The following is a 72,089-nucleotide window of genomic DNA, read 5'->3' on the forward strand; positions in this document are numbered from 1 at the left end:
ATTGACCGTTGGGGTTTCATAACCGCAGAGTCACCGCAGCATCAAACCCTATCGGGAATCCGTTGCATGTGAATGTTGTAGCGGGGTTAGGGTTAACCTCTAGTGCTTAACCGTAGCGAAGACCATGGTCGTTCATGTGAACAAACATAGTGTTAGCCATTGGTGGACTTCAGGCTACCTGCTAACGGAAACCATGTTGGAGGTGTACACATGGCAACCGTTGGAGGAACAGTAGCCGTAACAGTCAGGATAAGCTGCTAGGTGGTAGGTTTGTAGTCGACTGCCAGGAGATAAGACCTGTTCACATGCAAATGGTTAGCCGACGCACCGTCTGATAACCGTTAGCAGTTCAGAGTTTTAATTTATGGTTATTTTGGGTTTTTTAGTGTTTTTTTTCTTAAATAACTAATTCAATGACCATGGTATTAGCCCTAGGTGTCATGCAACCACAAGACCGAGTTTGTAAACCCAATCTGATACAACCAAATGAATCTAGAAACTAGCCCAAGGTGGTTTCATGAACCTAGAGGCCTTTAAAAGGCGGATTTCCCTTCATTGAGCAAGGAGAGTGGTTTTGATAATTGTTCGTAGATTCTGGAGGTCATAGGCAATTTTGTTTTCAGTGTTACGGGAGCATCTGGAGTCAGAATTGGAATCTGTAAGAGGTGTTGGAAAGCTGGTTCAGAGGGCTATCTGATGACAGTGATCAAAAGTGCCTGTGTGCACATTCAAACTGATCAAATCTATGTGTAATAAACTCCTTCTTTTCATTCCTAATAAAAACGGTCGCCCATCTTGAAATCAAACCTGGAGATGTAGTCCATCAGGGAAGAACTCCGTCATCAATCTCGTTGTCTGGTATCGTTGTGTTTTTACTGTTTTCGCTTCTGTTATGCATCTTTATTGTGTTTAATCAGTTGTCGTAAAGTCATCTTTTCAAGTAGTTTTCCTCGAATTCCGCACTTTCAGTTAACATTCAATTCAATAATGGCTAATCAATTCTACATCAGTTTTAATGAATGATCATTTCAGATCATTCATGCGGGAAACACATCACTCGAAAGAGAGAAGAAACAAGAGCTCCCATGACATAAACATAATCACAACCAAGGAGTAAATTAAAATCCAACGGACCTTGGACAACCATCACGTTTATATAGACTGTCTTTCCTCCCAAAGTAATAGGCAACTTACGAAGGATCCCTAACGGTTGACTTGTTCCTCTGTTAAAAGCTAACATATTCTGGGTGACGGGGACAAGCTGAGGATAACCTAAATCTTCCCAAGCAGTTGTGGACAGAATGTTAACAAATGCGCCCTCGTCTATGACTATACTAGGTACAGCCATATGGTAAGCATGTATTATGATCTGGAAAGGCACATAAGACGGAAGACGATATCCTTCCATTCGACTCCAATAAAAAAAAGTGACCAAACTACTTGGAGGGGGTGTCATAGGAACGTGAGAGATGCTCTCTTTTGCTATGGGAAAAGGAGAACTACTCTCATGCTCCTCGAGAACGAGAGGATTTCCCTCCAGTTCATTCGAAACTAAAGAAACCGGAAGAACCTGAGCAGTATGAGTTTCACTCTCTACCAGAAAGGTACAGTTAACTGAAGGCAGAACCAAGTCTACCATTTTCTTGACCATTGGTTGGTCGAGAACGGACTCAAGAGACTCACTTTTAGAGAGAGTGGGGTTGACCAAAGATGGTTTTTGATCAATCACTTGATCAACTAGCAAAGGATCAGGGGAAAGCTTTCGATACCTAGTCGGAAGACGAGGTTGAGAAACTGTAAGGTTTTCCAACTCTTTGGAAGCTTTATCCATTAAAGGAAAAAGGTGAATGGGATGATTACCTTCACACAACTTACAGGGAAATTTCACTTTTCCCTTTTTCCCATGGGATTTATTGTTACTAGTTGAGGGTTTGTCACCAACATGATCGCCAGAGGCTGATGACAAAGGTCGATGTGAACCTATAGACCACACTTCTAAGACCTTAGGAATACCAGGAAAATTCTGAAGAAGGTGGTCACCCTTACATAACATGCAAGGAAATTTTACTTTCTGGGGCTGCTTGGAAGATTTTTCTACATCAGTTGCATCCATAGCAATTATTGCTTGGTTGCCCCCTTTCTTATTTTTCTTCTTCTTCTTCATCTTCTTCTTCTTCTTCTTAGATTCCTAGTTACTAGAATCCAGACTTTCACCAGGTGAACAGGAAGACCAAGGTGAAGAAATAGGCGAAGAAGGCGAGGGGTCAATGTTAGGTCCCTATAAAACTAGTGATTCCCCCATTACTATTATCGTTTTATCCCTTATTGTTATTGTTGTGCCCTATAGAATCCCACTATTGTTATTTTTGTGCCTTTATATTATTATTGTTAGGTCAGCTTTGGTTATATTGTGACCCTTTAGACTCCTATATATAGAAAGGAGGTTTTGTCATTTGAATCATCTAAGAATTGTTCATTTGTGTAATGTAAAGGAGGTTGCCCCTCAGAGGAGGCTTATTTCTAAGGTGTTGATCTATATTTTCTATATTTTTGTGATCTGGTGTCATAACAGTCAACATTTAGGATCAACACGAGGTTGATGTTGTTCAGGTGGAGGAGAACTTGGTTGAAAAGCAGTTTGGACACTCGGAATCACTGAGGTCGAAAATAAGCAAAACGACAGACCAATGGTCAATCTAGGAAGGGACAACGTTTCCATATAGGGAGCATGAGTATTTAAGAAAGAAGTAAAAGAACTAGGATTCCGCGAGAGGGGTTTCCTTGACTGGTAGACTCGGGAAATGTTTCCATTGGTATCAACCCAAGATCTACTAAGGATTATTTCCACAAGAACAATGTTGTTCCGCGGTAAATTAATTTTAGAATTTGAAGCAAAAACTTTTCCTTTTCATGTTTTAAGAGTCAAGAAAAGGACGAAAAGATGACTCTAGTCACTTTCGTTGGTTTATAAATCTTGAAAGGACAAGTACTCGATGATCTTTCCAAGTTTAAGGAGTCAGAAAAGATCAAAATGACTACTCAGGATACTCTAGGCAAAAGGGATTACTAGGTAACCGTGAATTGCAATATACACCTTAGCAAATAAATTTACTAAGGAATTGACGTACGTGAAGGAAATCTCCCCGAATGTTGTTTTCAGTGTATCATGTTTACAGGGTGGCAGGCTCAACTTCCTATGGATAAAGGTTTGCAACCTAGTGGGGTCTCCCTTTATATACTCGACGATACTGGGAGCACAAGTCTGTGCTAGCGTTGTCTAATGAAAGAGTGAATGACAACTGCTAAATTTTATAAACGTCGGAACACGTATCTAGCCTAGACCACTAAGTATGAACGTTAATGTTTCAAATGCTCCTTAGATTAATTGATATATTTTAATGGTGATCTTGAAATTATGTTTTGATTTCAAGGCCTTAACATGTCACCTGTTTCTAAAATGCAACTAAATGATGAAATTGAAATCCTTTCATTTGATGAAAGCTACCTATGTAGGGAAGAGAAACACCCAAATCATATATCAAACAAGCAACAATGCACCAATGAAAATTTTCAAATGTTAAATGAAAAACATGAATCTAATCTTTCATATCATAAGAAAATGCAATGCCAAAACAAAACCTTAAAGCGAACTACCTTAAGATATAATGATGACTTCTTTTTCACTTTAATGCAATCAATGTAATCTAGTGCAAAAAGCAAAAGAAAATGCAAACAACTTCAATAATCATGAAAATCTTTTTCACATTAATGATTTTGAATGCAACAAATGCTTCAAACACTGCTTAAAACATAAACACTTCTGTTTTTGCTTTTCAAAACATAAAATTCAAATCAAGTACTTCCTTCCAGTTTAATCGAAACAAACAATTTTGTAATCTATTGCTTTCCAAATGGAACCAAAGTGACTTTCAAAGCATCTACTCAATTTGACACTAATGAAAACAACTTAATACCCAAGAACCAAAAGTGATTTGCAAAATATGTCCAAACACAAAAAGACTCTTTTAACAAAGGTAATCGATCTCTGAAGAGAAGACCAATGAGTGAATGAAGGATGACCTAGAAGGCATAAAACCCTAGAAGGAAAATCAAGCTCCAAACACACTTAAAACCAAATTAAGAGGTAATTGTAATCAGACAAACATGTCAAGAAAGACAAGGACACTAAAATCACACTAGTAAGCCACTAGCAGAAGGAAAAAAACTAAAAACAAGAAGACAAACCCTAATTTTCTTTAACCTTTGTTATCATCACACCTGTTAAAAGAAAAGCAGCAATCATCGCTACTATAATCAACATACACTCAATTTCATCGCGATCGTGAGGGCCAAAACCGTGATGGTCGAAAAAGATAAGAAAAAACAAAAAAAACTTCAAGAGCAGCACAAATCGAGAACCTTCAAGCAATTACCAAAATGTGAAAATAGTTACAGACAAGAAAACAAGTCTGGGATTGGACGGTTGGTCAAACTCATCACAAAAACAAGGTGACAGATTGGATGGAAAGGATCATGGGTTCCCTAGTGGAGTCGCCATTTTTTTGTCTAGGTAAATCCTCTCTGCGGACAGAGACGATCCCTCTAGCCCAATGAGTGGGTCTAGCAACCGAAGTGACAATCTACTAGACACTTTCCTAAGTTGCAATTGAAAAGAGAGACAAAGAAGATGGCCTACCTCGTTTTGATGCTATCTCGATCTCCTTTGTTGAAGACCTTGAATCACTTGCGTCACAGGCTCGTTCCTGCTGCTCTCAGCGTTTATGCACATGCATAAGAGATCAAGACACAACAAGGCATGCAAATACGGGTAGCATATTCAAAAGCAACCTACTCAACTGATCAAGGAATGATAAGCTAAATGATACATGAGCATAGACCTTTAGAGAAAATGAACCAACACTTGTATATTAATAGAAAATAAAGGGAAGCACACCACCAAGCCTTGATGTTGATAGGCTCTACTTTAATGAATATCCAAGTGCAACCTAAGCTCTCTAAGCACTCCTTCTCCAAGCCAAATGAATATCATATAGGCACAATGTTAGCATAAGGGTGCAAATAGGCATAGACCAACCATTTGGGAATGGGAGAAGATGAATGTATAGGTTGGGAAATGGAGTTAGGAGCTCTCCAAAGATAGGATTAGGCCCTTATATCTCAAGGAGGTAGCTCATAGGGATAAGACCAAGAGGCCAAGTTGGGAGAATTTGACCTCATCTATTCCAAACAACCTCCAGCTCGTCGCTCTGGAAACTTCTAGATCACGACTCTTCTCATCCTCTTTAGGAAAGTTTCCTTTTTGCGATTATCGTGGGTATACAAGTGAACAGAGTGATGCCATTGTGGATCAAGTGCAGTGAAACAAGTGATCATCATTGTTTTGAGTCTCATAAGCGTAGTGATGCTCAAATTAGGGTTTTAGAGCTATTTATTCCAGGGAAAGCTCAAGTAATTTTCCAATCAATGACTTAGGAAGGATCTGAGTTGCATATATGAATGAGTACACTACATAATGGTCATGTTTCGGGCACTTCGGGGTATGTCACAAGGAAGTGCAGGAGGTGTGACAAAATATTGTGCAACAATAGGTGACGCATTTTGTGAGTCTTCTTTGTTGAAGGGAGATTAATTTTTGAAGCTTGATGCCCCAATTAATGGGCTTTGCACCAAAACCTATAACTCCATTGTACCCCTTAAAAGAAGGTTTGAAATTGTAAGATAAACTTGCCCTAAGTCATTGTGTTCAATAAGCCTTGCAAGTAGAGTTCATGGAGGAAGAAATTTATTTTTAAAGAAGCCTATGTACAAGTCAACTTGATTGGCTCAAGTCAGCCTCTGTAAAAGGACATGTCCTTTAGTAAATTAGCTCCAATATAGGGCCCCCTCTCAACCACTATATATAACCTCTCGTAGAGCCTTAAAGGGAGAAACACGGTCAAGTCATCAGAGTGAGAATTTGGGCCTAAGGAATGAATATATAGGTTTATTTATAATAAACGCTAAGACGATTTGAACAATAAATTTTGGGTTTTATGGTTTTTGGTGACATTTTTAGTCAAATTTTAGAGCTTCTTTTTGACATATTTTGGAGCAAACTTGCATACTTTGTTGTGACAATTTCAACCCTCTTACAACTCAGATCTCGGCCCCTTATGACTTTAAAATTCGACCTGTGGAAAGTTTGAAATTTGACCTGTTGAAGTCTTAAAGTTTAGCTCGAGGAAGGTCTGAAATTCGACCTGCAGAACTCTTGAAAGTTGGCTTGTGGAATGGCTAAAATTTGGCCTATGGTTCAGTCTGTGGAAGGCTTGAAATTTTGCCTAAGGAAGGATATTACTTCCCTGTTGCAACTTGGCCTTATAGCAGAACTCGATCCCTGTGTTGTGTCCTACAAAAGGAGAAGATTCAAACCTTATTAATCTCTATCTTCATCCCACTTTCCAGGAATGCCTGGGCATACGTTGAGTTATTCAAGAGCATTCTTAGGACACTATTGAGTTTCCTCTGAAAAAGTTTAGAATAAAACTTTGATCAAACCTTGAAGTGTATTAAAATCTTTTGAGTAGTCCTTTTGGAAGCATACTGGAGCAACGCTTTTTGGAGGATTCATGAAGATCTTTGAAGCAGACTTGAAGGCATTCATGAAGAACATTTTTGTGCAGATCTTATAGCCCTTCTTGAAGCATATTTTTGGACCAGACTTTGAAGAATCCTTGAAGCACTATTGGATCATTTTGATGTAAATATTGAAGACCTCTTAAAGTCAATTCTGGAGCACTTATTGAAGCATTCTTGTGGTCATCTTTGTAACAAGTTTTGAGGCCTTATTTTGAGCAGAGTTGTAGAGTGTTGAAGGAGAATTTTTGGATTTGACCTTGAAGAGAAGTTATTTGAGTGTTGTTGTAATTGGGCCATTTTCCCTTGTATGGGAGCCCAAGAAGATATCATTTTATGTTTTACTCTATAATGTGGACGGGTGGTGCTAGGGAAGGAAGTCATATCTTCCTTTAGGATGTTGTCACCTCCTTCCAATGGGAGCTAGTAAATCTTGGGGTTGTAGTCCTTCTAGTTGTTGTAGTCCTTTAGATGGTAAATTGGAGGTTATGTTCATTTGATGTGATGTTATTGGTTAATCATTTTGATACTTAAATTGTTTAAACTTGTGAAATATTGATTCACCCCACCCCCCCCCCAGTATTTCTAGCAGATGTATAAACTAGTCGAAATTGTTTTACTTTACTTGTCTCAACAAGTTTGGGGAAATTCGATTAAAACTAGTTAGTTCAATTTGAACTAGTTTGTTCTAATAACATTGGATTAAATTAAAGTAAGATAAGATGAAACTAGCAATGCAATATTTTTATAGGGAAAATATAATATAATGCCATTTTTTAGTTAATTGGAATCAACTCGTATTTTCAACTTATCCCTAAGGTTTTACTCAAATTTCGAGTGGGAGTACTTGTTGGATGCAAAATTTGATTCCTCATCCAAGGAGTACCCATGTTTCGTACTTTCGATGGACCCTGTTACACGAAAAATGATAAATACATGAAAAAACGTGATTGCAATCACATTTTTCATGTATTTCTCATTTTTAGTGTAGCATGGTCCATCGAAAGTATGCAAAATAGGTACTTCTTGGATGAGGAATCAAAATCTGCATCCAACAAGTGTTTCCGCTCTAAATTTGAGTAAACCCATAGGGAGATAAGTTGAAAATATTAGTTGAAAAAATAGTTTTTTCTTCTTCTTTTTTCCCTCTAAAATTTGATGATGTAATCTAACCTTATTTTATTATTTCCACTATTATTTTATAATTTTCTTAGGAGGCCCATTTTAGACCTCAAAATTCCCCTAATTCTTGTAGCCTATTGGTTTGGTTCTCAATGGAGGATCAACCAACTTCTAGGTGTCATTCTTTATCAAGGAATCATATTATTTCTACATCACTTCTTTCCATTCATCATGAGAAGCGACTTATTTGAAGGAATTTGGTTCAAAATCCGTAGACAAATTCAGTTCACAATCATAAGAAACACACATATCAAGAGGTGAATCAGAATCGTCTACATCACCTAGATTTTGTCTAGTTGAGCTTCTTGTTCTTGTCTTTCCAACCTCATCAGGATGAACACTTTCGACTGTCTTTGTCAGCCATTTTGGAGGACCTTTCTGAGATGGCCCGTGCTGCTCAGTTGAATGAGTTGGGGCTGAATCAAGATTTATTCTCCCAATTTGGTCAACCACATCACTCAAAGTGTCATTAGTGGTTGGAGCTTCATGTGGGGGAGAGCGTGCATCAGAAGAAGATTCCACAGATTGATCCAGTATAGGAACCCCTCCCCCCCTTCAAGATGTGGAATATCATTATCAAATTCTTGAAAATAATTTGCATGTCTAAATCTATCCAAGAGATCAAGTTGTCACTCAACAACATTGTCAGTCTTGGAGGATTCAAGAAAGATCACATCTCTAGATATTATAAAATTCTTTTTCACTTCATCATAGAGATGATATGCTTTGGAGGTATTTGAATACCCTAAGAAGATACACTTATGACTCCTTGCACCGAGTTTGTTTCTATGTTCCTTGGGTATCAAGGAATAACAGGTGGAACCAAAGACCCTAAGATGTCTCACTGAAGGAATGTTTCTATACCACATTTCATAGGGAGTCTTGTTTTTTATAGCACTAGATGGAAAACTATTCTTTATTTACACATCACATAGAATTGCCTCAGCCTAAAACATCAGTTTAACATTCTTGAAAAACATCATGGAACGCACCATATTTAAGATTTTCCTGTTCATTCTTTCAGCTACTCTATTCTTTTGGGGATTATAAGGCATTTGTTTGATGTTTGATCCCATGCTAGCAGAGATAGTTTTCAAATTAATTTGAAGTGTATTCTTTTCCATTATCAGTGCGAATAGAGCCAATATGAGATTGTGCATCATTTTCAATCCATACATGATAGTTCTTGAATGTTTCAAAAGCATCAGACTTGTTCTTCAATAAATAAACCCCAACACATTATGGTATAGTCACCAGTAAATGTCATCATATATTTATTACCATTTGCAGAAGGAAAAGGCATTGGACCACATAAATCAGAATGAATGAGTTCAAGTTTTCTATGTACTCTGGAATGAGAATCATGAAAAGGCTGATTGTTGTTCTTTCCTAGAATATAAGCATCACATTGCTTAAGTTTCCTAGGAATTGTAGGCAAACCAGTGACATCATTTTTCTTCAACAAACGAAGGTTGTCATAGTTCAAGTGTCCACTAGCATGCCATAAAAGACTTAATGGAAATGTACCTTCATCTTAATGAGAACTGTATGAGAAGTTCTATGCACAAGCATAGGTTCCTTGCATCTTCAAAAGTATTTCTTCTTCTATCCTGGTCATGACAAGTTAGTGATTTGATGCTTTTTTGTCCTCAACCTTTCCATCAAACATATGAATGGAGTGTCCTTGCTGGCGGATATGGACCAAAGAAAGTCTGGAAGATCAGGCAGTTTGAGCCTGATGGTGCCAAACACTGATGGTGCCAAGCCCTGATGGATTGAGTTTTGACTTATCTTCATAATATACTTCTTGATCAACATTGTCAGTGAATTCTTCAAAAAGTCTGTCCTAAAATTCATGTGGCAAGTTGCTCCTGAATCAAGCAACCAATCATCTTTCCATGAAGTAAGTGAAGCATTAAATAAGTCTTCAATTACTCCATTGCTACAATCTACCACAACATAATGAGCGGATTTAGGTGCTTCACCTTTCCCTTTGTCATTCGTTTTACCATCCCTTTCATTTCTTTCCTACTCAATTCAATACCAAGGAAGCTTACATGTGGATGCATCATGTCCATCTCTATTGCATCGTATGAAATGAAGATCATACTTTTCTTCTTGGGACTGTCTGCCCACCCTGCCTCTAAAATTCCTCCTTCCTCTTCCTCTTTCACCACCTCTTGCTCTAGAAGAATCTTGTGCATGATTCTTCTCTCTATGTGAAAGACATACAACTTCTTCAAAATAATGAGGAGTTGTCTTCTTCCAAAAAATTTTCTCTCTCTCAGCAAACTTCTTCTCAAGGGAGTCAAAGGTAGTCTCCTTAAGGTTTCCACTTTCTTGCAATGACTCAAGATAATGTGAATAGGTGGGATATATTGCCTTGACATAATCTATGAGAGGAATATCTATTTCAACACTAGTGGTTTTTATATCATGCATAATGGATATTACTTCCGATGCTAAGGCAAGAGGGTCATCATTTTTCAATTTAAGACTAAACAAATTAATCATCAATTGAACAACTTCAAGTTTAGAGTGTCAGTCGTACAATTCCTTCAACTTCTTTAAGGCTTCAAAGGCATTTGAAAATGGAGAAATACGACGACTCACCTCTTCATTTATTGACGTTGCAATCAAGGCATAGGCATTGTTGTTATTGTTTTCCCAAATGGAAAGATCCTTATCTTAAGTGGGCTTTGCAGGTGCATTGCCTCCTTCTCCCTCACAATCCCCTTTCCACAACTCATTGAAAATGAGGGTGTGTTTTATCTTTCGGGACCACTCAAGATAGTTCTCTTTTCCAGAGAGAACTACTCCCACAACATAAATTAATGAATGCATCATCAAAAAAGGACTAAATTTCCAAAATAGTTGCAACCTTACTTGTTAAATATATAAAAATGGAAAAACTTCACTTTACACTATGTCAAAATTTTAATATATGACATATAACATATATCATGTCCACCACTCATATCATGAGAATTCCACCCACTCTCATAGTAAATACCGCAACTTCAATATATAAAAGGATTTTGAATTCATAGAATATGTGAACCATATCCAAGCTTTAACATAACCAAGGCGCAAATGTTTCATATATATCTCATAACATATGGCTCCACCATTTATGCATTCACCATATATGATACCATGTTAAACATACATATGCAATCACCATACCAATACCACATGGATTCTTTAAAAACATTCAATGCATAATATGTATCGAATATGTCTAGCTGCAATGTATATTGAACAACATACCTACTTCACTCACGGCACGATCATTACATCTCAGTCTTCCATGCAACACATATCTCCAGGAACAGCTTTTAAAGGATGCAGTATTTAAAGGTGCCTCCACGCAGGACGATACCAAATTTCAAGACTTCTCGGATTCTAACGATGGAGGCGAGCTTCAATGGCTGTGTGCAATGTTGCTCAGTCATACCCTCTCCTTCCTCAATAATGGAAGAAACCACAATCATCGGACGTTGAGGTAGAATAGAGGTGGAATCCTCCCAGCAATGGAGGTGAAAAGTCAGTTGGATATAAACACAAAAACTAACATCTTAATGAAATCGCAGCCTTGCACAGAAAATAGAGTGAATTCAGAGAGGGAGGAAAAAATGGAAGTGGAGAGCAGGAGAGAGAGGTAAGCGGAGAGCGGGAGAATGGAGAGATTTTGAAAAACATGCCAGAGGTGTCAATCTGCAGAATGTAGGCATGAGGGAGTTATAAGGGGAGAAAGGAAGCAAAAAATGGGTTGGCTCTGATACCATGTCAGGTCAGGAGGTAACTCCTCAAAGTGAATTGTGTTTTTGCATTAACATGGAACATGAATATATACATGGAGCGGGAGACTATTGGGTTTCATATCCCAATGTCTCTTCATCTTCCAATTCCCTTTATTTTCCTATTTACATTATTTACATGGATTTACCTAATCCCAAAGATTAGGTGTCAAAAGAATGAAATTAATTGTAGAAGTCCATGGAACGGTAAAAGGGAAATATTATGAGGGGTTATTGCTAATAAGTGGTGGTGATGGAAACTTCCAGGGCATGTGACACCCATATAATTCCTTAATAATGTGAAAGATGGAATGAACCGTGGAAAGAAAATCCAACACCTAGCATTTTCATGTAATCCTATATAAATGATCATTTCTCTATTTATAAGGGTTCATCTCTTAATTTTTATTCCATATTTTAGTGCATCTCCTTTGGCTATGTAGAGTGACCTCTTCAGTTTTGATGTTAACTTTCATGTGCATGGGGGCTAAGGGCCAAGATTCTTGTGGAAAAAAGAACATGCAAGGCCCATTTGGTGGGTGGATTAACAATACTAATTTTCATATATTATGCATATCTACTTGTATCTGTGGAGAATTGGCAATAAAGAGTTATTATGATTTCTTATTTTGACATTATAAGGGCAGGCTATCTTGTGAAATAATTTATGAGATTTAAGTATTCATGTATGTGGAAGAAAAATCCACTGCCCTTGTTAAATCATAGCCTCAACTTAAGGGAAATGATCATATTAGAATTGCCTATGGTTGGAACGTAAATTGTTCCATAATAAAAATTATGTGGTCCTATATTTTTTATATATAAATGCACAATTTCTTTGTGTTAGTTATCTATGTATCATTTTTTTCTATGTTATCAAATGCATTGTTTGGAATTTGCTTTATATGCATGAATTTTGTTAAATTTAATTATATGCCATGGACTTGGCTATCATCATTTCAATCATGCTAGAGGGTATGTGGAAGACATCCTTGAAGATATAATTGGGACTTTGAGTTGATAATGATGTCATTTAGTTTTACTAATGCCCTTGCAACTTTCATGATAATGATGAATGGAGTATTAAGACTAAATCTTGACTGAATTGTGATCTTGTATTTGAGCATCAAAATGGTTTTTAGTAAAACTTGGGAGCACCATTTATACCATTTGGAATAAATGCATGTACCATTACAACGAGAGGTATTACTCGTGAACACATTGAAGTGTACTTTTGGGTAACAATAAGTGGTTAATCTTGGATTTCCCATGAACCAACATGGGTTGAGTATTGATCCAACAAAGATTTAATCCATTAATGTTAGCTAGTCACCACGAGTGAAATATATGGCCAACAAAATTTAATAGGGACAATAAACCATATCATAAATTTTATCACAATTTTCCCAACGTGTGCAATCTCTTCATGCACTAAACTATGAAAAATCCATTTTAGTTGGGATGTTGCATATGTTTGAGTAGAACAACTATCCAATTTTTACTATGCTTGCTTTGAATTTACTTGATAATTAAATACCTTTAAGATTTTGGTAGATGTCTATAGACATGCAATGGATGCATTTTGATGTAGCATTAAAGACCCATCACATACCCCTCTAACACATTTTCAAGCATTGTTTTGAATTATTTAATGTATGATCAAGAGATGCACTTGGTTTAAATAATGAAGCCTTGGAAAAATTATTTTCTCAAAAAACATTTTGTTTTTCATAACAATTATTATTCTCCGTACTCAAGAAAAAAGGAAAAATTAAGAATGCATGTTGCATGAAGTGTATCAATTGTTTCTTTGTAGGTAAAAAATCCCAAATAATTCCCTTAGGCACTAATGAGAAATCTAGGGGTAGCTAAATAGATGATATCTCTTACTTTGATAACTGCTTGTGATGTATTTTTACTTAATTGATTAGGTTCTTCTTTCACTTTATTAATATTAGTGTGCGCTATCATCAAACAACTACCAAAAAAATAAGACAAGAGGACACAAGATACAGGTTATAAGCCAGGGCCAAAACCTCTCCTCTTGAGAGGAAAACCCACAAGAACTCTTATCTTCTCATATAACTACAAATGATGGATTCCAAGACCCGGGATCCTTGTCAAATTCCCCTCTAAGACCAAGTTAGCCCTTCCTCCTCGATGAGATTTCCTTCCAGCAATTCCTCTAGCAACTTCGACCCCAAAAACTTATGCAACTTCGATCCCAACTATTTTTTCTGCATTTCGATCCCCAACAGTTTCTTCTACAAAAACCTAGCTCTTGCACGTGTGGGAAAGATGGTGATTTCTTCCTCTTCTTCCTTCACTTGAATTGATCCTTTCTTCTTGGAAACTTGACTTGAAAAATATGCCAATTGATGCCCTAACTCAACTTCTGCAATTTGGTCTTAGCTGTTGCAATATGTGCCCTAGTTTTCTTGCACGAGTGAAGGAAATAGCCCAAAAATGTATTGAAACTTTTCTTTCTTTTTCCTCTTTTATTCCTCCATTTCTTTGCACCTTTTTGGTCTCTTTATCTTGCATGATCGAATCTCTTGTGTGAGTGAGTGAGTTCCCTTCAAGTGAGGTCGAAGTCTCTAATATATAGGCTTCTCTTCTAGGTTGAATTGTTGCTTGGAGGTTGACTTGTCCTCTCATGAAGGCTAACTTGATATTTTCTTGTTGCTAAGGTCTTGGAGGGTCTATTTGACAATTTTGACTTTACATAAATTTTCTTGACTATATACAACATGCCCAAAAGGATATTCCATACATGGCAATGACTCAATTGACTTGATGACTTAATGACAAGCCCTAGAAGCACTGAATGGGTGCTTGACCTTAAATAAAAATAACCTTGAGCATGAAACCCATGCATAAAGAATGAAAATAATAATTTTCTTTCTCTTTTTTACATCAAATACAAAAAATTGTGATTACATGTGTCATTATGAAGATCGAACCTAGTTACATATTTCAACACTCCCTCTTAACTAGGGAGATATTCATAATCCATACAAGGTACTTGGACATTCTCAAACTGAATAATTCTCATCGGAAGAGTCGGATTAGCAAGCCATCTCATAAGCTAATTTATCAGCTTATACCATTGCATCTCATTATACCAACCAACATTTTCACATAGTAAGGCCTTGACTAACAACTCTATCTCTCCACAAGATCAGAGCACAATATTAGCGAGAAAATGACTGATATACACCATCATCATTATCTCTCAAGGCACATACCCCACCCGGGTGTTAAAAGGGTATGTCCTTTTAGGACAATTCCTGTCTTTGAATAACACATCCCCAAGGAATTTCCTCTTTGACTACTCTTGCCTATTGGATTCCCTACCACATCCTCAAAGAGTATCAGAATCAAACTCAGATGCTTACCCAATCCTCCATTCTTTCTTCATAACATGAAGAGAATAATGATGTGTATGCCTCTCCCTCTCAACCAGAGAGGATATACTCATTCATATAAAAGGAATATACTCAAGCTCCCTCTTAACCATGGACTTGCCCAATCTCCCTCTCAACTAGGGACTTGTTTCCAACATCAGCTAACATCCCTTTGGTGGATATCATGGTACTATCAGTTGCTAGTAGGGATCCTCCTTTTGATATCATAAACTTCAACTTATTTATCACGGATTCTTCATCTTCTTGATATTGTTTGTAGGGAATCAACCATCTTCTCCATCACTTTCCTTCAATAAACCATAGCGTTGAACCAATAGTCATGTCATCCTTTTCTTCATCAGAAAGTGATATTATCGTCCACATATGGATTTACTTCATACAACTACCTCTTCCAAGTTATGCTTATTTCAGGATCTTCCATCCAATCACATGAGTACTAGTTGTAGGTTCCTTCTACAACCTTCTTTTAGTATCCCTATAAAAACCCATCCAAATGTTTTTCAAAATCAAAATGAACCTCAAATCAAAGTTACCTTTTTATGATGGCCTTTCGTCATGACATCAACTTCTTGCAACATCAACATCTTGCACATGTATGGATTCATCTCCAAGACATTCATTACCAAGGTTCTCTTTTTCCAACATTCTTATCAAGGTCTTCATACCTTCTTCACAGAGATGTCATATTTCATCCTTCTTGTTATAAGATGTTGATCACTTGTCTTATCTTACGTGATTATAGTTGCATCTTTCATGAACTCCCCTTTATTTATTCACATATTTCTTTCCTCGGGATCTTCTTTACATGGATATTTCAACATAGGAACCATGAATTTCAACCACCTAATATTCCACATGAGGTCATATTATGTTTATTTCATCTTATCAATATGTAGAAGAGTTCAAGGTTCATTATCTACATGCCTTCATGCATCTTTCTAAAGGAAGAGTTTCTTCTTGTTTTATCATCCTCATGAGATAGAGCATTCATTCTATCTGCAACCATATGATGACATGAATTTATCTATCAAATATATTTATACCTATTCCTTCATGTGGTCATCTAAACTTACTTCAGGCAGCTTTCTTTTAAATATGAAAGTACTTCAACCAACTTGTTATGCTACACATGTTTTTCATCATACCATCATTCTTTTAACTTATCTATCCCACATAAAGTGGAATTTAGACCATCCGCGAGACACTTGCTTCTTCTTAAGTAGAGGTGAATCTTTTAACAAAGATTCCAATGGAGGATCTTAATGTCCTCATTCTGCAATTGCTCCTTTCTAATGTTGATGATGTATGATGATCTATTTATCCTCTATATTGCTAGATGAATTTCTCCAACCATATATATTGCTACTTCGGTTGTCCTTATATGCTTTAATGGAGATGCCATGAGCTATTTCCTTTCAATCTTGATGATTGCTACAACCATGCAGGCTTCTACTTCAACTATCCTTCCAAGATTCTATGATAAATGTCATCTCTATTTAAGCTCTAATGCATCTAGATGCTTCCTATCATCTTCTATAACTGAAAAGAACTAAGTGAACGAGATTAGCTCAGTCATAGTAGAGATCTTTTACTTCCTCCTTCTTTGATTTCTTATTTTTCAGGTTCTTCTACTTCTTCAGTGATATGGGCTTCATTTCTTTCCTTTCTCTTCTTTTTGTCCTTCTTGAATTTGGGACAATTCCTTTTGTAGTGCCCATATTCATTACACTCATAACATTGTATCTTTGACATATCAATCTTCTTCTTTTTCTAAGGACCAAAATTTCCGAACTTTCCTTTTCTCCTAGCCATGGCAGTGAATGCTTGAACTTGTCCATTTGATCCAACATCACTTTTTTACTTCAACCTAGTTTCTTAAATATTACATAATGACCAAAGTTCATTGAATGGAGTAGCTTCCTTCTTTCCATAGATACTTGATACAAAGTTGCCCCATTCATCAGGTAATGCATTGAGCACAACAATGGTCATTTATTTATCAGACATTATTTCTCCTAGTTCTTGTATTTGATCTCTTATTTGTGACACCCTCATAAGGTATGAGTCTATCCCTTCTTCCTTTGATACCTTCATCTTGTATATCTCGGTTCTCAAAGATATAACTTCTTCTGTGGTGCTTACGAAAACAATTCTACCAACTTTTCATAGATTTCTTTCGATGTTTCCATCTTTGCTACATAAGGGGTGAGTGAATCCTTGATTTATTCTATAAGGATTATTTGAGCCCTTATTTCCCCTTTCATATACTTTGATAATGCTTGAGCTTGTTATTGTTATGGTTTTGAGATCGATCCCTTTACATATTCAACAACTTCATTCTCTACGAGGATGAAATCTATCCTCTTCTTCCATACAAGGAAATTTGATGACCCAACTAGTGTTTCGGGAATATTTAGTGTTCTTGGACAAACACCTAACCCTCCAGATCTAGTAGAGGATCTAGAAACAACAGACAAAGTAATCTTAATCTTTCTCTATAATCAACAGATAAAACAAAGAGGAGAGAAACCTACTTGTAGTTTTTGCTAGCTCCTTGTCTCCCTTGACCGATCTTGCTACTCCTTTCCGTACTTAAATTGCTTGGAAAGTACCTGCACAACTACAGAAACAAAGACCCATCAAGGCAAAATGATAATGATCTATTGCTTATAAATAACATGGAATCGAGAACATGATATACATATGAAAGCATTAACATGTAACACAAGCATAAGGAAAAAGTCTTGAAAACTTTATTGATAAGAGGAAAGATTACAACCCATATGAGCTCGATCCAACATCACTCTTCCAATTCAATTCCTCTTCAACCTCATGAAAAGTGAGACACTCCAACACTAGTACAATACTTGCACTCAATTCTAATCTCATTACAACTCAATATTTTTCAGCCCTAATCTTTTAGATGAGTGATCTATTTATAGGTGAGTGAAGGAGGTTATGCCATCAATGGAGGTAATGAATGCATTTCTAAATTTAGATCAGTTCCATGGAATAAGGGATAGGGGATTGATGTTTCCTAATTCTCTTTCTCATCCAAAGGCGAACTCAAAGGAGTAGGTGGCATTTGAGAAACTTATAGAGGCTTCCAATGGATAAGGAATCTTCAAACCCTCACGGAAATTTGCTCAAATTCACTCAGAGCAGGCCAAAGAGGAACCAAGTGTGCTGCATAGCACCCTATCAGTGTATGGTTTGCATTGTAGCGCACCCTAATGAAGGCCTACCTGCGCTGATCTTCTTAGAGGTAGTTTTTGGATGCTTTCAGTGATGGAACTTCTTTGGAAGTAAGGCATTCTGATGACTAACTTATTTAGTGCATGTAACAACTGTACTAGGGGTTGATGTGCCCTAATAATATCGATCTGTAATTTGGGGTTGATGTGCCCAAATGGATCTGTAACAACTAGTTTGTTGCTTTCCTTGTAGAATGAAGTCATTTTGATAGTAGATTTAGACATAGATATAAAGATACTTACTTGTCAAGTAAAGATGCTCCTTTGATGATGATATCTTCGATTTGATTCCTTCTTGATTTTTTACGATGATTGATGATGTTTGCTTCCTTGATGATCTTCTTCAAGGATATTTGAGATGTGATATGTGCTTCAATGTGAGGGAGTTTACCTTGATGTCTTAGATTATTATTGCAACACTTCTTCTTACTTCCTTGGATCATAATGTAGGATGTGGAGGCTTCCTAAGGTGTTTCAAATGTAGAGTCCTTTTTTAAATGGAGGTATGGTTTTTGAGGTCTTTTTCTTCTTCCAAGAGTTGTGATGATGTGATCCTTGTGACATAATGGATGGTCCTTCTTGATGATCCTTAATTTGCTTAGCCCTTATGTATCCTTCTTCAATTCGAGGACATTATTCAAGATGCCTTTCTTTGTTGTAGTCACCTTAGCTCTGAAACCATGTTGAAAAATATAGGGGTAGATAAATAGATGATTTCTCTTACTTTGATAACTGCTTGTGATGCATTTTTACTTAATTTGATTATATTCTTCTTTCACTTGATTAATATTAGTGTTCTATATCATTCAAAAAACTACCAAAGAAATAATACAAGAGGACACAATATATAGGCTATAAGCCAGGGCTAAAACTTCTCCTCTTGAGAGGAAAACCCACAAGAACTCCTCTTTTTATAGAACTTCAAATGAAGAATTCCAAGACCTAGGACCCTTGTCAAAGTCCCCTCCAATACCAATTCAATCCTTCCTCCTTAATGAACTTTCCTTCTAGAAATTCCTCTAGCAGCTTCGACCCCAAAAAATTCTGAAACTTCGATCCTAATAGTTTCTTTTGCAATTTCGATCCCCAACAGTTTCTTCGACCCCCAACAGTTTCTTCTACAAAAACCCTAGCTCTTGCACGTGTGGGAAAGATGGTGATTTCTTCCTCTTTTCTCCTTCGCTTGAATTGATCCTTTCTTCTTGGAAACTTGACTTGAAAAATATGCCAATTGATGCCCTAACTCGACTTTTGCAATTCAGTCTTAGATGATCCAATAGGTACCCTAGTCTTCTTGTACATGTGAATGAAATAGCCCAAAATAGTCTTGAAACTTCGCTTTTTTTTCCTCTTCTAATTCTCCACTTCTTTGCACCTTTTTGGTCCCTTCTCTTGCTTGTTCGAATCTCTTGTGTGAGTGAGTGAGTGCCCTTCAAGTGAGAGTGAGTGCCCTTCAAGTGAGGTCGAAGTCTCTAATATATAGACTTCTCTTCTAGGTCAAATTTTTGCTTGGAGGCCAATGTGTCCTCTCATGAAGGCTAACTTGATATTTGATTTTGGACAAGGTCTTGGAAAGTGTATTTGACACTTTTGACTTTACAAATACAACATGCCCAAAAGGGTCTTACATACATGACAATGACTTAGTTGACTTGATGACTTAATGATAACCCTAGAAGCACTCAATGGATGTTTGACCTTAAATAAAAATAACCTTGAGCATGAAACCCATGCATCAATAATGACAATAATAACTTTTTTTTCTTCTTTACATCAAATACATAAAATCATGATTACATGTGTCATTATGAAGACCAAACCTAGTTACATATTTCAATAGACACTTCCCCTCATTTCAAGGATGGTACCTAGAGTAAACCCTAGATTCTTTAGGATAGAAGGTTAAGTTCATGACATGGATTGGGTTGTAACAAGAATATACTCATAATGAGATCAACATGTCACTTGTGGGATTGGAACCTCAGTGGGGAGGATACCACTTCATCCCACAACTACTCAAATTAGGAAATAATTAACGCATGAAGTGTTTCACTTTTTTTAGTAGTTTAAGATTTTGGTCAACCAACATAAATGAATACTAAATAAAGTATATATTTGTTAGTTTAACCATTAATTGTTGGATTGATAATGTTTGTGTAGTTTCAACAATTTGGTTTTAATGATTTCGTAGAAGAATGCATGTAATGCCAAGCCTTTGCACAAATTTATGTAGTCTTGCAAAACTCCATGACAACTCCACCCCGTGAAAATTTCTACAAATACTTGCTAAGGGATGGATTTTTGTACATGTTGACTGATATTTGTGTTCCATATCATCACTAATAGTGGTTATGTGAGGCACATGAGTCCAAAATTTCATTGCACTTTAGAGTGGGGAAGACAACTTAAAATTTGCACAAGTATAGTTTATATTGGTTGGAGATGGCATTGATGTTAGCAAAGTTTGTGAAAATTTGTTCCTTATGTAGCATATCAAAGAGAACAAGTCAAAATTTAGGAAAAGATAAATTCCACTTATAGTCCTAAGAGAAGCATGGGAGTTGATTTCAACAAAATTTCTTGAAGGTTTACTAATAAATAATGGTGAAAATGAATATTTGTTGGTAGTAATTGCAAATTTCTTTAATGAAATATATGTAATAATACCTTGAGGCAAAATATTTTTAGTACAATGGGCTACATGGTTGTTCTTTGAATGAATATCCATGAATTTTATGTTACCATCTTCAATCATTACTAGCAATGATCACAAATGTCTTAGCTATTTTTTACAAGAGTTGTGAGAATTGATGTGTTGTTTCCCTCTATTTCTTATGTAGAGAGGTATGAGAGATAAAATGCAAGATTCCTAGTTAAAAAATCAACTAAATCAGTGATGGGGTCAATTATCAAGCCCTAGCGCCATGGCATAAGTTCTAAGGTTCAAACCTGCGCTCATGAACCCCCGACCAGGTAAGCGCAGTAGGCTAAAGGAAGAGTTTTGGTGCATACACGTCCTTTGATTAAATTCTGAGTAGGTTATGGGTGGATCAATGTCCATCTACGCCTGACTAGCCCCTGACAACATTTTCTTTTTGGGGGGGGCGGGGGGGGGTAACCTGCATGGGTGATAGGCAGGAGCTACCCCTTGGAGTTGACAAGTCAACTTGGCGGGCCTGCTAATCCAATGACCTAGATTAATTCTGAGGGGTAACTGATGGCATCCCACTCTCCTACCCATCGAAGGATGGTGGGGACTACCCGCCACGATGGTCAGTCCACTGGCACCAATTCGAGCGAGCGAGGAATTAAAATTAAAATGGTAACATTTTCGTCCTCCTCCGCTCCCGTCCACCTATCACCTATCACCACCCAATCCCCTTCTACCACACATCCTCCCATGATGTCATCCCATGTCAACCGACTGTTTTCCCCCTCTCTTCCTATAAAAACCCTTCCCGCCTCGATTTTTTGAAAGTTTCGTATTATTTCCTGGTGAAAACGCCTCCCGCCTTCCGTTTGTTCTGCAAATGTCGTCCAACCACTTAGTCGGTATAGAACCTCCTTCAAAGGCCCTAAATTACCCAAGCTCCTTTGAACCCTGATACTTCATAGAAACCACATTGGTCTACCATTACACTACCCTTCCAGATGATGAGCAGCAATCCTTTCTGCAAAGGGTCCTGGCCCCTGGCCTACAGTCTTTGCATATCGCTAACAGTTTCCCTATAACCTCTTTGTAGAGCCTATTCAGCCATCCTATCCCTATTTGGTCATATGTTTGGGGATAATGATGCCAATATAGCTACTAAAGCCTCTCTAGGGTTTCTAAGACAAATGATACAACCTGGCCATTTGTTCAACATCCCTGTTTACTTAGCCAAGGCCATAAGATTCCAGCTACACCATTTCCCCATCACCTCCTATTTCAGGTATTATTCCCTTTTGTTCTTCTTGTTTGTGTACACTCATGTGGATGAATTTGAGTGCCTAGGTCTCATTTTAGTGGCTTCTAGCAAACAAAGGAAGTTTGTTTTTGACTAGGATGTTGTTGCTAGGAAGAGACAACATCCGAGGGATATTCCCAATTTATATCCTCCTATATGGCCATTACCTATAATATTATTCATGGTGTTTCCCCTCCCATAGTTCTCCCTAAGCAAAAAGCAATCCTCCAACTCAGCAAGGATACCAGGGTGGGGTACTGGTACCTATTTGACGATTTCACTGAAATTAGTGTCTATGGGTGTGAGATTCCTCCTTACTGCTTGCTTGTGTTTATGCCCATGAGGATTTTTGCTTTGGAATTCATCAAATAGGCTTAATGTAGACCAAGCTCACTTTGTCCCTGCTAAGAAGGGATATATGTTTAAATTGGGCAAGCCTGTAGGACCTTTATTTCAATTCCAGGCAGGCCACAAGGAAATTAAGGAATTACTCAAACAGATGAATTTTGATCTAGGGAAGGTCTAGCATTATGATCCTCATGGTGTCATTTCCAAGAGAAGAGAGAGCATAAAGGCTTCGACTTATGAACATGAGGATAGGCCTAAGATCGAATGGAAAGCTAACTTTGATTCGTGGCCTATTAATACAAAGATGGAGATTGAGACTCAAGCATCGAAGGACAAGGAACAAAAAATGACCGTTGACCAAACTGAAGATGCCGAGATGGAAGATGTACACCCTAGTAAAAATGAAACCCAAGAGATAGAAGAAGAATAAATTGAGACCAGGTTGGTAGAGACAAGACTAGATCAGCCAAGCTTCCGGGTGACCTTGGAAGACCCATTACATATTGTTGCCTCATGTTGGAAATAATACTGAGAGGGGGGGGGTGAAAGTATTACCACATTAATAAAATTTTTCATTTCCATAATCAGATTCATATATGCTACTTCCACAACTTTTTATGATTAAGTTAATTGATCTTCAATGAGTGCATTAGAACATTATCAATCATATTATCAGTTAACAGATGCAGTAACATGGAATAGATCATCACACATAAGGCACACACATGAACACCATGATTTAAGGTGGAAACCCAATGCGGGAGAAAACCACCTGCTGCAAGTCATCTCAAACTTCTTATTAATAAGAAATCCTTTTACAATGTTTGTACTAGTGCAGTCTTATACCAGTACGGGAGCTACACCCCCTTTGCTATTGTACTAGCCGATCCATTTACTAGTACGCAGGCTGCTACCTGCTACAATGCTCCAAAGATTTCCTTTAGCTCTTGTACTAGCTTAGATAGTAGTACGTAGGTGCTGACCTACAATATTCTCTTCTAGGTACCACGTTTCATCAATTTTCAGACTAGATACACTGAAGCACAACATATAATCTGAAAGGCCACATTTCATCCAATTTTCATACTGGACCCAACAACAACATAAACAAGCTTCTGAATCATCGAAGCACTAGATCCATACATATACAAGTGAGTCATCAACCAGATATAGTCCATCAGATCACATGAAGATAAGTCATTATGAACCCGATCCATTCATCTATCAAAACTGAAACATACTCTATCACTTCTCAGAATACTGTCATAATATCAGAACCAGACATCATTCAAAACCCAGAACACAGCAATGATAAACATGGACAGCTATATATTTCAAGAGAAGTACGCAGCTTCACCCATGTAATGCCTGCGTACAAGTACGCACTGTTCTTCTGTGGCGTCGCGGACCTCCGCACCTGCCCTTCTGTGGCGCCGCGCACCTCCGCAGCTCCGCCTTCTGTGGCGCCACGCACCTCCGCAACTGTGCCTTTGTGGCGTCGCGCACTCCGCAGCTGCGCCTTCTGTGGCGCCGCGCACCTCCGCAGCTGCGCCTTCTGTGGCGCCGCGCACCTCCGCAGCTGCGCCTTCTGTGGCGCCGCGGACCTCCGCACCTGCAGCGTTTCTGCGCTGCGTATCTCCGCGCTTTCTCTCACTGCACTTGCGTACTGCGGGTATAGATAATTTCAAGACTTCAAGAATAACCCAGACTGTCAGATCTACAGATCTGATCATGCGCCGAAGAGATCTCAACCCATCAGTAGATTCGCCTTTTCTAGATCTAGACATTACTCAAGAGATCATAGTATTTCAGATCTAGCTCCCATAAGATGTTCAACCCAAAAGCATGCTTAAGCCAAATGATCTCCTTTGTTTTATATAGGCAAGCTCTTCCTCAAATCATGGATCAATACCACGAGCCAAAACCATAATAACACAATACCGTCGGTAAATACAAGGGTTAAACATAAGAAACCCATGTGTGCTTTTCTCTGCCTTGAAGTAAGTGAACTGGGGGTACGCACCTCCTGAACGGGATAACTGCGGGTATGTACGCACTTTATGTAACACCGGCCTGCGTGTACGCACCTTCTTTAAGGTGTACCTGTGTACCCCTTATTTTCTTCAATATTTGATAGCTGATCATCAATCTCTGCTGCTGACTTGAAGTACTGTGATCTATCACCTAAATGGGTTGCCATCAAGGACAACACTTTAGCCATAATGCCAACACCTCATCCTCTTCAAAGGTAGCTATTTTAAGTTCCAAAGGAAGTGCAACTGTTACTGACCTAAGCTGGCCTATTAGAAAGGTGATTGAAGAAAGAAACAAGAAGGTAAGGGAAGAGATGCAGCAACAAATGGAATCTCACTCAGTCCCTTATCAGACCAGCCTTCTGGCTACCATGGACTTAGAGAGATATCAAATGAAGTTCTCCCTGTAGCACCCACTAGCATAGCCACAGCCTTCGGGCTCTCAGTTCAAGTCCCTGGACGTTTCATTAGATTTGACCAGTGTCCCTCTGTCGGATAATATTAACTTCCATAGGCAAGTTGGGGAAATTTTGCACATGAGCTCAATAGAAATGCAATGACCATCAGCAAGGATGAGAAGCTGCTAGAGAAGGCCACAACAAGGTTGAAATAGGAGAGAGATATCTCCATAGCTCTACACGTGCAGAATGAGAACTTCAAAGAGATTATTGTGAAGTTGGGGGTAAATCCAGAAGATAAGTTGCATTTGAAGTTTTTCTCCAAATTTCACAAGCATAAATAAATGAGTTAAGGCACAAACTAAAGATGCCAGGTAGTGAGCATGTGTAATCTAAGGAACTTGCACTGGTGGAAGAAGAGAAGGAAATCCTGGCCAAAGAACTGATAGAAATAAATAATGAGATAATAGCCCTCAAGCAGTAGGCAACGAAACTTCAACAAAGGATAGACACGCACATTTGTGCAATGTGTGTGCCTGAAAATCCCAAAAATCCCATAGAGCAGCTCACTAAGACCCTCACTGAACTCCAACTTTCGGAAGGGGAGCTTAAGAAAGTGCAAAAGGATTTGGACACTACCCAAAGAAACCTAGCACATAAATAAAAATAGCTTGAGATAGCCAGGACCAACACAGACCTGACTGGTAAAGAACCTATAGGCAGCAAACCAGGAGATTGTTGAGCTAAAAGATAAGCTGAAAGGAAACATGTTTGTCTTGCAAGCCAAGCAACTTGTCTGGGATGAAATCATAGCAGAAATGAAAAGCAATTGGGATTACATGACTCTGATGGATAAACAAAAGATTGTGATCAAGGATTATGAGTTTTCCATCCTTGTTGCCAAAGAAAATGGGGAAAAGAATTCCCAGATTGCCAAGAAATTCATTCAGTTTGTGAATGAAAGGCCACTTAGTGAGTTAAGGCCAATTGATGTTGTGGATAGAGTGTCTTCTATCACGGAGATCTCTAAAGTTTTCCAGAAGGAGGAGGCCAGAGTCAAAGCCAAGGAATGCCTAGGAGTGGTACAGAAAGAAGTGGATGCTTTCCATGCTGAGTTTGAATGAAAGAGTCAGGGAAAGTTTGCCTAACTTCTAGGATCTTGTGGGAATGCTAATCCCGTGGACACAATACAACCAAATGTTAGTGGAGGCCAAGAGTAAGGCAGATTCCTCTCATGAGAATACTACCACCCTTAAAGGTAAAATAATGGTTAACTATCTCATAAAGGAATTTCAGTTGTTAGGGTTGGTGAAGACATTGTTCCGCCCTAGGCTGGACTATACAAGGATCACGAATCTCAAGATCACATATCACAATTCTTTCATGCTCCTCTACCAGCTCCAGCACTATGGAAAAGATGTGTGACTAGTTTGTCAATCCTCTTGTGCTCCAGATCATCAACCTAACGATGTTGCCTCTAGAACTGTTTATCATGACTAAGGATATTGTTGATCGTGTTGATCATGACACTTTGATTTTCAGTTTTATGTAAATATTTTATTTTAGAAGAAACATTGCCAGTTAGTTAGAATTCGGTTAGTACAATTGTGCTACTAAGCACACTGATATTTTGTTATAATGATTCACTGCCAAATCAAGAAAGAATATTTTGTAATGGGCTCTCCCTCTGAGGCCCTATAAAAAATAGTTTATGATACAGAACCAAGGCAAGTTGAGAAGCTCTGCAAGTTGTCAATGAAATGTATGTTATGTGGAAGATTAATGAAATTTTTTGGCGATTCTAACTCATATAGACGTGAAATATGTATTTATTCTTGTGTTTGTTCCATATATTCTCACTCTTCTTCTCAGATTACATGTAATAGTAGTTGTTGGATATGTTTTCATGGATTTATAGATTAATCTAGGTCTAATGTTGATTAAAGATGCCTATAAATGATATGAATTATTATCCTTAAAATGTGCTCCATGTATCTTAGCACTTCATTTAAGCATTCTTCGCATTGGTTTCACGTTGAACATCATTGAACATGATTCTTAAGTTTAAGCCCTGTGCATTGGTTTTCCTTTCCTCTTTATTTTTTCCAGTTGGACCTATAAAATTTCATGTGTATATGATGTTAGCTGCTAAAGTCAGATATTAATGCTTCTGTGACTTATATTTGGCATTCAATCTTGTATTTCTCCTCTTAAGGAAGGTTCTGAATCAATTTCATCTCGAATATGATAAATACTGAGTGTAATATAAAATATCAGCAGATGTTTGAAGCACTCATCAAGATGTCCTAGGCACTAGTCTCCTTTCTACCCAGAGGCTATCTCCAGGAGCTACAACATGATGGATACCAAGTTGAAGAGGAATAATGTGTTCTATCCTTAGACAATTTGTTAGACAAAGCTAGTGGTTGTCACCAAAGTTCAAGTGTTGCATATTTTCAATCACAAACCTCCCAACATCATTACAATTGTTTCATGCACACTACAACATAACTTCACCTTTGACTTACACCTTGGTTATTATTGAATGATTCATTTGTGATTTTTGGTCTAATCCTTAACAATGAAGGAGGTTCCTCTACATGGACAAGTTATAAGGTTTATCAACTACATCCAGAATATCCATGGTCAAGTTTGAGAAGCTTTGCACAAGAATCATAAAAATCACACGATCAACCATGATCAACATTGCATTGAGCATTGCTTCACACATGAGACGAAATTTGATATTCTTTTAGAAAGAAAGTTTTGAAGAGGACATGAAGATCAAGCCCCTTAGTTGTATTCTTTACACCACGATTGAGCTAATTGGAAAGCATATGTTCAAGTTAGCCTTCCCAACATGCATGGCAATTCATTCAATTTGCAACAAGGATTTCCCTAAAGCTCTATGAGCCATAGATGTCGTGTAGCAATGGAGAATTCATTGCATTAATTCTTGAAGAGTTAATTGTTGAGTTGATGTGTAACTAGAAACAAATATATTTCTATGATGTAATGAGCAAGCAATCAAATAGGGGCTTAAGACTTTATCAAGGTCATCTTAAAGGATGGTAACTCCATGATTACAAGCGGTACACCTTGGAGAAAATTCAAGCTAAGCTTCCCCAAATGGAAGGACAATTGTTAGAGGACTAACTTCTTGTCAATAAGGCATAACCCTGCAAAGACTTAGAGATTGATTAAGTCCATGACGAGAGGAGCTGTGTAAAAGAAGAGCTAACTATAAGAGTTTTTGTAAGTACATAAAATTGGACATTATATCAAATGTGCACACTTACACAAAATCATTGACATCAACTTCAAGGTGCAACATGTGGTATTTCGGTGTTTTGACATGGACACATTTATAACTCAGTTTTGCAATTTAACATTGCACTTGTTTTGTGAACAAACCCAAAATTGCATTTTGGGACTACAATATTATTTTTTATGATTCATTTAAATCACTCTAAGTTTTTCTAGTGATTTGATTGTATGTGTTATGTTTAAGTTGTTGCACTTCATATGAGTTGACAATCTTCTTTTCTTTCATGGGCATTTGCTTGAGTTTCACTTGAAATAGATGCCATCATTGATCTTGTTGATCTTGCTATTTTGGTATTTATTTTTGGTTCAAAATATTGATGTTATGATTGAAATTTCTTTGTTTACTCATTTAAATATTATACCATTCCTTTAAAATAAAGATGACCAACTCAACAAAGATTGTTTCAACGCATATGAGAAATAACTAATTTCTACATTCTATATATTCTCTTAATGAGCCAATAATAAATATTACTCAAAACTCATTTACAAAATTCATTTACTAATGTCATTTAATACAAAATTTCTTATATGATTAACCTATTTTGACATATTTAACAAATGACTAATTTCTAGATTATTTTTAGAGTGAAAAAGAGATTTGACCTCTAGGGCTTGGTAGATCCGGAGTTAAGATGGATCTAGGCTGGTTTAAATACATATATAGTTGACTTTGAAATATTTCATTTACAATTCAAATTATTTTTATTATTAATATTTTCTAAGATATTACATATTAAGCATTGAAAGAACATTGAATAAAAAAGCATCTATTAATGGAATAAGAATTCTCTCAATCTTTCTATCTATATATTTTTCATGTTAAAATCTTTTACTCAAGCTGCTTATTGAAATATTTTATTTATAACCTATCTTAAACTTTCCTTTGTTATTAATATTTTTAAAATATAATATATCAACTTCACATTAGAAATAAAATAAATTGTATATCTCCCTAATTATAGAACATTAGAAATAAGATAAATTGTATATTTCCCTAATTATAGAAAATGAAAATATAAGAAATTTTTTAATTTAAACTACTTTATTTTCCTCTATATAAAGTAGATATAAAATATGTTATTTAATATGGACATTGAAATATAAAATATATTTTGTTATTAATATATTTTTGTTCTAAATATCACATGTAGCTAAATATAGAATGAATTACATATCATGTAATATCAATAATATTATTCTTGTTTTCTCCATATTAAGTAGTGAAGAAATCACATTTTTTCCTCATAATAATATGTAAATTATTATTTTTTACTCATATCCATATTAAATAGTGAAGAATCTTCCCCATAGCAAAAAGTTTTTTTTTTTACTCATCTCCATATTAAGTAGTAAGAAATGTTCCTCATCCTAAAAGGTATTTTATATATAACCTATCTTAAACTTTTCTTTGTATTTTTCCTTAATTATAGAAAATGAAAATATAAGAAATTTTTTAATTTAAACTACTTTATTTTTCTCTATATAGGGTAGATATAAAAATATGTTATTTAATATGGACATTGAAATATAAAATATATTTTGTTATTAATATATTTTTGTTCTAAACATCACATGTCACTGAATATTGAATGAATTACCCATCATGTAATATCAATAATATTATTTCTTGTTATCTCCATATTAAGTAGTGAAGAAATGTTCCTCATCCTAAAAGGTATTTTATTTATAACCTATCTTAAACTTTTCTTTGTTATTGATATTTTTAAAATATAATATATCAACTTCATATTAGAATAAAATAAATTGTATATCTCCCTAATTATAGAAAATTAGAAATAAGATAAATTGTATTTTTCTCTAATTAGAGAAAACAAAAATATAAGAATTTTTTTAATTTAAACTACTTTATTTTTCTCTATATAAAGTAGATATAAAAATATGTTATTTAATATGGACATTGAAATATAAAATATATTTTGTTATTAATATATTTTTGTTCTAAATATCAGATGTGATTGAATATAAAATGAATTATACATCACGTAATATCAATAATACTATTTTTTGTTATCTCCATATTAAGTAGTGAAGAAATCACATTTTTTACCTCTTAATAAAATGTAAATTATTATTTTTTTACTTATATCCTATTAAATAGTGAACGCTCTTCCTTGTAGTAATTAGCAAATTTATTTTTTTCACTCATCTCCATATTAAGTAGTGAAGAAATGTTCCTATACTAAAAGGTATTTTATTTATAACTTATGTTAAACTTTTCTTTGTTATTGATATTTTTAAAATATAATATATCAACTTCATATTAGAAATAAAATAAATGGCATATCTCCCTAATTATAGAAAATTAGAAATAAGATAAATTGTATTTTTCCATAATTATAGAAAATGAAAATATAAGAATTTTTTAATTTAAACTACTTTATTTTTCTTTATATAAAGTAGATATAAAAATATGTTATTTAATATGGACATTGTAATATAAAATATATTTTGTTATTAATATATTTTTGTTCTAAATATCACATGTAACTGAATATAGAATGAATTACACATCATGTAATATCAATAATATTATTTCTTGTTATCTCCATATTAATAGTGAAGCTCGTAATAAAATGTAAATTATTATTTTTTACTAATATCCATATTAAGTAGTGAAGACTCTTCTCGTAGTAAAAAGTATTTTTATTTTTTACTATTTCATATTAAGTAGTGAAGAAATGTTCTCAACTAAAAGGTCTATGGGTCTTGGATAGACGGTGATTGGGTACTTTGTTAAGGCTCCTTGATGTTAAGTCACTTGTTCAATTTTCCCTCCCATTCCGGTGATATATTGGACATGATGAATATAGTCTTACTAAACTTACAAAAAAAATAAAAGTAAATTTTTTCTTTTATTTCCGTTATTTATATCTCTATATAAAATTATGTAAAATCAAGAAAAATTAAAAAAATAAAAAATTATTTTCTTTTATTTTCAGTGACTTTATATCTCAAAATTATGTAAAATCAAGTAAAGTTATGTAAAATCAAGATGCAAATTAAAATATTTTAACTAGTGCGAAGAGCAAAAATATTATTGAAAACTCAGTTACAATATCCATATAGAAATTAGAAAATTCCTTATGGGTTTCCATTTTGATATGTCACGATAAGCATGCAGAGGTCTTACTAACAAATACCCAAATTGATGCAGCTTCCATATTAAAGAAGCTTTCACCAACACCATAGGGTCAAATTTGAATAAGAAAAGGTTTTTAAGCTAGTTAGCATTACGAAAAGGTTTTTTTAAGCTAGTTAGCATTTCAGTTTTCATTTGAATGAGGATGCTTATGACTTTATTTTGCACTACACAACTGTTTGTGAAATGATATTGCACTACACGACTGTTTGTGGAATAATGATAGAAATGCAGTTCACTGACTTGACATAATCTTGGACAGATTCCAATGTATATACCCAAAAGATGGTGAGTTCATATGATTTGGATTTAGTCGTTATAGAGAAGAAACCAAGAAAGTGATATGGAGATTAGCTTTGTAATGTTACCACAGTCCTTTGGACATGCAATCCCATCAACAATTTGCAATATGATGTGAGGTCAATCCCATCAACAATTTGCAATATGATGTGAGGTGTTTGGTATTGATGTATATATTTTAACTTAGTAATGTTACTCCAGTGCGCACTGTCTGGACATGAATGTGGTGTGAGGTGCTTGGTATTGATGTATATATTTCAACCCTTAGATGACAGACTCTGCGCATAAACGAGCTGAATGGTGAAGAGGGAAAATGTGTATGCACTGGTGGAAGACTGGCATGCAGTTAATACCAAACAAACCTCCACTCAAAGCGCAGTTCTTATAGTAAAGCTGTTTTATCACCGAGAATTGGCTTTCATTCTTGGCTAAGTGACATCATTCAATCCAGTGAATAGGGATTCTTTCTGAATTAGCGTTTGACAGGCTACTAGTGGAACCTTTCACGTTGTGGGTGAGAAGCATAGGTTTTTCAGAGGAGTATAAGATGCCCAACAATATAAGGTGATCTGTTCCCTTCCGTGTGGAGGTAATTCCGACCTTACATGTTCCTCGATTCGTGTTGCTTCAGTACTGAAAAAGTCTAAATTTAGTTTGCAATTCGCTGAAATTAAGGGCATTGGGCATTGGTTTTCATGCTTAATATGGGCAACGCTATGGAATTTTTCATGTTGGACAGTAGTTAGCGATTAGGTTGGGTTTCGTTTTATCTTAGTGCCACTGTATGCTTGCTCTGATGGGTTTTATTTTTAATTGCATCTGAATCGTTTGGCTTTTATGTTCTTGTCTGAATGTCCTCCACGCTTGGGAACTTTCTCTTAGTTCTGCTAAGAAGTGTCTTCCACACTTGGGAACTTTACTCTTAGTTCTGCTAACACGTTTGATTGGTTTCTTGCTTGATTTAAGAGAAGGGAAGTCTCTACCCACATCTAATTAGTTGACGAGTATGGGGTTGAAATGGATAGATTGCAAACTTTGGCGGTATGTGAAAAATAAAATTCTGCAGTCCTCCACAAACCCACTGCATGCTGATGCAACTTTAAATACTTGTCATGCATGTGTTCGAAGTGTATAGGCCCACTCATGCTTTTAAAGAGCGAATCTTAAACGTGTGAATTAAGATTTTTGGATTTATTTTGAAATTCCAGGCTTAGAATATGAATTGGTTAAACATTTTTATGAAACTCTCTGTCATGGACGTATAGTTTGTCTTTGGAAACAGTTTTCTCAAATCTATTTTGGCACCTGAGATTATGCGGCACTGTGTTGCCTCGGCTACAGGGGCTTGTTCAGCCAACATTTACTACAACCACACTATGCCTCTTCACTTTAGGTCTGCCCATAACTTCACCTTAAACTACAATCTGTGAAATGCAACTAAGTTTTACTCAACCAATTTCATTTCATAGTAAGCACACATCCAGCCACAGCCTTTAAAGTATTCTAGCAATACTTTAACACAGCCAATATTTCAATACTTAACCAATGCAAAAAGCAAAGCAAGGAACAACAACATCCAACACATAAAGAGTGTATAGGTTTCACCGAAGGCATACGCATTCACTTTATTTAAATGAAGAATGTTACAATATACAATGGAGGAGCATGGCCAACTACCTATGGCTCATTTACAGACTACAATTACAAAAGGCACAACTGGCTACAAGAATTATCAATCTGACCCCTAAAACAATCACAGGCATAACTCCTGCAGGTATTGTTTTCTTCTTTTCACGCAGCCAATGCAATTCACCCTACCAGGCCAACCCCTGAACTTAACACAGACTGCAGAGCTCTTACACTTGTGTGAAGGACTTCTTGGATGATAAGTCTACCTTAACACTTTTGACTCATCCTCCTTTTATATTAGACTTAACTTGCACTCGCAAGCCCCTTGACTCTAAGGAGGACCCAAGTACCAGGCCAACCCCTGAACTTAACACAGACTGCACCCAAGTACCAGGCCAACCCCTGAACTTAACACAGACTGCACCCAAGTACCAGGCCAACCCCTGAACTTAACACAGACTGCACCCAAGTACCAGGCCAACCCCTGAACTTAACACAGACTGCAGAGCTCTTACACTTGTGTGAAGGACTTCTTGGATGATAAGTCTACCTTAACACTTTTGACTCATCCTCCTTTTATGTTAGACTTAACTTGCACTTGCAAGCCCCTTCACTCTAAGGAGGACCCAAGTGCCCACATCCCCAACCTTGACTGTGCCCAATGGTGCCTTATTTGCCAACCATCGAACATGATTGTGTCCAAAGTGCCACATGCCCAACTAGTGTGCCTGGCAAGGGTGCACCAAACAAGTCAATTCAATGGATGTGTGCCCGATGGATGTGCACTAATGAATTTGTCCCATAGTTGTGCTCCATGGATGTTTGCACCCAAAGGCACATTTGTTGCCTATTACAACTCCCAAGTGTGGAACACCCAATAGCTTTGGTCTATGTAGGCAAAAAGTGATGGCCCTCAATATTATAGCAACAACTTTGCAACTCCCAAGCATCTCAACTTTAATTGTCAACTTGGAGTTTCATACAAACTTAAGAGGGGTTGGCACTGTATGTGCAGTAAGCACTATCCTTTTCTCTTGTTGACTTTTATATGAGTGGCCGTGCTGAGATGAAATCTAGTTACATAGAGACCATTCTCAATGTTCTATGCTATAGGAAAAAATTGAAATTGCATTGAATGAAAGACAATAAGCAAACCTATGCTAACTATAATGAAAAGGAGCCAAACCATCTCAACTATGATGAAATGAAATCTATTGTGTAAAGAAAGCAAATTCACAATTGAAATAAAGCTTGTAAATAACAAACCATAATTCCGCAGGAAAAGGGCAATTTTACAACAAACTAGGTCAAAGAATATGTTTGGTCTCTTTTCTTCTAATTCCATCCTCAGGGTTCCATGGCCGTTGTAACACATCAAAGGAGGTGAATCATGAGTTGGATGCAAATTTGGGTTTTTTCCTTCAGAATTAGGGTTTACTATTTACAAGTTTTTATTTCAGTTGTGTGTTTGCTTTCTCTGCACAATAGAGTATATGTGCTTTCATTTCATTACAATTAAGATGGTTTGCCTTCATTGCAGTTAGCATAGGTTTGTTTATTGTCTTTCATTTCATTGCAATTTCGAGTTTTGCCTGTAGCGTAGATCAATTAAAATGGTCTCTGTGTAATTACATCTCATCTCAGTGTTTCCATCCCTATAAAAGTCAGCAAGAGGAAAGGATAGTGCTTATTACACACACTGTTGACTCCTGTTAAGTTTGCATGAACCCCAAGTTGACAATTAAAGTTGAGACCCTTGAGAGTTATAACGTTGTTACTACAACACTACAATACTGAGGGGCCACCACTTTTTATAGGGAACAAACTCTAGATAATATTTTATAATAGCCAAGCACCCAAATATATAAAATCCAGTGTAGTTCTCTATGCGAATCTTGTTTGTCATGCATAATTCTTACGGATCGGATGGGGACTTCTACCAAAACTCCAAACTTCTCTTGGTGCATTCAACTAATGTGAGCTGCCAAGGTCTGCAAGTGCCCGCAATCTGAGCAAGGCTGCCCGACATGTATGTGGTACACCTTGTCATCATGCAAGAGTGCCCAAAGCCAACTCTCCTTGGCATCAACTTTCTGCCATGTCCATCCGTGCCAGTCAGTGATCATAGAGTTTCGTGCAAAGGAGTTGCCCGAAGCCATTCAAGGCTAGGGCCTTACACATTCCGTCTAATCATACTGTTATATTATTGGCATGAAATTCCGGTTTGTTTTGAATTGCCTAGGGTGTACTAAATTGCTTGATAAGCCTAATGAACTTATTGTCTGTTTAATTATGTCCATAGCTGTACAAATAGGATCTTTTGCCCTTCACTGTTTTAAATGCCAGTTTGGGGAATGATCAAATGCATTCACAAGTTGCATGAATTCTTGGCATTTCTCTTCGAATGAAGATATCAATTTTGAAATGGAATTTTCATACAACATTTCAAGTAGAATGAACTTGGACAACAGTGGTTTATTGCATTTATCCTATCATGATTTTCTCCTCAAATTTCGGAATGCTACTGTTAATATTCTCAGGCTTTGAAGATTCCGTGAATGGGTAATTCTCATTGTGTGCTTGAACAATGGGTGGTTTAAATTCTTGTGGTGAACTGTCCTTATTTGCTAAATTTGGAGCATGATGAGAATTCCATACCTGAAATACTGTGTCATTGTACCAATCAAATAGTTTCCTTTTTGCTAATTAAAATGACACGGCCATGACAATTCTCTTGTGAGAAAAACGGGTTGTACAAGACATTGGTTTGATTATCTCGCGTGGATGCATTTCACATGTTTGTCTGAGCTAATGTTATGTGGTTGGCTGAATAAGACTGGGCTTGGTTGTGATTATAGCCGTGTTTCAAATAGATCACTTGCATTATAACAGATTAAAATTTTGAAATTTTACTCACCAAATCTACACAATGGTCTTATGCCTTACCTGCCTTATAAATTGCTTGGATTGGAGGGCTTATTTGTGTTTTGAACTAACAAACTCAGGTATTAAAAATTCAGGTTTTGATTAAACCTGAAAGATAATGCTTAAAATGCTGCCCATTTCTAAGAAGCTTCTGAAAACATGGTGACTTGTTTAAGCTTGCCAGTCATCTTTATTTGCTTATAAAATAGCTACATTATAGATTCAATTGGTATGATGTTGATGCAATTGTACATTGTATACCAAGCAACATTTAAGATCATAGCATGATAAGTTAGTTTACAACCATCTTTTGAATTTGAATATATAAAAGCTGAGTTATTTTCATTAATCCGGGCATGAGTCAATGATGACACGAGGAAAAACTCTCATGTATTTCCTTTCATTCGTTGCAGATTCATCATTTCTAAGCTAGTGCGGACTGCTGAGAAGCATTAGTTTTGAAGGTTGGTCCAAAGGCACTGAAATATACAAAGAGATCGTGGCATGGTTATAAATATTTCTTATAGATAGCATGAAAGGGAGCTCTGGTGTAAAAAAACTCTCTTGTTATTATCTCTCTTTATTCCTACAATCCAGAAAAAAATATTCTTCAAATTAATAAAAATCAACGGTGATTTTTAGATTGGCTTTTGAGCTCTTACTGGCCTTGTGAATGATTTTCTATTTTTGGTTGTAATGTTTAATGTGGTTGTCAACGTTGAGCATGAGGTAGTTTTTTCCATTATTGAACATGTTAGCTTTGTGAATTTGATTCCAAGTGATTATCATGAGGTAGTTTTTGCCATTATTGAAGATGTTAGCTTTGTGAATTTGATTTCAAGTTATTATCTTTTATATCACTGAAATTAAAATGAGTGCCGTATTTAATTGCTTTAAACATTGTTTTCTTATGCTTTGTTCATCATTTAAATTCAGATTGAGTTGAGTTCAAACAATTATCTACGTTCACTTTAGAATTTTACTTGGATATTTATTGGGGGCAGTGGATTTTTGTTAGTTCAAAGTTTAAATATGTTGTTTTCTCTTTCTTGTAGAAATGTACAAAGTGTAAATAATAGTCTTTCCTCTGCACTTAGGCTAAGAATAAAATAAGAAAACTCTTTCCTCATTGTTTCCCTATAGGCAACCAAGTCTTGATTTGGAGAATAAGCACACATAGGCAACCAAGTCTTGATTTGGAGATAAAGCACATATAGGAAACCAAGTCTTGATTTGGAGAATGAGCACATATAGGCAACCAAGTCTTGATTTGGAGAATAAGCACATAAGATATGGGAACCCATGGTTGAAGGGTTTTAGGCTTGATTATCCCTTCTGTGTCACCTAGGTCATAAGTCACATCCAACACAACTCAATTGTGGTTTTCTTTAGAAAGTTTGTTTTTGAAAGCTCTACATTCACTTTAGAATTTTACTTGGATAATTATTGGGGGCAGTGGATTTTTGTTAGTTCAAAGTTTAAATATGTTATTTTCTCTTTCTTGTAGAAGTGTACAAAGTGTAAAATATAGTCTTTCCTCTGCACTTAGGCTAAGAATAAAATAAGAAAACTCTTTCCTCATTGTTTCCCTATAGGAAACCAAGTCTTGATTTGGAGAATAAGCACATATAGGCAACCAAGTCTTGATTTGGAGAATAAGCACATAAGATATGGGAACCCATGGTTGAAGGGTTTTAGGCATGATTATCCCTTCTGTGTCACCTAGGTCATAAATCACATCCAACACAACTCAATCATGGTTTTCATAAGAAAGTTTGTTTTTTAAAGCTTGTTGATTCTTGGTACAAACACACTAACTAGTTCAACATAGGTGAACTAAAGTGGATGGGCAATGGAACGAGCAGTTGTGCATAGAAGCCCAAGAGTGCTAAAGAATCACCTTCTTCCTTTTTCTATCTTATCTTTCCAAAAAATTTTATGTTAATTTAAATTTTAGGGTATGAACAAACTAAATAGAAATAATTTTTTACTCCCTTAGTAGAATTATTTATGTACCATTTTTAGATTGTAAAGGGGTTCACTTGGTAGGTTGATGTAAAGCTTCATTTAGTTTAGATTATCGGCTACAGATCAGAATTCTGTCTACAGTAATGAGGTTGGAAGTGGGGCGTTCATTGGAAGGCATAAGGATACCCACTTGGAGAGATTCAGTCTGGTTCCCCTCCAACCTAGAGAGGATCTATGGGCCACTACTGACGTAATGAGAATTTGGAGTTCAGTATTGCCTATATTATATCACTTCACTGAATGAGTTGTCAATTCATTTCTTTTTCTAATTAGCTTTAATCTAGTGACAATATGCAATGGTGTCATCATAGTGGTTGTTGTAGTTGCACTAGTTTTGCTAGCAATTGGATTGGCAACAAATATTGTATTCATTTGGGAAAAAATATCATATACCTCGATAAGTGTTTAAAAAAACATAATTTGTGTTAAAAAAGTAATGTGATCTATCTAACAAGTGTTTAACCCAAAAAACTACCCATGTGTAAATATTTGTTGATCCATATATTTGTCTAATAAGCTTTGTTGATTGTCACGCTTTAATCTACTGACTATCCACATGAATTGAACTCATCATAGTGGTTGTAGTTGCACCAATTTTGCTAGTGTTTTAACTAGCAACAAATCTTATATTCATTTCAAATAGAAAATCACGTGCTTCTAAAAGTGATTAACAAAAACATAATTTGCAATAATAAAACATTGCAACTTATCGAAACAAGTGTATGCCCCCAAAATTTTGCCAATGTGTATGAATGATTTGTTCATTCATTTTTATTGTCTAATTAGCTTCATTATTTGTTGTGCCTTAGCCTAATGACCATGTAAATGAATTGAGCTCACCATAGTGGTGGTTGTAGTTGCACCAATTTTGCTAGTGCTTGGATTAGCAACAAATCGTTTGTTCATTTAAAAAACAAGTTCATATACCTCAATATGTGATACAAAACATAATTTGTAATAGGAAAAGCATCATGGCCTATCTAAACAAGTCTTAGCCTAATCTGCCATATTACCCCTTACTGTAGATTTCGACAACAAGAACTTTCAAAGAGTTCCCAATTTGACAAGACATATATAAAAATAAAATAGCATGGAAACGTTTACCACAAGCAGAGAATGATTCTAAGAGCAACATGGTCTTAATAATTGGGAGTAAATGAGAAACAACGTTAACAAGAAAATCTCTCCAATAAAGATAGAAAATTACCAACAACAAGAAATAAAGGGAACCGTGGAAATTAACAGAGATGCACAATAGAAGCCTCAACCTCTATTTGATTGATTCCACTGAATATAACATAAAAAAGTCCATATTTATAGTCATTACGAGGCCTGCAAACATTTACTAATTTCACTTATCTTTCACCTACTTGAATGCTTAAAATACTACTACAATGTTAATAAAACATTTATTACATGATTCACTGTGACATATTAAAAATGCTGGTTACAGCTGACCTTCGGCTAAGCAATCACACTACGAGGGGCCTTTTTATGCTGTCAAAATTACCAAGAATTTGCACCTGGCCTTATCCAGATCCATTTAGGTGATACCCAAGGCTCACAATCAGCACAAGTTCGATCTCCTCACCATTTGCCACTAGCACTATGACATCTTTAACATGGAATATGTTTTTATCTTTAATCTTACAGAGGCTCATCAATTCAGTAGTTGATTTGTTGTTTGTTGACTCATGAACTTGGATTTGCTGTAACCAAACAGGGGATGGATTATTGATATCTTTAGAGAAGCAACAGTTGCAATAACTTTTTCTAATTCTATTCAAAGGACAAATTTGAATGACAATCTAATATTAAAGATGGAGAATGCAATTCGCAAAACAAGTTGGCAAAGGTGGAAGGGGGTCACAAATATGATGTTGTTAAAGGAACAGCATCTATGACAATTATGAGCTGAAAAAATTAGCATGTGTTTTGGTAAGATCACTGTGCTATTCAAACAGAAGGGTAAGCAACTGTTGGTAACAAGCAACCAATAATGAGTTATAGAAATTAAAGACGGCAATCACTGAGCTTAGACACCAATTTAATATTTGTCTGATTATATTGACCCTGCTGAATAACAGTTCAGGATATCTAGAATGAGGCTGGTGTTTAACAAGATGCCAATAATTGTTCTGATTAATAGGAAAAAAAAAATCAAGAAAAAAAATGAAGACAGCCATCACAATGGTACCAGTACCGTCAGAATCAAAATGTTCTTGATGTGTGATGCTTGTGAGTGTAGAGTCCATGCAACTCCCAATAGGCCAAGAAGAATATGCACTATATGCAACATCAACAATGAATAATATATATGGATGATGTCAATTGGGTTTAGCGCAGGTAGTTGGGAGAAATGTTGTTATCCTCCCCACCCAGGTTCAATTCCTGCAATTGCTTCGAGCCCTTCTTGTTTGAGTGGTCCCTTGAGGACCGAAACATGTATATTCCCCATATAGAATATAAAGATATTTCTCACATACAAAAGAAAACATTTATGCAGTGCAAACTTGAAAATGAAGCCACAATGAAAATTTGTATAATTAAATCACCGAAGGATAATATGCAGAAAATCAAATGTCTGTCCGGAACCTTAACCACAACTTTGCTCTGGAAGGGAACAAAATACATCCAAATATCAACACAAGCTCACTTTAAAATGGCTAGACATCTACAGCTCTGTTGTCAGGTGAATCTTTCTTTTCCCTAAATAGTAAAAACTTGAAAATCATCGAAGCTTGGAAAACGGCTACTGCATAATATCAGCATTGGTTTCTCTTAGAAAATCTTGCAACAGAACTACTTTTCCTGGAATACCACTAAACTAGATAGATTCCCTAGTTTAGTGGCCAGGGGTACAACATTAGTATATAATCTATGCAATGTGCAGACTCTAGAAAAAGACATTCTTTCCGATCCACATATCCACTATGTACAGGTCAAGCTTTATATACATTGAATCAATCCATCTAATGTGAGAGACAAGACCATCCAAACAGATGCATGTAAACCAAAGAAATCCTATCATTACACACACCAATACTGTGCAGTCATTGCTAAAAGCACAATTTTTTTTTTGAGATTTTGAATCAGCGTAGCTGATTTTATCTGGTCTTCTTTTACACATCTGACAAAGAGAGAAGTGGCAAAAACGCAAATCATCAGCTGCATTATTATGATTACTTCTTCTGTACTCCGACTCCAAATAGTCCTCCCAAATGACCAGCAAGATACCCAAAAGTCCTTGACAAATTTGAGAAGATCCGAGTTGTGAAAAAGCCAATACAAGCATTGATTGGAGTCCATATATAGTCCTTAAAACATGAAAACAAGAAGCCATCATTTGTGAACATTGACAAGCAACACACAAACAAGTCATCATCATTATGGCTCTCTGTTATCATGGGTTGAAGATAGGCACAAGCTGCATGTTTAACCAGGTCGTTTTTTATGGAGATAGTGGTACAACTGCACCAATTACCCTCTCTCCGAGGAGATCCCACACTTGTTGGGGAACAGGGCATAATATCCCGCAAACTAGTGTATTTAAGACCATTCATTCCATTCAAATCTACCAACTTAGATGCTAATGGGAACTCGCTGTCACTTAAACTTGATGCCCACTCAACTTTGCTGCAAAGCACTGGTAATGGATGCAGCCGCCTAATACCCATCTCCATTTGTACAGTCATGTTACCTGTCCATGAATAAGAAGGTAATGATTTGTTAAATTGTTCTCTATACAAAAAATCTGCATTAATGTCAGTTCAATCAAGGTAATATTGATCAACAACTGCAACGCAAGATAGCCTGTTTTGATCCTGATCCAGTAACACCAAGATCATTCTTGAAAGGAACACCAATCATATACCAGCAATTTAAATTGTTGTGGATCAATTGTTTCATGCACTAAAAAAATATACACTAAGAAATAACGAATTAGAAATTAGAATGATCATAAAAGATCATGTACTAGAATTGACAATGCTCTACAGACTACCATATTTAGACTAGTATACCATGCTGAATGTTTTAAATGTCTGTACAGTTACGCAGTAATCAAGCAACACTCAGAGAGGATTCATACAACAGAAGACATATACAATTATTGAGGTATTCATTTAACAAAGGATTGAGATGTTTGCACAAGTCCTACGCATGACTGCAAACAGGATTCAACCGTTGCAATCAATGAACCAAAGTCTAGAAAAATATTCAATCAGTCAGAAGTCATTCAAAAGCATAACTAACAAATCTAATCAATTGAAGATCATTCCATGAATATTTGTACATTAATCATAGTGATTAAGGCTCCTTTTCACCAAATACTGATGCCAGTGGCTTTAATGTTGTGGTCTTGCCACTAGGCCAAACAATTCTTGTCAAATAGAATCGATTAGGCCACACAATCAACCATGTTTCATTCTGGGAAATATGAAAACGTAAATCAATCCACTGGCACTTAACTTTTTAAGATATTCTTCAACTTGCACTACGAAATGAGGCATCATTCAAGAGGAGAACAACTTATACCACCCATCTAATGTACCGATTAAGGACAAGATGATCTAACAAAGCAGAAGCATGGAAAAGAGAGAAATTATGTCATTCAAAACTATGCTTGTCTTTGTATTACCCATGAAGGTTCATATCAGATTAACATCATTCAAGGATAAATTTAAGCTTGCACGTCGAAAACCAAGTTTCCCTGATTTGCAAGAACCTAATTTCAGATACAGCTACCCGTTAACTTTGTTTGATCTTAAGATCCATCTTAAATACAGATCTAACATGAGCGATCCAATTTTCTTCACACATGCAATTTTTTTTTTATGAGCCCATATTATTTAAATGTTTTGCATAGCTATTTAATATTTTATTTTATTTTAGATTTTTTAAAATTTTTATTTTGGCAAACATGAGCAACATTTCAACTTTGATAACAAAGGGACATGCTTACACATTATATGCTTACACATTATACTAGGCTGTAGAATGAGCCTCTAGGCTCAACAAGTTACCTAAAATTCAAATGCAAACCATGCAATCAAAAGAAAGCTAAAAAAAAACCATGCAATCCAAAGAAAGCTAAAAAAAAACAGAGACTAGATGATTTCACACCTGATGAAACGAAATCAAGCAATGCGGTCATCGAAAGAGTACAGCCCTGATTATTCTCTTAACACCAGCTACTACTTCATGTCAGTTATTATAAGCTCAGGTACCCTATCAAGATTTTTGTGGAAGACCTGCAACAAGGATGTCTTTTCAGAACAACATAATACCCAACTCAGATTTAAACTCAAGAAACGTACAAGTACTCGATCATGTTTCTCAGGTAAGACCACCAATCCCATCGAGATTTTCCCAAAAATTCAGTACAGAATTGAGATTTTCCCCAAATAAACAATAGCCCAATTTAGATTCCAAGCGAAAGAACTAATACCCTACTGAAATTTACCCCACAAAGAAAGTACCCAAGTGGGCCTTTTATTCGATAAAACAATTGTACCAACTGAGATTCTCCCAGATACAAGGTGCGCAATGCAGATATTCAAAGAAAAACAATTGCTCAAATAAGATCATCCCCGCGCCATTGAGATAAAAAATGAGCTATCCAAATCGCAAAACCTAACACTAAATTTACACAAAAAAATCATTAAACATATATGTGATCTAACCCGAGTGCATGAAACAAAGCTCTTCTGCCAACCGGGGAAGAATGGCCCCTAGCTTCCTCTGTTAAAAGCTCAGCTCCTTTCTTAAAAGCTCAGCTCATTTCTATTTTCCATGAAGATTGCTGATGCCCACAAGTAGAAGAAGAGCCCAGTCTGTGGTATCTGCATATTCAATTTTTCCTCCTCCTGCATATCGGTATCCATCGCAAAACACAAACAAAACAAAACCTCAGGCTGAAGCGTCCATTATCAACACCAACAACAAAAGAAATTGAAAGGAAAAATTATTACAAAACTCTTTGGTTTTAACTACTCCAATCATCAACATGATGTTGCCATTTTTCACCAGGGTGTGTTGATTCTCGGTGATTTTGAAGTGTTTTTTTTTCACTCCGGGTGGAAAAAACAGTCTCTATAGTCCACAGATTTATTTATATGTGGAATAGGTTTTTTCGCCCGGAGTTTTCCTCGAACCTATCGTCACGCGGTTGAGTCAAATCTATGCTGTTTTTTTCTTCCAAATAATTGCAGCGCCCCCTTTTAATTGGAGGCAGTTATTTGACTTCCTACTAAAATAGTTTTCCCACATGGCATGCTGATATGGATCCAACTTAACCACGTGTGCATGGCAGATCATGGAATGTAGCAACTCACACTAATTGGCCGGTACATCTGGCAGATTCGTTTCATGGCGTCATGGCATTGAATTCATGTGGTGTGATGAGCTGGCAGCGCATGCAGAGGTCATTGGTATGATTGGACTGCTGAGTTGGCATGTGAGTCTTCGAGTTGTACTCAATATCGATGAGTTTGTTGATTCACTGTTAACATTGAGTTACGATCCGTTAATCTGTAAATATATTTTGTAATATTTAGTTAATATCTGTTTAAATCAATTTGGTTTGTTTGTCGGATAAGTATTAAGTGTTTTAATTATATTTTCTATATTTAATATAGGACACGTGTTAATTGTTCGTTTAGAAATTAAAACAATATTATTTATAAATAAATAAAAATTAAGTGATAGTTGTAAATATAGTTGGCTATTATATTGGATTATCGAATAATTTTTTTATTTAAATTTGGTAAATTAAATATATTAGTTGTGAAAACAAGATATTTATTCATGCAACGATATAAATTAAAAGGTTGGAAAATGCTAATAAGTAATAAGAAATTGAAAATTAATTAAATTATAATTTTATTTTAATTAATTGTTTTTATTATTAATTATAAAAATAATTAATATTTGAGATAAAATATGTAATGAGAATTTTAACTATAGAGATTCACTCTAGTTTACTATGGAGATTATTAACATATAAATGAGCTTTATTATAATACCATGCGTCAATATCATCTCACTAATACTACACGCCCAAAAAACTATTACTCATATTCATATGACAATATCATCTCACTAATACTACACGCCAAAAAACTATTACTCATATCTATATGACACATGGTCACAAGGCATTTTTTTAATTAATCAATTTAATAAAAAGACAATAAGAGCATAACTATTTTGCACATAAATCTCAACTTTTGATATGTGTATACTACAAAGAATATTCTAGAATATTTAATCCCTTCCATCCACCTAATAATTATTGATCATTAAATTAAAATTTTGGAAGCCCTATTCCAAAATATACACAAGTAATTAATACAAATAGATATTTAAAAAAAATTATAAAATTAATACTAATTATGTCACTATATCCAACCCAATATAGAAGAGGTGTTATAAGCCCAATATGGAAGAGATGTTATAATGTATTGTTATGTAATGTAAATATTTTGACTTAGTCAAATTACATAAAAATAAAATAAATTTTAAATAATAAAATAAAAGTGTGTATGTGTAACCAACTCAGACCTATCAAGCACCAAGAGGATTCAGATCCCTTGAGTTGGAAACCTTTCCTCAAATTTTGCACTAAAAAATAAGTTTGCACCTTGAGAGATTTGATCCTTTTCGATGCTTGATAGATCCATAGATAAAATAGATTTACATTAGTTTAATTTTAAGGTTATAACTAAGTTAACTATCAAATTGGTGAGCCCATGAGGCGTAGAATAGACGGTGATGGGGTGTACTTTTAAGGCACTCTGTAATGTGAAGGTCATCGATTCGAAACCCCTTGGGCAAAAATCCATCAATGTTAAGGGTTGGTGTGGTCTAGGCTGGGTGTGGACCCTGGGTGATTTTGACAATTTAGATACCCTTGGGTTGCGATTTCTCAAGCTAAAAGTTAAGCGTGCAGTCATCTCAGGACTCACACAACTTAGTAAACAAATATATATATATATATATATATATATATATATATATATATATATATATATATATATGTATCAAATTGTTGTATGAAATCCCTTTATTTGTGAGATAACAAACTGTTTACAAAGATATACACACTCTACCCCTTTTGGATTTGAACTTGTGACCTCTCAAGAGGAAATAAATGCTCCTAACTATTAGTTCCACTCCAGGGGTGGTAGGTGTGGGGAGGTTATAGTGCATATATCTTATTACAAGGATTGCATATAGTTGTTGATTCCTTAATTCAATCGTTAATTGTTGTGGGAGATTCAAGTACAATAATCAACCATATGGCCCTACAATCTTTGCTAGCTAATTATAATCTTGCATCTATATTCTTTACAATTTATAAAGAGGTTGGAAATTTCTAGCAAATTTTGGAAGGAGAATAATCAATCGGTAGACATGCTTGCTAATTAGGCCACTCCACTGATGTAAAAGTGGGGATAATTAGGATTAATGGAACTATAGACCATCAAACCATACCTTAATCCAATATCAATCAACCCAAAAGTGAGAATGAAGCCTTCTTAGGTCATGCACCTCTGCCTCATTTTCAAAGCAAGGAAAGTCTTCTTATGCCATGCACCTAGGGGCTTCATTTTCAAAGCAAGTAAAGTAATATGATGAGATTAACATATCTCAATTACAGACTTGGCTTCATAGCAAGACATGAATTTGAGTCAACCATTATGTTAATGAGATTGTCTTTCGGATGAATCACATCATTGAAATTTGGTCGACATTTCGAACCATCTAATGTGGTTCATCCTCGGGACAAAGGTGAAAAAATCAATCTTTCCAAATGTTTAAATAGTAGAGATGCATTCGGGTCCAGAGTTAGTCTTTATAAATTAGTTGTTAGAAATTAGCTTTTAGGAATTAGTAGAAAAGATGATTATTATTATTATTATTAAATGAATTAAATTAATCGAAAAAAAAATAAAAAATAAAATAAAAATAAAAATAAAATAAGATAAAATAATATATATATATATATATATATATATATATAAATGATAGAATAAGAAATAGCCATTAGAGGAACTGGTTGATTGTTAGGAAATAGTTATTATGAGTTAGTTTTATAGAAAAGTATTTAATCAATTATTTATTTTATTTTATTATATTATATTATTATTAAAAAATGTGGTTGATTGTTAAGAATAGTTGTTATGAGTTAGTTTTATAGAAAAATATTTAATCAATTATTTATTTTACTTTATTTTATTATTATTAAAAAAAATCTAATTGAATTATTTTTTAAAATTTTATAATAGTGAAAGAAATCATAAAAATATAATGATACTATTAAAAATTAAATAATTATTTAAGAAAGCTAAAATGATTAAAATAAATATCTTAATAAAATAAGTAAATAAATAAATAGATAAGAAAAATATAAATGTAAATGTAAAAAGAGAAAAAAAAAATAAATGAAAATAAAATATAATAAAGATAAAACATAAAGGAAATCAAGAGGAGAGGGTCAGAATCGAGCTATTTCTACCCATTGTTCTTATTGAGATTGATTGCATGTTTCTCAATCTCAATGGCTTCTCTTAGCTTCCTATGATGGAAGTGATTAGCCTTCGCGATGACACACATGGTGCTTAGATTTAATTAAATTAAAAAATTTAATTAAATTATAATTTTTTTATTTTTTGGTTTAATAATAATATAATAAAATAAAATAAATAATTGATTAAATATTTTTCTATAAAACTAACTCATAACAGCTATTTCCTAGCAATCAGCCAGTTCCCCTAATGACTATTTCGTATTCTATCATTTAAATATTAATTGATTATTTTTTTTATTAATTTAATTTATTTAAAAATAATGAAATCTCTTTTCTGCTAATTCCTAACAACTAATTACTAACAACTAATTCCTTACAACTAATTCCTAACAGCTAATTCATAACGACTAACTCTGGACCTGGATGCATCTATGTTATTTAAACATTTGGAAAGATTGATTTTTTCACCTTTGTCCTAAGGATGAACCACATTAGATGGTTTGAAACGTCGACCAAATCTCAATGATGTGATTAATTCGAAAGACAATCTCATTATCAATATAGATCACAAAAGTCTAATATCTAACATGTGTATCATTGTCAAGGTGGAATTATGAAAATGCAGAGAGGAAGTTCTCCTAAAGAATTTTGAAATCTAATTTCGATTCCTGGCTAATATTTGGTAAGGGATGTTTTTTATTTTACTATGGTAATGTGTATGTTTAATCTAGTTAATTTTAGTCTAAGAGATCTCTTAGGGATGTTGTGCTTCATTAATGCAAGGGGGGTGTTTTAATCCTTAGTATGCACTTAATTTTTTCCTTTTTGAGTGGATTGTCTCTATGTCTATGTTTTTAGACTCGAGAAGTGTGGATTGCTTCCATGGTTGGTTTAGTCTTCAATTGGGTTCAAGGTTTTTAGGCTCCAAAGTTCTTAGAAAGTGTCAAATTGTTATGAAGGTGGTTTTATGGGTAGGAAATATCTTTCCTTGACTCTTGATATATTGTTTGTTTTAAGCGTTAATTTGGTGTTATTTTATATTATTTATTATTGGCCCTAGTCTTTGTATTTTTCTAATGGATTATAAGGAGTTGCAAGAAATGAGAAGCGCGTTGCAAAATCACAAGGAACTAATTTAGTGTAATAGAACCTCTATCTTTTCAAACATTGTAAAACATAATAATGAACACCAAGTTGTTTCTTAATTTGCATCGATCATGGGCACAATAATACAACACAAACAAACTTCTACTCCATAAGTGGAATACAACATTCTAAGAAAAATGATTCTAAATTTGAGTAAGGGAGCCTAATCTTGGGCTTTTAATCAAAGAATATAAGTGAAGTTAGCTTATGTGAAGTTGAAGGAAGAGGATATTGTGCACTAGTTGGTTGAAGATATTAAGATTGATAAGCATGACTCTCTTCCATTGTAACAACCTAAAATTCAACATACAACTAATTACATCAATTTATGCAATTAATAATCAACATCCAAACTATTCAACTAATTAGCATAGAATTTTGAAACCATTAGTAGAGAAAGACTTACCCATGGCAACGATATATCTTACTGGTGATTTCGAAGTTGCAATGTTACCAAGATCCTACTGATTGCAACAAAGTTTTGGGGACGACTCTCCACCCAATCGTAAGCTCAACTGCACAAAACCTTTCTACCACTGGCTACCCCCAAGCCCTCAATCAGCTACAACTGTCAGGGAATCCTTTATCTCACAACACTCTCTTTCCTTGGAATGAATGAATGTTTCTCATCTCCCTTTTTGTCCATTAAATAACACAAATTGTTCCAAAAATGGAAGGGGATTGGAAATGGATCTACATGCATACAATCCATGTGTCAACATGCCAATTTTTATTTCTTTATTTTGAGTTTTACTTCACTTAATATTTTTCTTTATCTAATTATTGTTTATTTTATTCTTTTTTTTGTTAACTTTACTTATTATTACTATTTTTATGAAGTTTATTTATACATATATATTTATTTAGAACTTTTGTTTATTATTATTTATTTTTCTTATTATTTACTATTATTATCTTGTAATCTTTATTTATTATTTATTTGTTATTATTATATTTCTTTCTTATTTATTGCTTTATTTATTTATCTTCTATTATTATTATTATTATGGTGCATTACATACTCCCCCTCTTTAAGGAACTTAGTTCCAAAATTAAGTTTAATCATTTACTTATTTACTGTTTTATTTATTTATTTATTACTTCATGTTTGCCCTGCACCCTCTGCTGAACTAGTATACCAACAAGAAACGAAAGTTACTCAACACCAAGGAAATCTCAAGGAATCTCAAGTCATTTATCCCAACTTTCATAACAAGGCTTAAAGCCTCATCGACCTATACCATAACCCCAAGGCAGACATCCGGTCTCAGTACTCGATGACTCTGGGCATCTCGCAAGGTTGGCCCAACTCCCCCCACACTCACTAAGGTGCACAACCCCAGGCATCTAATTCCTATACACGAATTTGGACTTTGGCATCCCTATCCAATATTAGGCACTCAACCTCCTCAAAATGGTCCCATAGTCCTTTAAGAGTTATCCATCAAGAGTTATACAAGGCAAAGGAACCAATGACATGTGTAGTGTTGATTGAGTTTGTCCCCAACCCATATGGTGTTACATATGTGAAAATTTATAACACGAAATTCTATTGTAGTAACTGATTTATTTCTCCTACTTAAATAAGTTATTTACAAAACCCTTTAGTAAACATCAAAATAAATTCTACTGCAGTTGTCACATAATAACATAGAGAAAATAACAGTGATATACAAGCACAAGAATCAATCACATCAACACAGTTATTTTTGGACAATTGTCCTCAGAAAAACCCAATGCGGGAAAACCAGTGCAACAGATGAGGGTTTATTTATTATTCTTCAGCAACAATCTCTTTACAAGGAACGATTTTACAAAATATAGAGACACCTCTGAGAGAAACACCTAAGACAATTTTTCCCTTTGCTCTGGAGAAATTCTGACACCCCGGAGACCCTTCAGCCTTCATTGTGTCACCTCTACGTCACTTCTGCGTGAGGCCTACATGAGGACTGTGTCCCTTGCTGCATTGTCTCTCTGATCTTCCCTCTGCGTTGTCCCTCTGATGCTCTGCGTCACCTCCTCCTTAGTCTCTGACTGATGTTGATGCCCTCCTCTTCCTTCACCCTACAACTCTCCCTCTGAAATCGAACTCCTTCTCCTAAGAATCGCTTTCCCTCAGGTTACTGAGTATTTGCCCAGTGTGTCTCCCAATGACTATCAAGTCTTCTCTCATACTTTTCATGTTGATGATTCAACGACCGAGATTAAGTCTGTAATCAACGGCTAAGATTAAAACAGACTTGATCCTCGTCTCTTAGAAGCTTCTCACCCATATTTTTATTAATACCCATTAATATTTTTATTTTCCTAAGTTTAGACTTAGGAACCCCATTAAAAATATTAATTATTTTAATAACTCACAATCTGAGTGGAATTTCTCCAAACCATTTATCGGTCTTGGAGATCTCATGTATTCTAGCCCTTCCACAAAATTTTTGAGCTAGAGAACATTCGATGCTACCCAAAATCAACACTCCCTCTTAGCAAGGAATGTGCTCTAGCAATACTTCCCAACATAAATATCACACTGATCCACGACATTGGTCCTCTACATTGTTGATGCTCAGCCTGCTGCCCCTCATCTACTGTGCTGTTGCAACCTGTACTGCTTCCCATGACACTGCCACTATCACTGCTACATTTGTATTGTAGCTCCCTCTGAATATGATGCATCATGTTTCCCATAGCACCGCCACTGCTAACTGCTGCACTGCAACTCCTTGTACTATCCGCTTCTGCTACTGAAACAGATTCTCAATCATCCCCATCTTCTCCCTGAAATAAACAAACTTTGTTCTTACTAGAGCCTTGGTGAGTATGCCTGCCACCTGTTCTCCTGTCGGGGTGTACCGTAACTATATTTCCCTTCGTTGGACACAGTCTCTAATAAAGTGGCACCTGATGTCATTGTGCTTCGACCGATCATGAAAAACTAGATTCTTAGGGAGCTTGATGCAACTCTTATTATAACACAAAATATCGGTCGCTTCCATCCTTCTCCTGAATAGATTCACAAGCAACTTCCTAAGCCATATGGCTTCACATGATGTTGTGCTAGTTTCCATATATTCAGCTTCAGCTGAGCTCAAAGCTACAAATTTATTTTTCCTACTACACTAGGAGGTCATTCCTGATCCAATGTTGAAACAATACCCAGTGGTACTTTTCCGTTCTACTGAACTACCAGGCCAATCTGCGTTAGTGAACCCACTCAGCCTGATGTCATTACCTCGGGTGTACATTAGTCCTTGCTCAATTGTTCCTTGTATATATCTGAGAACATGCTTGGCTGATGCCCAGTGTGCCCTCTTTGGTTCCACCATGAACTGACTGAGGTTGTTGACAGCGTAACAAATGTCTGGCCTGGTATTGACCAGATACATCAGGGACCCTATGAGTTGCCTATACAATGTGGGACCGACTTCTTTATCTTTAGATGCATCAATCTTCTTCCAGTTGGTAATCATTGGAGTAGCCATAGGTCTACAGTCCTGCATTCTGAACATTTTCAGAATTTCTGTAGCATATCTCCCTTGTCTAAGGAAAATTCCATCCTTCTGCTTCCAAACTTCCAACCCCATAAAATAATGCATCTGCCCCAAATCCTTCATGTCAAATTCTGTAGCTAGGTTTTCCTTGCAATCTTTGATGAGCCTGGATGAACCTGTTAGAAACAAATCATCCACATATAACACCATAATTAGAGGCTCATTCTCTACAATCAGATAGTAGAGGTTGGGATCTGCGTCACTCTTAACGAATCCCATCTTCTACAAGTAACCATCAATTCGATCGTACCATGCTCTAAGTGCCTATTTAAGCCCATAGAAGGATTTCTTCAACCTACATACATGAGATTTCTTCTCATGTGTCTCAAAACCCTCTGGTTGTTCAATGTATACTTCTTCTTTTATCACCCTGTTTAAGAACGGATTCTTGACGTCCATCTGGTGAATCTCCCACCCCATCCGTGCTGCAAATGATATCACAGATCTAATAGAAGTATACTTGGCTACTGGGATGAAGGTTTCTTCGTAGTCTATCCCTTCCTTCTAAGCATACCCCTTAGCCACGATCCTGGCTTTGTATTTTTTTGCACTTCCATTTGCAACATATTTGACCTTGTAGATCCATCTCGAACCTACAACTGACATGTCCTGAGGCCTAGGCACCACTTCCCAAACATCATGGACCATTATGAAATTGTGTTCCTCCACCATAGCATCTACCCATACTTGATGTTGAACGACCACCTGAAAACTGGAGGGTTCTCCAACCTGAGCCACCAAGGCTTGGTACCTATCTGGTTGTCTACACTCCCTTTTCTCATTCCTAGGAGCTCCAACTAAATCCTCTGCATCCCGTAGTATCTGTTGAAGTTCCCGGCTCATTATTACACTAGTGGTGGGTAGATCTATTTGCTCCTCCTTCTCTTGAGACTCCACCTGCTGTGATACCTCTGGAATTTTGTCTTTAGGAGAAATATTGGTGCTGGTTTCTGCTGGTCGAAGTCGCTAGACCAATGGATCATCCTTTGACTGCTCTTCGGAAGGCATTTCTTGAGATTTCCTGAAAGCTCTATCCTCCATGAACTTTACACCCCGTCGAACTATGATCTTCCTATTTCTCGGAAGATAGACTCTGTATGCCTTAGCATTCTCACTATATCCACTATATATCCTTTTTCTGCAGTTTGATCCAATTTCTTCCTCTTTTCTTCAGGTATATGGCAGTATGCCAAAATCCCAAATATTTTGAAATGACTCACCTCAGGCTTCTTATTGGTGAAGACACTCTCCAGAGTAATCTTACCTAATGCCCTGTGAGGAGTCCTATTCTGGACATACACTATTGTGTTGCATGCTTCTGCCCATAGAAATTTGGGCATATCCTAATCATACAGCATCGCCCTTGCTGCTTCAACAATAGTCATGGTCTTCCTCTCTGCTACTCCATTTTGCTTCGGATTATAAGGAGTTGTACATTCTCTTCTGATGCCTTCCCTTGCGTAGAAATTAGTGAAGTCCTTATCAATGTATTCTCCACCATTGTCTGAGCACAACACTTTTATCCTCTTTCCTGTCAGATTCTCAACTAGAGCCTCAAACTCTTTGAATCGATCAAAAACCTCATCCTTGGTTTTTAGAAAGTAGATCCAAGTATTCCTGGAATGGTCATCAATGAAGGTGACGAAGTATTTGACACCACTAAGAGGTTTTGTGGACATGGGTCCGCAGATATCTGAGTGTATCGATCCCAGAACACTCTTAGCCCTATTGTTACTTTTGGATATAGCTGCTTTGGCGTACTTTCCTAGTGCACACCCTCTACATACATCGTCTCATTTGGTACTCAACTTTGGAACTCCTATGACAGTTCTTCCGAGAATTCTTAGAGCCCCATGGTTCAAATGTCCCATCCTCCTGTGCCATAGTTCATTCAAATTTTTTCCCCACTACTGCCTATCAATGCCATTGGAGATTCTAGCTGTAATATATACAACTTGTTACTTCTGGCTCCAATTTGGGCCTTCTTTTTCCAACTCGGATGTTTGACATATAATTTCTTCCCAATGAAGAAAACATCATAGCCCTTGTTTTGTAACTGAGATATAGAGAGTAAGTTCATCCCCAATCCTGGCACATGCAACACATTGGTCGCTTGAAGTCGATCCCCTGCTTTAGTTTGAAAAACTATAGTACCTCTCCCTACAAGGGTACATTTTGACTTGTTTCCCATGGTGATTTGGAAGTTCATTTGTTCTTCCTGGTAGCTCGAAAAACATTCTCATATTCCTGTCATGTGCGCAGAGGCTCCATTGTCAATATACCAAACCTTAGATGAAGCGGAGCTTGCTAAGCAAGTGACTTCTTCTTCTAGTATGTGTTGTAGCGACTACAACCACCCTCCAAAATTTTGCCTTAGCTTCATTCTGGAGCCTCCCTACCAACCTTTCACAGCAACATGTCTTGCCTTGTCAAGTACACAAGCTTCAATGATTTTCTTGCATAATGATAGCATGTCCATCAAATCTTGTTGCATCCCCCTCACAGATTGTTTCACCGAACTTGGTCCAGCTGCAGGCTGACAAGCTCCCTTAAGAAATTGTGCAATTTTGGAGGGCAAGCAACCTTCCATTTAGAAATTGCGCAATTATGTTCGGCAGCCTGCTGGGCTCCAGAATTGTGCAAATCTACCTGCCACTGCTCACTGGAAAAATTGCGCAATTCCTCCCAACAGGACTATTCAGCCTAGAAATTATGCAATTCTGGGCAGCAGTCAGCTACTCTGCCCAGAAATTGCGCAATCCCTCTAGGCAGCCAACCCAGCTCCCCCCCAGAAATGCACATTTTTTCCTCCCAGCTGAGCAGATTGTTGCATGTGCACTTGAGTTGACCGGTTCCCTCCGGGACCGAGCAAAACTGATTTGCATGCATGGGTTGCTTCTCCCAAGGCAGCATTGAAAGGCATCGCTTGATTCAAAGATCTACTTTTAGCAGCTAGAGGTTGCATGCAAGGATCATTTTAGAAACCTCCCACCAAGTGTCGCTCTTTCTAGATTTGTGACATGTGCATCTTCGATTTTATCGAAACTCATGAACCTGACGTTGCAGAGCTCATTCCTCACATCGACCTTGTAGCTCTGACATCCCACATTGCATCTAGGAGTCGTCGACACATTCAGCTCAGTTGTTTTGGGGTAAGCCCACCTTCCATGTCTTGTGTTTCATTTGTGTCGCTTTTTGTGTTTCGCTTCATATGAATGTTGTCTGCTTGATTTCAGTGAGAACTTGCAGTAATTTTGATACATACTAGCTTGTACTAGCACCGTTTCAGTTTTTGCTAACATCTCACTGTTGTCGCATGCATGACAATGTTTTGCACGGACGATCACCGTTGTGGCGACTCACTTCACACACATGCATGTTTTCCCATTTTCTGAATCCTGCACTTGGTGTTTGCATGAATGATCATTCACTCTTGTTTGCACTCATCCCACCATGCATTCAGACTTCTCATATTTTCAGTCACCCGTCATCCGAACTAGGTTGCCTTGGCCCGAACGGTGCCTTGCCCGGCTAGTAGTGTGCATTTCCAGAAGCGAAGGGTCTGCCTTCCCACCAGAAATTGCACAAGCCTATCCCATCACTGACCTCCAGGCTTGCATTCCGCAATTCTTGGAGGCAGTGTCCTACTGGCCCCAGAAACTGTGCAATGCAGTTTGCTGGTTACATGTCATTACTGACTGAAATTGTGCATTGCACAGTTTCAGTCCTTAGCAGGCCAGGCTAGACTATGCGTTGCGTAGTTCTAGCAGTCAGTCAGCCTACTAACAGCCTGGACTGTGCCTTGCGCAGTTTTGGAAATCAATCTCCCGACCTCCCGACAAAAATTACTCAACCTTCACGATTAGTCACACAGGTATGTTTCAAGTCAGTTCTCAAGTTCGTTGTTGTTTTCGACTAACAGATTGCTTTCCATGAGTGTTGTCATGTATCCATGTATCACAAGTGTTCATCTACCTCTCATTAGCACAGGTACAATGGTTTCCAGGAGAGAAGAGTCGAAGACACCGTTCAGAGCACACTTGGGGATGCAGTCGATCAAGTGTCTATGAATTTGCCTACCCGCGAAGACATCAAGTAGTTCGTAGACAAGGACATCAAGATGTGACGAAAATAGCATCACAGCAAGAAACACCATCAACAATAGCTGAAGGCAACATACCAGATGCAATGAACGTAAGAGGAAGGTTGTTAACAACACAGAGGTGAAACAAAGTCATAAGCTCAGGAAGATCCACTTGTGATAAAAGAAACTTTGGAGAATCAGGCTATGAGGTGACGACGCTACATGAAGATCGCGCGAAGAAAGAGAATGGAACAGAGAAGGAGTTGCATGTGCCGAAGCAACAACTCAAAGAAGAACATGAGCTGCATAGACGAGAGAATGAGTTGCGGCAGAAATAGGTACAGCAGCGGGCGCAACATGCACTCATGGATGAAATTGCACCCGTACAAGTTATAGATCCATCCCAGCAGTTGGCATGGAGCAGACATGGTGAGCAGTATTGTTGATCGCATGCAAGGGAATTCAGTAGCATGCATGTCATTGTGTGCACGCATGTGATCTAACCCATTTGTCACACTCACCGAGGCAAAGGCAAGGAGCAAGTCCAACTAGAGCTAAACATGTAGTTGACAGTTGATGCACATGACCACTAGTACACGCTAGAAGATCAGCACGGACACTATGCATCAGTTTGTTGTAGGTGCCACACCCAAGAAGACCATGTGCATGTTAGTAGACGAGTTAGATGGAGGAGCCACACCAATATACCGGGATGCAACAAAAGTAAGAGTTCGCTTCAGCAAGATGTCACCATGGAGCGCATGCACACCATCACGGATGACCAAGCTTGGCATCAGCTCACCACCTTCACCATCACAAGAATTTCAAAGTGTTGGTCTCATCACAACGGACCGAGTGTCAGTGATTTCTTGCATGGCTTGCTCAAGCCATTTTGTCTCACATGGGCACATGTGCATTGTAATGTAACGTCTTGTCAAGTGGAAGTTCAAGTGTCGATAGTTGGATGTAACAGTCATAGAGTAGATGAGAGTCATCGGGTAGATGAACTGTCACAAAGGGGAATGTCAAGGGTCACCCCACCCTTTACTATAAATAGAACCTCATAACTCGTTGTAAAGGATTTTGGTCAACCAAGCTTCCGATAGGACTATCTTAGAGAGAGCTTGGACAATATTGTAACGAGCCTTGGCTTCTCCACTGCACAGAGCTAGTACATCTCTTTGGAGGAGCAGGTGGTTGTGGCTGTAACATTCCGCTGTCGGAACTAGTGGTTGGACATGGATGTATTGTATGACTAGAACTTACACTTCTTAATATAACAAGAGCCAACACGTTTCATGCATATGTTGTATTGTATTTCAGCTATCTATTTACTCTAAATGATATATGTATTTGTTTGCTTACACATGCATGTATAGTTATTTCTGTGTATGTATGTATGAATCTTTCTGAAATGTGTTGTTGGTTTAACCATCACTTTGGATTGCTAGCTAACTTTCCTTCCATGTTGTGATGCATCCTTTCTCGTGTGTTCCCTTCTTAACTCCATGCTATCACAGGTTTCCAAGGGGCGCACTCATCTCAACCCCCGTGTGTTAGAACCTCTCATGCACCTTCCTTGGCTCACTGCATATGTCACACCCTTGCTACCAACAGAGTTATCTTACTTGCCTCTGTGTGAAATCGCAGTCAAGGCATTACCGTACGACCCACTGATGCCACTCCTACACCAAACGGTCTGAGGCCTAATTGGGACTTCTTACTAGGGAGATCCCCTGACATGTTGGCGGGTCCAACACCGTCAACATTTCTAGCGCTAGAAGGAGGGCCAGATGACACGCTGAGCCCTCATCATCTATTTTGAATCTCTGCACATCTATCATGGTGTTTGTTATAGTTCGCCCTCCGAAATGTCTGTCTGACGAACATATCTTTCACGTCGCGAGGGAGTTCTGGGATCACTTGTCACAACTCACGTATGATGGTGAAGGAAAAGTGGCTTGACCTGAGCACTTAGATGACTTCCATGCGCTCATGTAGGGCATGGAATATTTTAATGAAACAGAGGTCTATTCGTTGCTCGCACCCACACTTCGCGACCACCCATCAAAATGGTGTGGCACACTACCTCGTAACTCCGTCAACTCATTCAAGTAGTTCAGCGATATAATAGAATATATTTTCCACCATTTTGATCATGAAGTGCTTGATAAAAAATTGTTAAAACAACAAAAGGCCCTGCACAAATCACCTATGGAGTTTTCAGAGCGCTTCTGTCTATTCATGTTTGAAGCCCCGAAAAGTCAGATGAAATTTCAGTATCTCATGGACAGATTCGAATACTGCCTTATCCAATCTGTCAATCCCAAGAAGAAGTTCAAGCTTAAACCCTGCTCAACATACTTCGGTGATGGAGTTGCACAATCATAGACGGACACAGTCATTGTCACAAGTGATTGTCTGTCGTCCCCTCATCAAACAAATCCACCATCGCAGAGTGATGTGGGAGAGCATGCACACACATTTTTTCAACCATCACATCCTCCCGACATTGCTCCTTCCGATTTTTGCGCAGACTTGGTTGTGAGTCCCATACGTCGTCACATGTATTTTGTACCTCAACCTCCATCCTTGTATTTTGATCATCCTCCAGATTGCATTGTCTTGTGTTCTTTCATTCCAGACTTTACACATGTTTTGAATGAGGATCGATCTATCGACGAAGTTGGTGTTGCACAACCAACATGCGTTGGCATTCATGAAGAGTATGACTGGGAGCTTGAACATCCACTGGAAGCTAAGGACCATCCCTATTTGTCCGTACCTCCTCCGTTTTTTCCTGACCTCCTTGGTGATCCTGCCATCCTGGATTTTTCATGTGTATCTTCGTCCACGAAAGCACCCATTGTTGATCATTCGCAGGACACACCGGATGTCAGTCCATCATCCGACAACGAAGAGGACCAATCATTATTTGAACATCCACTTGATTTTTCATCTATATTTTCCGGAAACGCAAAGGATGAACATTCTTGCTTCTCATCTACCCCTCTGTGCGATTCATTGAATCATGAGGATGTCGTCCAACATCTTGGATTTTCTGATCTTGGTTGTCGTGATATATTTACCTCATCATCTAATCACGATGTTGATTCACTCGTTGTTAATCCATCTAAGCCACTGGTCTATGATGATCCATCTATCAACGAAGATGAAACCCCCCAGAATTTCATGGCACTTCAGCCCGAGCTGATGGTTATGTCAGGTCCTCGCTATCCTAAGGTTGGTTTCACTTCTGATTAGGAAAATTTTCAAACATGCAAGGCTCCTCATCACTCATCTGTATGCATTTAAGATCAATCTAACACTTAGATTTCACTTCCTCCACTCGAACTACACGATCCCATTGCTCATGCATTGGAGGAATCTTACTCAGCAAGCACACTTGCGCAACATAAGTGGTATACCTTCCTCACGTGCACTTGCTTATCACAGTCAAGAGTGTGTGTATGCTTAACATCTACACATAGTGTCACACACCATCATGGTATGTCCATGAAGTGCATGTCATGCACTTTCACTCATTTTTGTTTTATAGATGCTTCTAAGCTTGGAGTGTGTCTGTCTTTATTGTTGTATCTTTCACAGTTGTCGGTCCACGCAACCATGTTTCTTGCGGACCATGTCTTCACCAACATGGGTCAACCAATGCATTGGTGGCTTCATTGGAAGTATCACTTCACATGATCAGGCCCATTCACCATTAACTTAGGGGTAGGAGTAGTGTTTGCTTTTCGTTTGTTTGCTTGTATGCTTTTCTGCTTACTTGCTTTACATGTGTGTTTGTTTGCTTTCTTGTGTGTTTGCTTACTCGCTTTGCTTTCGCATTTACTTCTACTTCCACTTTTCTTTGATGTTTGTTTTCTTGTTTTGTTCGTGGGTTAGTTTCGCATGAAACCATGTATGACTCTTGAAACAAGTTGGGTAAAGTACAAGAGGCCTTGTACAACTGTCACTACTTGGTTATCTGTCATCCTACCTCTGTATTAAGAACTTGTTACTTTTAGTCCATGATACGTCGATGGAAAATATGTACTGTTCGAAGTGAACCTTGGTGAAAACACAATGCTTGCGCGCTAACTAGTGTCACCTACTTTAGTCAGTTGTTTTTGGGTTAACCCTTGGCAGCTCAATCAAGTAGTGTAAGGTGAGGGGGAAAACCTTAACAAGCACATCAAAGGTATACATAAACCACTTCTCTGAAGTAACAACCTCTTTTGCTCTCAATAAGTTTGGATTCGTCTTCTGCCTCGGAAATGAATAAGTACTATGCACAGTTATGAAAATGAAAAAGTGAAAAATTTTGAAAAAAAATGAAAAATGAATAAGGCGAAAGAAGAAGAAGGCTTCCTGCGCAGAGATGTGATGCAAGTAACTTCGTTGGGGTACTGACCAGGCTCGTTGGCATTGAAGCGATGCTTGTGTTCCTGCGTGACTCTATCGGGGTACTGTCCAGGCCTGCTGGCAGTGGAGAAACACCATAGGTGAAACTAAGACTCTGATGACTATACTGCTTGTGCGCCAATCTACCCCTCAACCCCAATCAAAACAACTGTGTTTCCTTGGCTTGGAATGTGTGTCAATCGACCAAGAGCTTGGAAAATGCTACATCTTACAATCATGCAAGTGTGAAAACCAAGACGAATTGAGAACTGAACAATACTTCCAGAGGTGTCAGACTTGCTTTTCACGAACAAGGTCCATTCAGAGAGTTGGAGTTCTACTAGTGTGTTGCCAAGTGTTGTAGCAGCTACAACCACCCTCCAAAATTTTCCCTTAGCTTCATTTTGGAGCCTCCCTACCAACCTTTCACAATAGCATGTCTTGCTTTGTCAAGCACACAAGCTTTAGTGATTTTCTTGCAGTATGATAGCCTGTCCATCAAAGCTTGTTGCATCCCCCTCACAGGTTGTTTCACTAGACTTGGTCCAGCTATAGGCTGAGAAGCTCCCTTAAGAAATTGCGCAATTCTATCTGGCAGCCTACTGGGCTCCATAATTGTGCAATTCTGTCTGCCACTGTTCACTGGAAAAATTGCGCAATTCCTCCCAGCAGGACTGCTCAGCCCAGAAATTACACAATTTTGGGCAACAGTTAGCTTCTCTTCCCAGAAATTGCACAATCCCTCTAGGCAGCCAGCCCAACCTCCCCTCAGAAATGCGCATTTTTTCCTCCTAGCTAAGCAAACTGTTGCATGTGTAGTTGAGTTGACCGGTTCCCTCCAAGACCGATCAAAACTGATTTTCATGCATGGGTTTCTTCTCCCAAGGCAGCATGCAAAGGAATCCCTTGATTCATGGATCTACTTTTAGCAGCTGGAGGTTGCATTCAAGGATCATTTCAGAAACCTCCCACCAAGTGTCGCTCTTCCTAGATTTGTGGCATGCGCGTCACATCTTCGATTTTATCAAAACTCATGAACTGGACACTACATAACTCATTCCTCACATTGACCTTGTAGCTCTGACATCCCACATTGCATTTAGGAATCGTCAACACATTCAACTCAGTTGTTTTGGGGTAAGCCCACCTTCCATGTCTTGTGTTGCATTTCTATCACTTTTTGTGTTTTTCTTCGTATGAATTTTGTCTACTTGATTTCAGTGAGAGATTGTTGTCGTTTTGATACATACTAGCTTTTACTAGCACCGTTTCAGTTTTCGCTAACATCTCACTGTTGTTGCATGCATGACACTGTTTTGCATGGACGATCACCATTGCAGCGACTCGCTTCACAAACATGCATGTTTTCTTGTTTTCCGAATCCTGCACTTGTTGTTTGCATGAATGATCATTCACTCTTGTTTGCACTCATCTCACCATGCATTCAAACTTCTCATATTTTCAGTCACTCGTTGGTCGAACTGGGCTGCCTTCGCCCAAACCGTGCCTTGCCCGGCTACCACTGCGCATTTTCAAAAGCGAAGGGTCTGCCTTCCCTCCAGAAATTGCGCAAGCCTATCCCAACACTAACCTCTAGGCTTGCATTGCACAATTCTTGGAGGCAGTGTCCTACTAGCCCCAAAAACTGCGCAATGCAGTTTGCTGGTTGCATGTCATTGCCAATTGAAATTGCGCATTGCACAGTTTCTTTCCTTAGCAGGCCAGGTTGGATTGTGCATTGCGCAGTTCCATCAATCAGTCAGCCTACTGACAGCCTAGGCTGTGCCTTGCATAATTTTGGCAGTCAGTTTCCTGACCTCCCGACGGAAATTGCACAACCTTCATGATCAGTCACACAGGTATGTTGCAAGTCAGTTCTCAAGTTCGTTTTCGTTTTCAACTGACAGATTGCTTGCCATGAGTGTTGCCATGTCTCCAGGTATCACAGGTGTTCATATGCCTCTCAGCAGCACAGGTAAAATGGTTTCCAGGAGAGAAGAGTCGAAGACATCGTTCAGAGCACACTTGGGGATGTAGTCGATCAAGTGTCTATGAACTTGCCTACCCACGAAGACATCAAGTAGTTCGTAGACAAGGACATCAAGATATGACTGCAGCAGCATCACATCAAGAAACACCATCAACAGTAGCTGAAGGCAACATATTGGATGCAACAAACACAAGATGAAGGTTGTTAACAACATAGAGGTGAAACAAAGTCGCAAGCTCGGGAAGATCCACTTGTGATAAAAGAAACTTTGGAGACTCAGGCTATGAGCTGACGACACAACATGAAGATCGCACAAAGACAGAGAACGGAATAGAGAAGGAGTTGCATGTGTTGAAGTAACAACTCAAGGAAGAGCATGAGCTACATATATGAGAGAATGAGTTGCAGCAGGAACAAGTACAACAACGGGTGCAACATGCACTCATGGATGAAACTGCGCCCGTACAAGTTATAGATCCATCCCAATAGCTAGCATGGGGCAGACATGCTGAGAAATATTGTTGATCACGTGCAAGGGAATTCAGCAGCATGCATGTCATTATGCGCACGCATGTGATCTAACCCATTTGGAACACTCACCGAGGCAAAGACAAGAAGCAAGTTCGACTGGAGCTGAGCATGTAGTTGACAATTGATGCACATGACCACCAACACACACTAGAAGATTAGCACAGACACTATGCATCAGTGTGTTTCTGGTTTGGCCGCACCCAAGAAGACCATGCACATGTTAGCAGACGAGTTGGATGGAGGAGCCACACCAATGCACCAAGATGCAATGGAGGCAAGAGTTCGCTTCAACAAGATGTCACCATGGAGCGCATGCACACCATCATGGACGACCAAGCTTGGCATCATCTCACCACCTTCACCATTGGGTAATTATATGGGCCTTAATTGGCCTTAATCCACCTCCTATCTTAGTCAAACCAACTATTCTCATAACTTATTGCATACTTTTGATTATATTATGTTTATGAGATGTGTTAGAGTTGGATATTTTTGTTTGTGGTCTAATGTGCATGTAATGCAGGAATAAAGGATAAAAGTAAGGAACTGTGGCAAAGACCTTGGTCAAAACTCGAATGGGACAAGGGAGAGGAATTATAGGAGGTAAATTCTCCTCATTTACTACCGCTCCATTCGAATATTCCTCCATCAGCTCGGAGTGCAAACAACCAAATCATGAGGACTAAAAGACAGTCGAGCAAGTGAAAATGATAGAAAACAGTTTATCTTGAGTGGGGAGCCAAACCTCCCTAATGGGAAGGAAGTCGTTGGAGACTTCAGATGTATAAATAGAGAGGCTTAGGACCTCAGTGGGATTCGGATTTTTATTTGTAAAACTCTACTTTATTTATGAACTGCAAGACTTGTGACAGTTTGTTATGTAATCCATGGTTTTTATAATAAATATGAGTTCTGTTTTGAGCCAACACTGATTTAACTCAGAGGGCTGAAGCTCTTGGGTTAGGGCCCAACCTGAGCAGCCAAAGCTCTTCTTTACTGTACATGTATGCTAGCATAGATTCCTAGTTTTCATTGTTCATTTTCTTAAGTAGCTTTCTGGTTCTGTTCATTTGCTTAAATAGATGCATTTTCATTACAATAGCGTAGAGTAGATCGGTTGTGCTTAAGTTTACTTCCATTTGTGCCTTCTTTTAGTTCATAGGGTAGCTAGAGGAAAAAGATCACCATAAGGTTGTGCGTAGGTGTCTCGGCCTCATCTCCTCCCTCTGGGACCATGACTTGAGGAAGAGACCCTTCAACAACCCCAAAAACACAGGTTTCTGGTTCTCGCATGAGCTATGGAGTTTGTAGTTTGATGCAGTTACTTGTCCACCCTCACTGGTTTTTCTGTCATTTTCCATTTGAAACCGCCTTCAGCACGTTCTTCATGCATCATTTCATTACTGTCTGATCCACAACAAACCTTCCCAATCACCGTCTGATTCATTTGTTTATCCAATTGCTGCCTTGCGTGAAGTCTTCCACTTACTTTATGCACTTTAAGTCCCCACCGTCGATCTGCCTCACTTGATCCGACAGTTATCGCATCACCCGATCGCCAACTAGCTTGGCCGATCTCCACCGTTGATTTGTCTAGCCTGATTCGACGACTATCACACAATCTCATACGGATTCTTGCACGACCGTTATCCGCCTGAGAGCATGTGAGAAAAGTGGTTTTCTCATGCTACGTGTCGTTCAGTTAGGCTAATCGCGTGAAATTTCAAAATACAACTTACAACCTTGAGGGTGAGTGAGAAACTACTTACCGCCTTCGAAACCTGCTCCATCATTTCCGCACGTTTCTTTTTCCGACGATACGATCTCTGTTCGTCCATCTCTTGACTTAATCTCCACGATAAGGTCTATGTTGTTCATGTTGTTCATTCGTTTGGTTCGTCCATCTATCCACTTAACCTCCACGATAATATCTTAGTCGTTCATCTTGTGCATTCACCCTGTTCATCCATCTAGTCACTTAAGCCTTCACGATAAGATCTCTGCCATTCATCTTCTATTCATTGGCTGATCCAATGGTTCTTATGCACTACTGCTTCCTTACGTCCTCCTTTCACTGATTTCAACCTCCAATTTCTCTTCCGCTTGAAAACCAATTTATCTTAAGTTTCTTTGCTTACACCTTAGTATAGTTTGATGCTCTTTACCTCCGCAACTTAGATAAAAACATTAGGTTAGTGATTGATTTAGCAATTTTGCTTAGCGTAGTTGTTTAATTGGTTAATTAGGTTATGGTGTGGTTTAACATTACATGTTGTTTTCTTCATTACTGCAGTAGAGTAGCCCTCTCTTAGAATAGATTTGCTCTTCTTCCATCAAAGAATTAAGCTTCTTCTGACCCTATAGAAGTCTAGCTTGGAACCCCTGGGGCCTCTTGGCAGATGAGCAATGACAACAGGCAGTACCTTCACTTTTACTTGTGCATATAGCATTGTCACCTCCAATTTTGTACGAACCCCGGGTTGATAAGTAAAGTTGGTACCCCTAGGAGTTGCAGCATTCTTGTTGAAATACCTAGGCTCGTCACTTTTTGGCGTTGTTGCCGAGGAGGTGTCTAAGTAGAATGTGATTACTACTTTCTTCTATTTCTAGTCTCCAATTTTCTTCCATTAGTTTATTTCTGCAAAAGTAATCTAGTTTCTTCCTTTCTTTCAGTTGTCATTATCTTCTTTCCTTTCCATTCTACAAGTAGAATTTCAATTCAGCAAGTAGTTTCTTTGTTAGTAGCTTCCTTTCTTTCATTTGTCATTATCTGCTTTCCTTTTCATTCTGCAAGTAGAATTTCAATTCAGCAAGTAGTTTTTCTTGTTAGTGGTTTTTCATTCAATCAACAATTTCCCTTTTGCAGAGTACTTTTCAGCTTAAAATAAATAAATAAATAAATAAAATTCTTACAAAAACCAACCCAAAAACATTTCCTTTCATCTAGGGACAATTTAGGGAAAACCAACCCAAAAACATTTCCTTTCATGCCTTGTAGGAATAGGGACAATTCAAGGAAATTCTTGTCAAATACCCCCACTGCATCCAACAATCAAACTTCTTTCTTCTTCAGTGATGGTGAATTGGAAGACCCTTTAGGTGAGCAACCTTACATATTTGAGGAACCTATAGGGGAAGAAGAAGAGGAAGAACCCATTCCCACTGAACCAGTGGCTGAAAACTGAAATGACAGAGGAAATAGAGAGAGAATTGAGGGTGGCTTCCCCATCAGGGAGACCAATGGGGACACTAAGATGAAGAATATAAGCCCCTCTGCTCTACCTCATTTCCATGGCTTAACCACAGAGGACCCTGACACTTTCCTATTTGAGTTTGTTGTTATATGCCGAACCTATGACTATACAGATGATGAGCAAAAGTTAAAATTGTTTCCATCTACCCTCAAGGATGTAGCATTGCGCTGGTTCATGGGTTTACCTGGAGATAGCATCACAAATTGGGCTCAGATGCAACAGGATTTTAACAACAAATATAGGGACTATTGTAGGTCAAAGGATACTAAAGAAGAGATTTTCAGGATGACCATAGGCCAGGATGAATCCTTAGAAGACTATGAAGAAAGATTCCAGCTCAGTTACAAAAGGGCCAGGTGCACACTTGACCCTGAGTCACTGAAGTTGGTCCTGCTTAGAGGAGTAAGGGAGGATCTTCTAGATACCTTACATATGATAGCAGGAGGAGATATTTACCAATTACCCTATGAGGATATTAAGATTGTCTTTAGAAACCATTATAGGGCAACCAGGAAAAAGGGTAGGGGTAGTCAACCTATGGCCAATACATCATCCTCCAACTCATCCATCAAGGGTGAAATTGGAAATATGCTGGAAGATTTCAAAAGTGATATGCTACAAACCCTTGCCTTGCAATTGGACACCATGAACATCAAAAGGAAGCAAGAGGAAGCAGAGAGAGCCTTGGCCATCTTTTGTCCTAGATGCACCAGGAGGCATCCTAGGAACGAATGTCCATTGAACTGTATTAATATTTGCTCAGTCTGTGAAGAAAACCACTCCATAGACAAGTGCCCTTCTTTACCTGGACTCAAAGCTGTATATCAAGGAGTTGAAGGGGTCACTGAGCAGTTGTGCTACATCAACCAAAGGAGACCTCCTGGGCCTAGACCATACCAGCAGGGTATGCAAGGGTCATCCCATGCATATTACAACCCCAACCAAACCACAACTATACCTTCTTGGGGACCCCCTGCTCATCCTTCCTGGTCTACACCCCCTCCTTGGTCCTATACATCTCAGTATCATTCCCAGCCAACCAACCAGTCATTTCAACCTTATGTTTAGCCACAACCTCAGTGGAATACCCCACTCCAGGGGTGGAGGCCCCAATTCAACAATGTTCCAGCCCTATTGCCTCCACCACCTACCCAACCACAACTCTTGCACTCTGCTCCACCCAAGAAACCCCAGATTCCTGCCCAGCCAAATCTGAACCCAAACAATAGGCAGGCTCAACAAGTATACAATGGAGAGACATCATACCCAGCTTATGCTGTAGAAATACAAGATATCAACCTAAGATTTGGGAGAATTCTCCCAGACAACCAACCTCCCTCTCCACATAGGGAGGTTGAGGAAGAAAGAGAGGAAAGCAACCTTAAAGTAAATCCACCCTTTCCTGAGAGATTAGCCCAACCACTCCAGCCTACCCCAAAAGAAACTGAACTTCTGGGAGAATTGAAAAATCTATGTGTAAAGATCCCCCTTCTCCAAGCAATCAAGGATGTTCCCATTTACAATAAGTTGATTAAGGAGAAGTGCTTCAAGCATCCAGGAAGAAGAAAAAGGGATGCCCCTACCATTAATGTCATTGGGCAGTTGTCTGACTTAATGTTGGGGCAGGTAATATGTCCAAAATATTTGGACCCTGGAAGCCCTGTAGTAGATGTGCACATCAATGGAATCATTGTCCCACACACTCTGATTGATCTTGGGGATGCCATTAATGTGATGACCAAGGACACCATGCTCAAGCTCAACCTCTAAGGGTCATTGAGGAAGACCACAACAGTTCTGCAACTTGTAGACCATTCCACAGTCACCCCTAAGGGAATTGTGGAGGATGTGATGGTCTCCATTGACTCTTGGGAGTACCCTGCAGATTTCCTAGTTCTCCAGCCTAAGGCTAAGCTTACTGGTTACCCTCTCATCCTTGGGAGGCCATGGTTGGCCACAACTGATGCTTACATTAGCTGCAGAGCTAGGAATATGACCATCATGCTCAACCTACCCTAGAGCATGATTTACCTTTATGGTTGGAGGATGAGGAAGAAGATGAGGTTTATTCTGCCCAACTTTATGCTTTGGAAGCAACCATAGGAGGAGGACAACAAGATGATGATGACTTAATTGAACACCTACTCCAAAGTCCAACTCCTAGTTCACTACCATTAGAAGAAGAAGTAAGGGAAACCCAAAACAATCATCCAATTGACTTATGCTTGGACAATTCCAACCCACTCCATGTCAAAACCATAGAATTTGTCCCAGAGAAAACTTTGAAAATTAATCCATCTCTTTCTGCTTTAGAAGAGGAAAATCTATGCAACATGTTGAGAGAAAACCTAGAAGCCTTCGCTTGGAGTTATAAGGAAATGAAGGGAGTACACCCCTCAGTGTGTACTCACCACATATACATCAAAGAAGGTTGCAAGCCAGTCAGGAAACCACAAAGGAGGATGAATCCAGCTCTTAAAGACATAGTCAAAGAAGAACTGCAAAAACTGCTAGATGCAGGATTCATTTACCCTATCTCAGACAGTGAGTGGGTCTCTCCTTTAGTGTTAGTTCCCAAGAAAAATGGTAAGTGGAGGATTTGTGTTGATTATAGGGAGTTGAACAAAGCCACAAAGAAGGATCATTTTCCCCTACCCTTCATTGACCAAGTGTTAGATGGCCTGGCAGGGAAGAAGTTTTTTTCCTTCCTAGATGGATTCAGTGGGTACAACCAAATCCAAATCTGCCCAGAAGACTAGGATAAGACCACATTCACCTGCCTTTGGGTACTTTTTCCTATAGGGTCCTTCCTTTTGGCCTATACAATGCTCCTGCCACTTTCCAGAGAGCAGTCTTGAGTATTTTTGTTGAATTAGTACATGATGTTGTGGAAATCTATATGGATGACTGTTACACAGCAATTTGTCACCGTTTGTCACCGTCCCTGTTACCCCTCACCCGCACACTGGAAGACTCATTCCAGGACCTGTGAGAAGTGACATGACCTGAAACCACTTGCATCCTATTCCTCTAAGTATGAGCTTCATGTGCCCTGAAGACATCTCCTGCAGAATACCCATGAAAACAGCTCTTTTTGCATTAGCGCGGGTCCACAGTGTGTTGCCCGCGCCAATGGGGGAAATCCTCTAAAGAGGGCGCGCTATTGGCGCTCTGTCTCAGAGTCGCACTCGCGCCAACCGAATTGAGTAAAGTTTTTAACGAACAAGCTTCCGAAGGTTCTCCTTAACCCATTCACCAACTGAATCTATGTTGAGCTAGCATGGTTTGGCTTCGAATCTCCATAGAAGGGGAGTGGTTTGCCACCTTTCATGGAATTTTCCAAGTGATAAAGCCAATCCCATGAATAATGTGGTTGATCCTATCTCTTTCCTCTCTATCTATAAAAGCTTGTCTCTATGCCTTGAGCAAGCTAGTTCCAGTTCCAGCATAGTGCTAGTGATAGTAAGAGTTCCAGGAGTTCAAGAGATTGAAGTTGCAAGAGCCTTCTTTGCATCCATAAGGCCAAATCTAAGTGAGGAGATTCTTGTCACCCAAAGAGAGAGAGGCTTGTTCCCTATCCCAACAAGCTTTGCAAGACTTGTGTAGCTGACTACCCAGCCAAAGGAGGATTTGACGTCAGAACTATGGTTGTATTCTTCTTTGTTATCTATCAATAATAGATGACTATCATTATGGTTCCACTCTTATTGTCTTATGATTGATGTTGAGTTATATCTTTTCTGACTGATATATAGTTGCATCTATTGGATTTTATGCTTGTATTTGTGTTGTTCTTTGCATGTGCAGGTGTCCAATCACGGAGATCGTGGGGATCGTGACCGGCCGAGGCAAAGGAACGAGGGCGACGTCTCTTCTACAAATATTAGCGTTAGAATCCAAGTAGGTTCTCATCATCCACCTTTAATTTTCAATTAGGAACTTGCGTGATAGCATTGTTTGATTGTTGCTAGACCCGGTCTGGGCTAGTAGGGATCGTCTCTGTCCGCAAAGGGGATTTACCTCCACAACAATTTGGCAACTCCACTGGGGAGTTAGCTTGTTGTTTAATTTGTAAACTTTAGATGGAGCTTGAAGTACGGCCAGATAGCCTTTGAAACGCTATTGCTTTGCATTAGCGAAGTAGATCAATGCCACTTCAGTCAATCTTCGATTTGGTTTACGAACTAAACAACTTGGAGTTTGTCTTGTCTCTTTGGTTTCTCTTGTTTTGATTGCTTAGATAGCTTTCTGGGTTGGATGCTCTATTGTCTCTTGCTGCCTGGTCTGTCTGGATACTGTCGACCAAGCCTTGGACTGCTTGTTTTTATTTTTAAGCTAGCAAACTTGATTGGCGCTCTTTTTTGCATGACAGTCGCGCCAATTGGCGCCACTTGCCAGTGTATAGCCCGCACCAATCCTCAATTGGCGCTAGTTTTCCACCTGACAGTCGCGCCAGGCCTGTGAACTTTTCCAGTTTGCTTGTTTGCAGCCTTCCAAGCTTGGGTTTTGTGTCTAGCTACACCTTTTTCAATCACTTGAGTGTGTCAGAGTCTTGTTTGACTGGTTTTGAGTTTTTTTGGCAAATTATTAATTTGATTTCCTTTGATCATTACTTGGAGGTTTGTCTCAGTCTTTTCACAATTTTGCATCTTTTTGCTTTTGTTTTTGCAAAAAAATTTCCCCCTCATTCGCCGGGGCTAAATTGTGTATGAGTGTTAATCGCCTTTGAGTGTTTTTAGTTTATGATCTTTGGAACTCACACCCGTTTTTCTTGATTTGCACTTGATTGGTTCTTAGATTACATTAGAATCATTGTGTGTTTGAGAATTCTCTTGCATAAATCACACTTACATAATTAGAATTCTCATTTTCAGGATATGAATGAAAAGTGTGCATAGATTACATTTGCATACTTTGGGTGTTTGCCATTTTCCACCGATTTCACATTTTAGCCCTAGGGCATCTAGTGGCTTTGTGCATCGAGCCTTCCTTAGGAGTTTTGGTCTTCTGTTGGTCCAGCCAACTTTTTGGTTACTCTCTTGCACTTTTTCAGTGATTGTTAAACTTTTTATTGCGTTATTCAAGTGATTCTCTTCTTTTCGCTTGGATTTCGCTTGGCTTCGTTTTGGGCTTAGATTACATGGCCCATTGAGGTCTTTGAGATCTTCTCTTGGTTCTGAAGGACTGCCTTGGTATTTA

General features: G+C 37.6%; 1 protein-coding gene across 3 annotated transcripts; it reads right to left on the reverse strand.

The window, feature by feature from the left end:
• Positions 1-41,334: 41,334 nt before the first annotated feature.
• On the reverse strand, positions 41,335-44,452 carry LOC149225565 (uncharacterized). 3 transcript variants are annotated; one of them, XM_089377147.1, is made up of 3 exons: positions 44,083-44,445; positions 43,523-43,650; positions 41,335-42,098 (listed from the first exon to the last, which is right to left on the reverse strand). In XM_089377147.1, exons 2-3 carry the CDS (start codon positions 43,551-43,553, stop codon positions 41,581-41,583), a joined length of 549 nt encoding a protein of 182 aa, XP_089233273.1. In that variant the 5' UTR covers positions 43,554-43,650; positions 44,083-44,445; the 3' UTR covers positions 41,335-41,580. The 3 variants fall into 3 exon arrangements, with proteins under 3 accessions (XP_089233273.1, XP_089233274.1, XP_089233275.1); XM_089377148.1 differs by lacking the exon at positions 44,083-44,445 and adding an exon at positions 43,863-44,069; XM_089377149.1 differs by lacking the exon at positions 43,523-43,650 and having other exon boundaries at positions 44,083-44,452.
• Between the last annotated feature and the right edge of the window lie 27,637 nt (positions 44,453-72,089).

Source organism: Pinus tabuliformis, chromosome J (assembly GCF_031772625.1).
Source record: "Pinus tabuliformis cultivar Carrire ecotype Pingquan chromosome J, CPIR1, whole genome shotgun sequence".
Taxonomy (NCBI): Eukaryota; Viridiplantae; Streptophyta; class Pinopsida; order Pinales; family Pinaceae; genus Pinus; species Pinus tabuliformis.

Coding starts and splice junctions, on each gene's coding strand:
- LOC149225565 (XM_089377147.1), bottom strand. CDS start 43,553: ATGACCGCATTGCTTGATTTCGTTTCATCAG. Junction 42,099..43,522: donor GCTTGATTTCGTTTCATCAG/GTGTGAAATCAT, acceptor ATTCATGGACAG/GTAACATGACTGTACAAATG.